Below are 61,620 nucleotides of genomic sequence, written 5' to 3' on the forward strand. Positions count from 1 at the left end.
TTAATAGAAGTCTGCCATAAAAACTTGAAATGTAATATTTTGTGTCAATGGTTAAGGGCTAACTAGCGTGTTCGTGTGCTCCAGCATTGCCACTGAAAGTCAGTGAGCGAATACCCCAGGTCCCACTCCAATGCGGCCCAGATCCCTGTATCCCTAGAAGGAAGTAATGCTTGTACTTGTACATCTTAGAAATTAAATGTTTGCCACCCAAGTCTGTGATAATTGACAATAATGGCGGAAAGTCCTCTGGTTCAAGGGGATAACTGGAGATTTGGGCCCTGAGTGGTGCACTGTATCCATCTCAAAACAAATCGATCCATCATGGACATGTCCCAAAAGCGGGCATCCTCTGTCCGTGAGAAGGCATGCCTGTCAGGGAACAGGTCGCCAATGGTATTTAGAGAGTATTTACTTAGAGTATAGTTTACAAGGGCTTCCTGCCTGATGGGTAGCCACGTATTCCCTGCTATGGGAAGAGCAGATGAATATAGTATTTGTCCCCCTGCGATATTCCAAATGGCAGTATTGTAGCCAGCGGTATGGATGTACCAGATCCGCCTTCGGCTTGGTGTATGGTATCCTAGCGACCAGGGTCAGGCAAAACTGCACTGAGCCAACAGGTAGTAGATGTAACGATTTGGAACCCCAAAGCTCCCTCGTTCTTATGGAAGGGTCAAGGTGTCCCAGCTAACTCTTGGTTGTTTCCGCTCCCATACCAGTCGTATTAAAAATTTATTGAGTGTGGCGAAAAATGCCTTAGTTAGAGGGATCGGGATATTGTGAAGTAGATACAAGAACTAGGGCAGTATTACCATTTTGATAATGGCTATGCGGCCTGCCATACTCAGCGGCAGCCTTAACCATTGCTCTATCCGGACCGATAATTTTTTCAATGCTGGTCCATAATTAAGCCGTATTATTTGATCCGAATCTTTATGAAAGTTTATTCCCAGATATTGGGCTGAATCTTCACATCGCTCAACAGTGGGAATTTAGTATCTATGCTATAGGGGGCAGGTGTTAGGGGAAATATCACTGATTTACCCCAATTTACATGTAGCTCAGACAAGGCACTGTAGCGAGTGATCTCTCTTAACACTGGTCCCAGGTTGTCGCCTCAGTGCCGTACGTATAGGATAATGTCATCAGCATAAAGAGTGATGAGAAGTTGACCTGTATTGAACTGAAGGCCCATAAAGGTGCCGTTCCTGCAAGTGGCATACCGTGGGTTCAGCGCTATCACAAACAGCAGGGGGGATAGTGGACATCCCTGCCGCGTCCCCCGAGTAATAAATATAGGTGGTGTCAGCATACTGTTTAAGCATATGCGGGCTGAGGCCTACGTATATAGTAGCTTAATGAGTGCAGTGAATCCAAGTGGGAGCCCCATTCTGCCCAGTGTTGCCTGCAGAAACGGCCATTCCAGTGAGTCTAATGCTTTTTCAGCATCCAACATCGTCGCAACAGCTGGCACAGAGGGCGATATTCTATGGAGTACAGCATAGAGCATGCAAAGATTCATGGCCGTGGATTTACGAGGGACAAATCCAGACTGGGCTGGTGATATCATTTGGTCTAACAGTAGTGAGATCCTGGTGGCTAACATTTTGGCCAGTATTTTATTGTCAACGTTTAACAACGATTGTGGGTGGTTTGAACTGTATTGCAAAGGGTCTTTACCCGGCTTGGAGAGCAGAATTATGACTGCTTTTCGGAGTGTAGTTGGCATGACCCCTTTCTCCACCACTTCCTGATAGGTCTCTAAAAGGTTATGTCCTAAAGGGGTAAATTGGAACTAGGAAATCCCTTGTGCTCATATATTGCCGTATTCGTTTTTTTAACAAACTGTTATAATCAGTTGAAGTGCTCAAGGGGAGGTGAATCCCCGTAACCCTCGAAACTTTGACCCTAAGGTCATTACTTAAATCCGACAACCTGAGAAGCTATCCAGACCGGGCGCTTTGGATCCGTCCATGACATCTATGGATTGGACGATCTCTTCCTCTGTAAAGGGTTCACCCAGGAATTGTTGGTATACCGAGTCAAGCCACACCAATGCCACCTTATCTACGTAACTGTTACTGGGCGACACATCTGTGGTTACCCACGTCGAGTACAGATCCATGTAGAAAGTTAGCATTTCATTTTGAATACCTATGGTGCCAGTAATGTAGGTACTGTCTGGTTCATTAAGGGCGGCAATGTAAGGCTGACTCCCAGGGGACTGCAATAATCTTGCGAGTGTGCGGCCAGGTCTCTCTCCTTCCCCGTATCTATAGGCCACTGCTTATTTTCCCAGGTAATGCGCTTCATGTTCTGCTACCTCATGAAACTCTGCCAGTAATGTGGCGCGGTGTTTTAGCCGGGTTGATAGGTTCTCAGATAGTTGGGCCGGCTCTGTCTCTGTTAGTTGATTTCCTAATTGAAATACTGTACGCCACAGGTCTTTAAGGATTCCTGCATGTTTGGATATACAGACCCCTCTTACGTATGCCTTCAAGGCCTCCCACAGTATGGCCCAAGAGGTTACAGTCCCTTTATTAATGTCCAAATAGTCCAGTATCGCCGTATATAATTTCAATCATAATACGTCGTCCCAGAGAGCTTTCTCGGGAAATCTCCAATACTGCTCCACCCCTCCCGCCCTGGGAATATGGAGCTGCAAGAGGACCGGTGAGTGGTCGGACAGATTTTGTGGCAAATGTTGTGTAGTATCAATCCATTGTGTCAGATTTGGTGCTAAGAGCCAGTAGTCCAGCCAGGTCCATGTGTCATGTTGTGCTGAGTAGTGTGTGTATACTGTTTGTGTGGTGTGCTGATAGCGGCATACGTCAGTTAACTGATATGTGTTCCTCAGTTCTGCTAATGCATGCCTAGATTTGGGCTTAGTATCAGAGGTGTTCGCTGTACTATCCTGCTGTAGATTCAGCAGCAGATTGAGATCTCCCCCAGGCATACCTGTTCTGCATCCGTGTAAAACTCTGGGCTGTCAGTGTTAGTGGCATAGACATTCACTAGAAGCACTTTGTCCTAAAAGACAGCCTTTAACAAACAGATATTGGCCATCCGTTTCTGCCAGCATTTCTGTCATGTGGAAGAGGACGCATTTATGAACCAATATGGAGACCCCCCCACGCATATGAACTGTAGCCTGCAAAGTGTCTATGAGGATCCCATGCTGCTGTGAAGATGGGCGTCGTAGTTGGGGATAGTTGTGTTTCTTGTAAATAGGCTATGTCTACTTGGTGTCTCTGTTGGCAATGCAACACTTGCTTGCCCTTACATGTGTTGTACAGCCCTTGTATGTTCCAAGTTGCTTGTGTAAGATCTGCATAGGGTTGTGTTTTGCCACCGGCCTTCAGTATTGTACTAAGTGGTTTGGGATGGATAGTGACAATAACAATTATGTGGTACCAACAACATTTTGACCAACAAGTGAGTGGAAGTCATAGTGAACCAACATGTCCATCCCATCCCCCTCCCCTCATCCATCCCAAGCCTGATACTACAGGGAAGTCCCATTCTCAACAAATTGTGCTGCATATAGACACTACGAAACCAAAAGCTAACATTTAAACTATGTGGTGTGTACACACTTGGGGGTTGGCAATGCCACGCCGATTCCTCGCTTCCCTTAAGAAAAAAACATTAGTAATGCCAAGTGTCTCTTGTCATGCAATATGTCCTTCAACTTCAGCTTGCATTTGATGTGTCCTGTCGCTATGTAATCGGGTGCGATGCCTTTCTATATTGTGGGCCCTGAGCTCGGTACCAAGGAAAGACTAAAAGATCCAAATTAGCACATGAGTTGGAGTCAGGAGGCGACTGCCCCGGCGATCCGGGCTGGCCGGTCCCTTGCGGTGTGGAAAATGTTCGACAAAACTCCTGAACTGCCATCGGTGTATCAAAATAAACGTGGCCTTCCGTTAACCTCCACTCTCAGATGTGCTGGATACAAAACATTTGCTGTTTACCAAGTATTTCAAGAAGGTGGTAAGCCACTCGCAAACGGGAAGGGGTCCCCAGGGAACCCCTACCCCTTTGTGACAGGCAGCAAAAATATTTTTTAAGAGCAGACACAGACCACTGCCTGCTCTTAGAAAACGAAACAGAAACGTTTCATTTTTAAATGCATTCTGTTTTCCTTTAAGGATAACGGGCAGCATTTAAAAAAACTACTTTATTTAAAAAGCAGTCACAGACATGGTGGTCTGCTGATCCCAGTGCTGGCCATTCTCAATGGGGCTGCAAATTGCGACATGCCTCATGATTATTAATGAGGCAGGTTGTTGCGACACAATTGGGAATCGTAAACAGTGTCTGAGACACTGTTGTATATTCCATTTTGCGAGTCGCACATTGTGGATCACAAAACAATGCAATTTGCGACTCACAAAATGGAAGGGTCACATATCTGGCCCTATATGGCTTTCGGATGGTTGGATTCTGCACTCGCAGTGATGCAATTCAATCTTGTTTTTAACCATTGCTGAGTAGTTTTGTCAAACATGAAGTAATTTTCACTCACAATAAATCTGCACCGGGAGCCCCTGCTTCTGATTGTGACTGTTGCTTCAAGGGCTCTCTTAAGCCTGAAGGCAGAAGAAGGGAATCTTTGGATTATTGTTAATTAAAAAGTTTTACAGACAAGTTAGTAGCTAATGTGTAGCCAAATACAACCCCCTAATAGTGTGAAATTTCACAACAGTTTAATTATTAATTTTTATTAACTACACATTTAAAGTCCGATTATGATGCAGCCGTAATATGGCTGCATCGTAAGGGGGCGGTCAGTTTACTTTACGGCCGCCTCATTACGATGGAGGCTGTCGTAAGGTAAACCTGCCGGTCATTCTGGCTAGCTTCTGGTGGGCTCAGAGACCCCTTCAGCCAGTCAGAATCCGGCCTGTGATCTCAAAGGCGGTCCTTTCCACCCTTGAGATTACAATGTCGGGTTTCGGCAGCCTTTCCGGGCTGGCCTTTCCGTCACAAAAAGTCTGTCGGAACTCAACTTTGGGGGCCCCAGCAGGGCCCCCTTGGGTGCAAAGCCTCCATTTAGAGGCCGAGGGGGCACCTATGGTACCCGCTTGTTTATACCTGCACCCGGTGATGCCTGCCACCGGGTGCAGGGATGAAGTGCACCTCCCATTTTACTGTGGGAGCATGCGTTCCTGCCGGTTTACAGCCAGAATGCATTCTCCCATAGTAAAATGTAAGAATGCAACCGAGCAGTGTTTGGTCGCATCCTAATGGGGCAGTCGGGACCACCAACCGGGTGTGGGTCGGTCCCAAGACCAATGCGGTGTCAGGCTGAAGTGATTCCGCCCGACATCGTAATGACCCCCTAAGTATCTGAATATTTCAGTGGTTATCCCTGTCACTTTCTGTTCGGGTAGGATTGGGTAAGCTTCAATTAAATTATGTGTTATGCTAATACAAGCATGTAATGGTATATAATTAGTATGTACAGTGTGTGTAAATGGTAACTATTTGATAAAACGTAATATATATTTTTTGCATCTTATTGACAGGCCTGTGTTTGACAATGCTTTACTTTCCGAGGATGCAGCTAGGCCAGGGTTAACCAACTGCTCACAGTTTATTGAGATGGCTTAATTAACTATCAAAACTGATTTATTCATTGAATAGGTAGGATTGAAGTCTGTCGGATGTTAAGGTATGTTAAGGAATGCAGTCAGTGTATGTGTGGGACTGATCTGTCAGATGTTACTGTATGTGTGGGACTGAAATCTGTCAGATTTTAATGTATGTGTTGGAATGTTAAAATGGATGTTAGACTGAAGTCTGTCAGATGTTAAGGTATGTGTGAGACTGAAGTCTGTCAGATGTTAATGTTTGTGTTGGAATGTTAAAATGGATGTTAGACTGAAGCCTGTCAGATGTTAAGGTATGTGTGAGACTGAAGTCTGTCAGATGTTAATGTATGTGTGGGACTGAAGTCTGTTAGATGTTAATGTATGTGTGGGACTGAAGTCTGTTAGATGTTAATGTATGTGTGGGACTGAAGTCTGTCAGATGTTAATGTATGTGGGACTTAAGTTTGTTAGATGTTAATGTATGTGTGGGACTGTAGTCTGTCAGATGTTAATGTATGTGGGACTTAAGTCTGTCAGATGTTAATGTATGTGTGGGACTGAAGTCTGTTAGATGTTACTGTATGTGTGGAACTGAAGTCTGTCAGATTTTAATGTATGTGTTGGAATGTTAAAATGGATGTCAGACTGAAGTCTATCAGATGTTAAGGTATGTGTGGAACTGAAGTCTGTCATATTTTAATGTTTGTGTTGGAATGTTAAAATGGATGTTAGACTGAAGTCTGTCAGATGTTAAGGTATGTGTGAGACTGAAGTCTGTCAGATGTTAATGTATGTGTGGGACTGAAGTCTGTTAGATGTTAATGTATGTGTGGGACTGAAGTCTGTTAGATGTTAATGTATGTGTGGGACTGAAGTCTGTCAGATGTTAATGTATGTGGGACTTAAGTTTGTTAGATGTTAATGTATGTGTGGGACTGTAGTCTGTCAGATGTTAATGTATGTGGGACTTAAGTCTGTCAGATGTTAATGTATGTGTGGGACTGAAGTCTGTTAGATGTTAATGTATGTGTGGGACTGTAGTCTGTCAGATGTTAATGTATGTTAATGTATATGTGGGACTCTAGTCTGTCAGATGTTAATGTATGTGTGGGACTGAAGTCTGTTAGATGTTAATGTATGTGTGGGACTGTAGTCTGTCAGATGTTAATGTATGTTAATGTATATGTGGGACTCTAGTCTGTCAGATGTTAATGTATGTTAATGTATATTAATGTATGTGTTGGACTGAAGTCTGTCAGAAGTTAATGTATGTGTTGGACTAAAGTCTGTCAGATGTTAATGTATGTGTGGGACTAAAGTCTGTCAAATGTTAATGTATGTTAATGTATGTGTGGGACTGTAGTCTGTCAGATGTTAATTTATGTATGGGACTGAAGTCTGTAGGATGCTAAACTTCCAGTGGGACTGAAGTCTGCAAGATGCTGAAGTCTTCTGTGGGATTGACGCCTCCGAGGTGATAACGTTTGTAAAAAAGTTTGCATGAGCGAATATAGAAGTGCCAGTTACTTAGTTAAAACTGTAATACAATTCTGAAACAATATTGTGATAAAAGATGTGTCAATGGAAACTATTGCCCAGGTGAGTCTGTCTTGCTTTGTTTCTGAGAAATTCTATTTCATTTAGTGTTTTGTTGATGAGAGCCATCAGCCAAAAAGCAGTAGATGTGCTTGCCGGTCTATTTATTGCAAATATCTACTTATTTACACGTATATGGCCTCAATGTAGCAGAGGGGATATCCACCACTTTTTGGTGGAAGTCCCAAATCTGTCAAACTTTAAATCAGGCCCTAAGTCCCAAGATAAACCAGCTAAATCTCCTTAACAGTGTTTAGCTACAGTGCCCCGAGGCTAACCTTTTTCCAAAGCGCTTCACCAAGAAGAAACCAACTTGACAAGCTGATCAAGGGACTCTGTGTGAAATTGACGGTCTTGTTACATCCCATGCCAAAGTTACATTTAAAGGCAAACCAGAGTCCCTATGTGGGCTGGTGACGAAGATGCATTGACCGTATTGACAAGAGACTTGTCTTGAATATGCTTTGTTCAGAGTGTGGTTGAGCGCCCGTGGAGCCAGAACTATCCTGGCATTTCTATGCTTGCAGCCACCTAGAAGGGGGTCATTGTTCAGTGTATCCTGGAAGCAAGCTCATGGAATGCTCTGCTCAAAGAGAGGTGTCACACATTGGATTCTTCCTCACTTCCCAAAAAAGTACAATGATTTCCAAGCCTTATGAAGAGCCCATTTCGAGATGATAGTCATAACATGGGGCGTGGTCTTGGAATCATAACCCCAGAAAATTGAAGCATAAGCATTTTCCCATGATGTCAGTTCCTGTTAAAGGATGTGTTGCAGTGCATTGGTTCCTATTTTTGCCACGTTCTTCATCCCTTGATTTTATTTTTAACCTCCTGCACTCTTTTCTACAACATAGAGAGCAGAGAGTCAAACTCGGCGAATTTCTATCCCCTGTCAAATCCTTGCAATGTGGGGTGCCCCAAGGGTCGGCCTTGAGTCCGACCCTATTTAACATTTATGTTGCACCCCTTGCGAGGTTAGTAAAATCTCAGGGGATGGAAGTGGTGTCATACGCCGATGACACTCAAATTATGGTGTCATTAGCCCACTCAGTATCTACATCTGCCGCCAACTTCAGAACCTGTATGCAGACGGTGTCTGACTGGATGCTTCAGAATTTTCTGAAGTTGAACGGCGATAAAACAGAGATCCTGGTCTTTGGCAAGGACCAGGATATTTGGTCTACTGAGTGGTGGCCGTCTATGCTGGGAACTTGTCCATCTCCTTCCCAGTCAGCCAGGAATCTCGGCGTTATCTTCGACACCTCGCTGTCTATGACCCTACAGGTTAATCGCACGGTTGCTACCTGCTGGGGAGTTATAAAAATACTCAGGAGAATTCTTCATTATCTCTCTCTCCCAGCACGGAAGCAGATAGTAGTAGCACTGGTGGGCTCGAGGTTGGATTACTGCAATGTATTATATGCAGATGCCAACAAAGGGCTCACCCAGCGACTACAAATTGTCCAAAATGCTGCGGCCCGTTTTGTCCTAGCACTCCCAAAGACTTCATCTGCCACTATGGCCAGAAGGACCCTTCACTGGCTCCCTATTCAATTGAGGATTTCCTTTAAAATTCTCTGTTTAGCCTATAGAGCTCTATCAGAAAGATCTACGCATCCGTTAAGCGCCTTGCTTACTCCCTACCAGCCGGGGAGAGCGCTTAGATCTGCTGAGCTAAATCTGCTGGTTGTCCCTAGAGCCAAAAGAGCACGATGGGGAGATAGGGCATTTTCAATTGTTGCACCTAAGCTGTGGAATTCTCTCCCCCAAGATATCAAGACACAGTCCTCTCTCTCCTCTTTTAAAAAGGCCCTTAAAACCTGGTATTTCGTCAAGGCTTACCCGCAATAGCTGTACAATAGCTGTATAACTGCAATAGTTGTATAACTATAATAGTTGTACAGCTGCATAGTGGTATTTTTAACAGCTGTTACTGTTTGGTTATGCGCCTTGACGCCCATTGGGCTTAGTTGCGCCATACAAATTGCCTTTAATAATAATAATAATAATAATAATAATTTTTGGCTCGGATTTTTGCTTCTTGTATTTACAACCTGTGATGGCCTCTGGACCATGGATTGGCTCTTCTCGCCTTCATGTTTCTTCAGAAGGAGTTTGGTGCTTGCCATTCTCATTATTAATCTGCATCTTCAGTTAAAACTCTTAAAATTGCCAGGAAGTTTTTTTTTCCCGTGTGGGCTCTTGTATCATTTTGGCCTTCTTCAGGAAGGCTATTCTTTGACCTATCTAGACTGAGACTCGGCACACTGTTCAAGCTTCCATTTCTTGATTCTGCTAGGGTGATCCTGGACAACAGTTTGTGTCCTCGAAATAGTTAAGGCTCACCACTTAGGATCTCATTAAAAAAAAAGTATTTTATTAAGTTTTCAGACCTGATACCACATTAGCGTCAAGGATGTATTCGGGCATAGTGATACATTGCAAGATGACATATACTAGGTGTAATTGTTTGTATGTATGTATGTATGGGATTTATAATGCGCTGGAATCACCCCCATAGGGGTATCTCCGCACTGCCAGAGCAGGGCTCGAAAAATTCACTCGACCGCTCGCATTTGCGAGTCAGATTAATTCGGGGCGAGCTATTTTTAGGTCCTACACGCCCTTTCTGGCGAGTAGGAAGACAAACTGACTCTTGACCTCTGCCTCTGAGTGCAGAGGAAATGTGACAGGATGGCCGGATTTAGAGGCATCTTTATTGCTCACAAAGTAAATGAGCAATAAAGATGCTTTTTGGTCTTGTTAACTTGTCGCTCGGCTTTCCGAGTCAGAGGTCAAGTGCATTTCAGTTAGGTCGAGGAGATTTTGTATGTTACTAGCTACAATCGTCTCTACCAGATACATCGTTACCGAAGGTAAGTAACTTGTACGTATTTGCCTATATCTCCTCTGTCTATTTTCCTGTATTTGTTGTAAAGCGCTCTGATACCCGCAAGGGTCTGGTCCGCGCTATATAAAACCTTCAAAATAAAAATAATAAATAAATAAAAAATATCAGCGTGGCTTGACACTGCAGCCATTGTGACTCTTCTGGTTGTGAAATATCATGAACAAACACAAACATTTATTTATAACAATAGAAACCTTCGAGTCTGCCTAGGGTAGGTGAAAGTCTTGTTGTGCATTGTGGGGTGGACAGGGGAAAGCAATCTTCAGTGCAGCGCAGCCAGCGGAGGTGGCAAACCAATAGAAGGATTAACCACTTAGTTCTTCATTACAATGATTTACATTAATTCGTATCTCTACGAAAACATGTATTCGCAGTCAACATGTGCGGAAACACCACACTGCTTAGATGTTTTTCCAGTGCACATTTTGCCAGGATGTTGACGAGATTGACGTTAAAATATGCAGTAATTGGTGCACACACACTCAGATTACAGTGGTTATTCAATCAATCAATCAAATAAATCTTTATTCGGATAAAAATATCAATTAAAAAATCGCACAGATAAAATTTACAAAAGATCCTAATATAAATTCTATGTAAAATGCATACAAATGATCTCATAACGTGGACAGTTAGATATACAGAAGCAGGACATCAGGTACCAAGCTAGGTGTCAACTCAATGGTCATCAAGTTAAAAGGTACTATCAAAAGCATCAGTTGAGGAATAATTAATGAACTATTCAATTTCATATCTTAAAATGTCCAGGTATAGCAGCTATTTCATTCTTTGGATGGCATAAGAAGCATAGAGTAACAGTGGTTATTCCCCATTTATTAGGGGCAACCTCAGAATAGTGGGTTAACACTGCATCACAGAATGTCTGTACCCCTGGGCTTTAGTCATGCAGGTGTATTATTACCACAGTGGTATTTCTGCTATACTTGTAATGAGCCCCTCAACTTATTTTCAGTATTTTCTTGTAATATTGCTTTGGTTTATAATACAAGGAAGCCACAATGTTCTTTTTGCAGTTGGGTTTGAACCCACTACACACATTTCAGAAGAAAATAACACAGTAACTCTACTGTTATAAATGAATCCAGTTGAGTTGTGAGTGCCAAGGTCATTGAAAAGAATAGCAACTGTTTTTTTATACATAGGATTAACTAACTTTTCCATGCTGTCTTTTCAATATTAATTTTCCTGAACCTTCACAGTTATTAGGTGAACAGGAGACATTAAAGGTCGTCTCTTCATTCAGTGTCCTGTTAGAGTCCTTTATAGGGATATAGGAATTTGTCTGACTCTTACCAAATAATAAATTTGTGTTACGTGGGAGTACGGAAACGTAATTTTATTATCACACTGGCCTTTCTAACTAGCAGAGAATAATATTTTTGCTAAATATACAATGTTTCACTCAGCAGGAAACCAAGTCCAGTGGTGGCTCCTTCGCTAAGGTGGAGGAGCGTCGCCCCACTGCTTTTCAGCAGTGTAAAAAAGGAAAAATAAAATGATAATAACTCGTTGTAATTATCATTTTATTTTTTCCTGCTGCTGCAGCTTTGCAGGGCGGGCTAGACTACTCTGCTCTCAGAGAAGGGGGAAGAGTGGTGGGCACAATATAAGTGCGCATGACTGTTTGGCCGGCCGTCTCGAGCCAGCCAAACCGTTACTAATTGCGAATTGCTGATTATTCTTTTAACATGGAGATTGGTGTTAACTTTTCTTTCTCTGACTGCAAAGTGAGAGGATTTGGTAAAGTGAACTATGTGAACTATTTGACAAACTTGCTGGGATATAGGGAGGGTGAAGGGAAAGGCTGGAGGGTGTCTGTTTTTTCTAACACTCAACAAAATTTAAATACCCGCAAATGAACAGTACACATATTTTAATATATATCACAAATTAGCTAAGCACAAATGAAGCACATTTTTGTAATTCCGCAGGGTGATAGAAACATCGATTTTAGTACAATAAATACACTTTACTTATTCATTTGTAAATGATAAATATTACCTTCCTGCTGAATTTTGAGTCGTCCGCCAGCCCAGCAGACATCTCTTGCATTGTCAGGAACTGCCGTCATAGCAATTCCTGTCAATGCATTGAAAGTTTGAGGGATAGCTCCTTCAACACGACGGAGCCATATGGCAAACCTTGAATATATTTTATTTTCAAAAACAAAATCTCAAAACTGAATTTACATTTTGGTGAGTCCAAACATGTGGTCAGCCTGATGGCACGGGTAGTCGGGCAGAAGGCTGTTCCTCACCTGTGCTTTAATTTACACATTTTTAATTTTATTTACAGAGTTTTATATAGCGCAAACTTGACCCGAATCGGGTATCAGAGCGTTGTACATAGCACCAGTTGCATTACATGAGGACACATTCATTTTTGTTAGGCATGGGGAGATTAAGTGATTTGCCCAGAATCACAGGATGTTCAGCGTCATTGCCGAAACTTGAACCCAGGTCCCCAAATTTGAGGTCGACCGGCCTAGCCGTTAGGCCAAATCCTCTCCCCTCAATTTCTCTTGCCTACTCATTCTTGTTTCTTGTGCATTGTGTGGGGAGTGGGGGGGAAGTGTGGTGGGCCTACTCAGGTGAGAGCCAGGCCTGCAGCCTCCTGGTAGAGTGGCGAGCGCTTCACTAGCAGGATAAGTGGCTAGAACAGCCCTTGCACAGGGAGCGAGGCAGCGGTGACGGTGTATGATGCAGCTTACAGTGCACCAGTTGCTTAATGGTGACTCCTTCGCTTTGGCTCTAATTATATTTCAGCATACCTTATACAGCAAGTTTGTGATTGTTAAGTCTAAGTTCAAAGGACTACTTCAAGTCAACAAACAAGTCAATCGGCAGATTCTGTTGCTACCCATAAGTGCGAGCTTAAGCAGTAATATCTCAGTTTGCAGAGGAATTTAGCTGCCATTTTCTTTTCTCATCCCAGTTCCCTGGATTGTCAAAATCTTTAATTTACTCACTGTGTCCATCAAACATTAAGGAGCAGGCACATTCATATAGATCTCCGCGAGCCACACTTAACTACAAAAGTATTGCTCAAGTGCGGCGAAGAGCCGTTCATATTGTTGCTCTATCCAACGTGCCACAGATTCCAACTTTCTTTACTAAGAAAACACCTTATACTTCTCCTTCACCTCTTATCTCACCAGCATTATCTGACTTCTTGAAGGGGCTAAAGCCTGCCTATGCCAATTTTTCCTTGAGTCGCTCGTTTCTACAGGACCAGGGCAGGTGGAGGATCCTTCTCCTACCTCACATCCAGGACCTGGAACGAACTCCCCCTTCCCCTCCGACGAAGCCCAACACTGCACCAGTTCAGAAATGACCTCAAGACCTGGCTCATCGGATGACCCCAATGGAGCTGGTCACCCCATCCCACCCTCCAGCGCCTTGAGACCCTCACAGGTGGGTAGCGTGCTTCACAAAACTCTGAACGAATGATTGATTGCATTTACTTCGATAGACGTACCACAACTCCAAGAAGGCCCCAAAAGCAACACTCAAAAGAATACCCATAAGGGAGACCTCGTCTCGCGGTTCCCAGAACAGGTGATTGGCTATACCCTCTCAGAAGTGGATATCGATTCCATAAAGTCCCTATCCAATGTTCGAATCAGCACATAGACAATCAGTAGTATCGACAACACTCATCCCCGTAGAGATCCACTGACTCTTTTCGAAAGCAGTCCGCTTCCATTGGAAAACCTCTCAAACATCTCAGAGCTCCCAATGATCGCTAGCGTTGAACAGCCTGAGGACTATGTCGTTATCTTCGAAGCCCTCCTTGGTCTCCAGGGAATATTGGACTCAATATTGAAACTCCTGGAGTAAACCGCCTCAAATTCTGATCATATCCTGGATTTTTTATCGGCCACTCTTTTAACACTTGCAAAGAATGAGGATGGGATGGGCTTCTTAAAATCTGCTCATCAAGACTCTCCTTTTCTTGCAATGTCCACAACTCACCTTATAACTGAAATCTGCAAACTAGAACAGATGTGGCTTCTCAAACGGGGTTCCTAACATTTAAAAAGGTGAAAATTCAATGGGATGAGGTTTATCCTCTTCGAAACTTGTCTAAATCAAATTAAATAGAACAACCGCAAGGGCCTGAAGGGGAGCAAGCCTTTGTCGCTATTCTTCAAGGCGGTGGTGCCCAGGGCAGTATTCCCCATGTTTGAGAAAAAAAGAGCTGTTCCTGCACCTGTGGAAAATCAGAGTGACTGGAAAAATGCAGAGGATGAGGCGTGTGCCTCCCTAACTAAGGAAAGAGCAAAAAATAAGGGAAGAAATCAAAAGCAAGTAAAAAAACAGGAAGTTCTAAAAAAAAAAAAAAGGCAGGTGGAAAATAAGGTTTAATGAACAACTCCACAGTCCAATCTTGCGTAGGGGCAAAGTATCTCCTCTTGGCACGGAGGTTCAAATAGACCCAGCTGTTTTCACCACCAAAATGCAAGGGGTACCTCGTGCAGCAGAAGAAGCTTAAGTAGAAGAGGCCCCTGTCCAGAGCCCCCCGTATGAACTTAAAAGACTCCATTGTTAGAACAAGCAGTTAAATGGAGGTGGAGGTTGGAGGTTGGAAACTGCAATCTTAGCAATTCTTGATGGCGTAAACAATTCCACACCTCTTTGCAAGAGTCACAGAGGTGAAACTTAAATCCAGAGAAGTCAAGTCTGTTGGGAGCCTCGCTCTTAATCTACTGGCTCCAAACTTACAGCTGTTGGATCGTTCACAACTATATTTTCGCCAAAATAGTGAACTGAGAAATTCCAGGCTACTGGGAATCCCAGTGACAGAAGAGATCATATCTTCAAACCCTCAGACAACCTTCATCACAATAGGTTCTGACTCATTAATTGTGGGCGAAGAGGCGCCTTTGAATAGAGAAAAGATTGTAATCCTTTCACATCTGCTTCCTCCATTGAAACATATCTCTTCAGCGGAAATAAAAAGGTATTATTCCCGGATAAAAATAGACTGACTTTAGCAAGAACTGAGGGGCATATTACCAAGCTTAAGCGAAAAATATCGCTAAGCTTGGTTAGCGGCTACATTTATATTGCCGTGCTGCGCCTATTTTTATCGCTTAGGAGCCTTGCTATTATCAAGGTTTATCTCCTAAGCGATAAAAATCGGCCGAAATACATGAATATCGCTGAAAAGTCAGCGATATTCATGCATTACCGAGCAAATGCTCTTAGCCATGTTATCCACCTACCATTGGATAACATGGCTAAGAACTGCTCTGGGCAGGCGTTAGCTTTTGGAGATATTCGCGCTTAGCGCGATTATTTCCAAAAGTTGGTAATAGGAGTTAGCGATATATATCGCTGACATGCAAAGTGGGCCCCCAGAAGCTCGCTATCTCCTACTAGCTGTCGCTAACTGGTGTTAGCGACAGCTAGGTAATAGGGCGATTAAATTATCGCCGCTTTAGCGAGAAAAATTCCCGCTAAAGCGGCGATAAGGCCCTTGGTAATATGCCCCTGAGTTCTTGGCTCCTGATATCATTCACAAGAATGTCGACTTTTTCTTTAGGAAAAATGGATATGATAGATATCGTTGTAATACTTTATTCTAAAAAAAATGTCATAAAAGTACAGACATTCAAACATACACAAATACATAAACAGTATTACAAGTATTACAAATCCCATCGCATTGGGATAACATTTACCTAAAACAGATAATAAATGAAATGGAACATATATAAAAGGAATTTTCCTTAATAAAACTAATCAAGCATTCCCTAACTCCTAGCTCTCTACAAACCGGCTTCAGCCATTTTACTCTAGCCTGCTTGTAAGCAATACATGCAAACAAAAAATGGCCAAGGGATTCTTTGGGACATGAACAACCTGGGCATTTTAGATCAGATTCCCTCCTGTCCTTCCACCCTCCCAGGAACGTATTAAGAGGAAGGGTGCCATATCTTAATTTCAGGAACAAAGTTCTGTCACGGGGAGTCTGAATAAAGTCCAAAAATGACTCCAACTTCCTGGAGGGCTTGTGTTCAAGGAAGTTATTCGTTAGTGTACCCCAGTTTGAGTTAGTTAGTTCCTTTGCCTCAACCCAATCCCAATATAGTTTTTTAACAACTTGTTTCGGGGAGGGGGTTTGAGAGCTCCAAGAGTCGCCCAGGCCTATAGATACCACCAGGGTCTTTAATCTGTTCAGCCATTGTATTTTATTGGCTATATTCAATCTAATTAGCTCATCCAGCACTAGAGCATCATTAACTAATTCGGGGATCCTTCTGAGGTGCACCCAAAATAACAAGGGGCGAATTTGGACTAAATCAGGCATCGATCTTTGGCCCATGTCAAAGAATAATGGTTTCAAAGGGGTCGATTGGGGCAGCGAGACTATGTCTCTCATAAACTTGTTCTCAGCCACAGCCAGTGCTTTGGTATTCTCCAAACCCCAAAGTTCAGAACCGTAGACTGCCGATGCTCGAGCTTTCCCCTCATAGACTGCCAAAGCCGGGGCTATAGGTCTACTAATAGAGAGGCGCTGATTCTTTAATATCGCCCCAGAAGCCCTTTTAAGATTTAAAACCATTTTAGATATATGAGAATTTCCTCTCATTTTATTACAAAGCCTCACTCCGAGGTAATCGAATTCATCCACTACCTCGAGAGGGGTGCCACTCAGGGAGAGATTAGCCTTCCTAAGCTTTTTATTAGCGGATAATACCATCAGCTTGGTTTTTAAGGTGTTAATTGTTAACCCTCGATCTTTACAGAAATTACTGAAACGATCGAGTAATTTCTGCAAGCCCATAGGGGTTTTGGACATCAAGAGGGTATCGTCAGCAAAGAGGAGTGTCGGTGTTTTCTCCCTGGGAAGGACGGGGGCATCCGTAGGGTCCTCCCTCAGATGATCCACCACCCCGTTTATAAAGAAGGAGAACAGAGTCGGAGCCATCACACATCCCTGCCTCACTCCTCTGTTGACCGGTACCCTCCCTGTCAGTTGGCCCTGGCTTCCCCAGCGAATCCTTGCATAGTTTCCTTCGTGGAGTTTAATAATAAACTGCAGCAGATAGCCAGGGAAACCCATATCAGATAGGCCTGTCCAGAGATTAGTACCTGGTATAACATCGAATGCTGTTTTCAAGTCTATGAAAGCCAGGTATAAGCTACCCTTGGCAATTGTTACTGACTTCCAATAGACTGCACAGAATCGAAAAACCTGGTCCATTGCACCGATGTTGCACCTAAACCCTGACTGGAAATGGGACAGAATGTCCTTATCCGAGAGCCAGGCTTCAGTTCGATTTATGATGACCCTGCCAACTACCTTTTGGATGGTATCTATTAGACTTATTGGTCTGTAGTTGGCAGGGTCCTCTCTATCGCCTTTTTTATATATGGTAATGACCTTTGCGCCCTTCCAGGATTCTGGGACCGGGTGACCAAACTGTATTAAATTCATTAGACATGCTATGAAATCTGCCCATAATTTAGGATCATGCAGTAACAAATCACCCGGTAGGCCATCTGGGCCAGCCGCCTTCCCAGGTAATATTTTTGAGATGGCGTCCTGTACCTCACGCTGAGGAAATGAATGGTCCTTGGGGTCTGACTTCATACAGGTCTTACTTTGAAATTCAACGAATGGAGATATTGTTGGTCCTTTAAGGCTATCCTCACAATATAAGTTTAAAAAGTGGGAATACCATTGCTGTTCAGTTATGTGATTTAAAATTGTCTCTACCCCCCTTCTATCGATAGCATTGATTAATTTCCCAAAAATAATGGAATTTTTCCCACGGGCTGCAGTCTTAAGCTGCTGCCAGTGCTCCTCCTCCCAATCTTTTTTGGCTAATATTATACTGCTGCGGTACTCCCTTCTAGCCATACGGACTGCTACAGGGTCTTTACTTTTAATCGCTAGAGTAATAGCTTTTCTTTTTTTCCTGCAGTTTGCCGAATACCAGGGGTTGCTCTTTAAAGATTCATGAGTAAACCTTGGATTCTCCTGAGGCCTTTTGCAGAAAAAAACTCCTAGTTTAGTTATTAAATTCTTGTAGGAGACTAGCAGATTGGGCCCATCAGTGTTAGGTATTGCTAGAGCCATAGCTATGAGGCTACAGGTTTCTACTGAAACTAACTCTTTGATGTTTTTAAGTTTCTCCTCTTCACACTTGACCACATTCCATTTTAATTTCCGATTATTATTAGTGGGAAAAACCTCCTTAGTAATCATCACTGGTTTTTCGAATTTATCAATCCCATTTTCCCATTGAATTTTCATACATAATGGATTATGGTCACTATCTGAAGATTGCCTTACCTCCATGTCTACTAGGGCAGACCAAGACTGTATATCTAGAAGAATATAGTCAATTCGAGATGGGCAACCTAGCCTGTTATAGGTCATTGCACCATCGCGATCCGACAAGGTCCGTCCATTAAGAGCCCGTAAATTATGTTCTAATACCAGAGCATTCAGCTGGATTGCTCTGGGTGTCCATTTCTTAATGGGTGCGAGAGCTAGAGCCACTTTGCATGTCATTAGCGATATATATCGCTGACATGCAAAGTGGGACCCCAGAAGCTCGCTATTCCCTACTAGCTGTCGCTAACTGGTGTTAGCGACAGCTAGGTAATAGGGCGATTAAATTATCGCCGCTTTAGCGAGAAAAATTCCCGGTAAAGCGGCGATAAGGCCCTTGGTAATATGCCCCTAAGTTCTTGGCTTCTGATATAATTCACAAGAATGTTGACTTTTTCTTTAGGAAAAATGGATATGATAGATATCCTGTTTATAGCCAACTGAGGGCTGTCGATAAAGAGCGTGACAGTGTGATCTACAAAACTCAAAAAAACTCTCCAGGGTAGATTTACAAGCCCCTTGTGACACTTTTGTGCGGCTGTTGCGTCAGTTTTTGTGAAGCAGCGGCGGCGTAAACAATGCGCCACATTGCGGCCCATTTGCAAAGTGGCGCATCTAGGTCAATGCACTACATTGTAAACCCCTATGCCACATTATACCTGCGTTAGGTATAATGTATGCAGGGTGGGCATTACCACGCAAAAAGCTATGTAGAACTGACGTAGTGAAATTTACAACATTTCAATGCGTCACTTTACGCCTTCACTGGGCTTTTTTAATGGGACTCACCTCTCTGTTGTTGAGCAGTGCTGGAATTGAGTCACTTTCAGGAGCAACTCCAGCAATGCATCACTTTTGTGTCAACAGATGCATCAGATTCTCTGGCGCATCTGTTAATCCTTGCGCCATGGACCACTGTATTGTTAATACAGCGCAGCCATGGTGGCGCAAGGACATTTGGCACTGGTGAAAGGAAACTGACGCATCTATGCAGATGCATCAGTTCCTTTTAAATGAGGCCCTCTCTATTTAAGTCCTCATCTTTTCAACCAACCAAGTGCCTTTCACAGTCTTGCGCGATCAGTCAAAGTCAAAGGCAAAAATACTGGAAGAATTGTAAAAACACATGAATTACAGCAATCTAGCTAGCATACTAAGAATGGGGATATATCCGGAGAGCTTTGGGGATACCTTATTATAATTTACAGGCTCCAATTTGGGACTCCCCTGGCACTCCGGACTGTCTCTTAGATCAATTGTCACAGCCACTTAAAGTAGCTAGTTTTAAAACGTGGGGTGAATGTGTTAATTCTAGGCTTATGGACTGGGAGAACAAAGCGATACAAAAGGGGATGATGGACGGAGCGTTTGAGCAAATCAAACACTCACCCCCAGTCAACTGATCTGGGTTTAATCCATCACCATTCTTTAGCCCCCTCAGCTACCCCATTTCAGACATGGCCATATGCAAATCAGTCTGACCCTGTGCCTCATGGGAACAGTCCAGCCCGAACTGCCAAGCCATGTCTTCCATGGACCGGAAACAAGCATCCTGGGACCGGTTTCGGATTCATAATCCTCATCAGCCAGGCTATCTTGAATCCAGTGGCCAAGTGAGCAAGGGACTCACGTCTGAGCATACCCTGCCACACTTAGGGCGAACAAAGCGATACAAAAGGGGATGATGGACGGAGCGTTTGAGCAAATCAAACACTCACCCCCAGTCAACTGATCTGGGTTTAATCCATCACCATTCTTTAGCCCACTCAGCCACCCCATTTCAGACATGGCCATATGCAAATAAGTCTGACCCTGTGCCTCATGGGAACAGTCCAGCCCGAACTGCCAAGCCATGTCTTCCATGGACCGGAAACAAGCATCCTGGGACCGGTTTCGGATTCATAATCCTCATCAGCCAGGCTATCTTGAATCCAGTGGCCAAGTGAGCAAGGGACTCACGTCTGAGCATACCCTGCCACACTTAGGGCGAACAAAGCGATACAAAAGGGGATGATGGACGGAGCGTTTGAGCAAATCAAACACTCACCCCCAGTCAACTGATCTGGGTTTAATCCATCACCATTCTTTAGCCCACTCAGCCACCCCATTTCAGACATGGCCATATGCAAATCAGTCTGACCCTGTGCCTCATGGGAACAGTCCAGCCCGAACTGCCAAGCCATGTCTTCCATGGACCGGAAACAAGCATCCTGGGACCGGTTTCGGATTCATAATCCTCATCAGCCAGGCTATCTTGAATCCAGTGGCCAAGTGAGCAAGGGACTCACGTCTGAGCATACCCTGCCACACTTAGGGCGAACAAAGCGATACAAAAGGGGATGATGGACGGAGCGTTTGAGCAAATCAAACACTCACCCCCAGTCAACTGATCTGGGTTTAATCCATCACCATTCTTTAGCCCACTCAGCCACCCCATTTCAGACATGGCCATATGCAAATCAGTCTGACCCTGTGCCTCATGGGAACAGTCCAGCCCGAACTGCCAAGCCATGTCTTCCATGGACCGGAAACAAGCATCCTGGGACCGGTTTCGGATTCATAATCCTCATCAGCCAGGCTATCTTGAATCCAGTGGCCAAGTGAGCAAGGGACTCACGTCTGAGCATACCCTGCCACACTTAGACTGATTTGCATATAGCCATGTCTGAACTGGGGTGGCAGAGTGGGCTAAAGAACGGTGATGTATTAAACCCAGATCTTTTGACTGGGAGTGAGTGTTTGATTGATTCAGATGCTCCGTCCATCACCACCCCCTTTTGTACCGCTTTTGGCCGCCATAAGTGTGGCAGGGTATGCTCAGACGTGAGTCCCTTGCTCACTTTGCCACTGGATTCAAGCAAGCCGGGCTGAAGGCGGCTGTAATGCCAGAAACCGGTCCTCGGAAGCTTGTTTCCGGTCCAGGGAAGGCATGGCTTGGCAGTTCGGGCTGGACTGTTCCCATGAGGCACAGGGTCAGAACTGGGGTGACAGAGTGGGCTAAAGAACGGTGATGGATTAAACCCAGATCTTTTGACTGGGGGTGAGTGTTTGATTGATTCAGATGCTCCGTCCATCACCACCCCCTTTTGTACCGCTATGGACCCTTGCGAATCTAACTAACAGGTCACTCACCGGATTTAAGTTTTACCGGCTGTCTGCTTGGTGGGCAAGACAAGCATGGGGGACCGGAAAAGATACCTTGATTCTAGATTCCATCTGCAGGGGGGAGTCTGGAAACGGGAGCTCTCCTTCTGGTACAAGACACTCGTTGGAGTAAAAGACAGTCTGGACTCTGAACTGGCGAATCTTTGGGGCAATGTTTTAACCGGGAGTGCTGAGGAAGTACGGAGAATTTGGACTGATGCATTCTCTATGTCTCAGAGAATAATCAAACCAGCAAATCTTAGAAGAAATCACCTGTTTACAGCCTACAGGGTATATTGGATACCGGGTATATTGTCTAGGGTAACAGCGGATAACTATTACTGTTCCAGATGTAAACACCTGGCAGCGGACGATCAGCATATGTTTATAGACTGCCCAGAAATCGCCAGATATTGGGCGGCGGTATGTAGTTTTTTAGAGGAGGTCTTACTAACGCCGATCATATGTTGTCCTAGATTGGTCTTCTTTGGCTTGCCACTGGGGTACTTGATGAACGATGTGGCTTCACAATTCCTGTTCTATGTGATAGTCATCGCCAGGAGAGAAATATGTAGAGAATGGAATTCGTAGGCTCCACCCAGATTCACTGATTGTTTAAAAAATATCATGATGATCAGTCAATCAGACATGGCTTGTGACGAAGCGAGTGCCAATAAAATCTGGTCCGCACTAGTGGCCTGGTCGAGGGAATAACACTGGTCCAATGATTATGCCAGAGGTTTGTGGTCCGGTCTTCCCTGGTACTTATGATGGTCCATCGAGGTAACGGGAGTTGGACAAGGAGACAGCCTACCTCTGGGTGAACCCTGTACGCCGCACACAGATACCGGGAGTGGAAATCAAGTTTATTTGTGTGAAAGGCACAGAGAGATCCCATCTAGAGCTTACATCTTCTGGTGGCATGTATGAGGAAAAAAAAAAAAGCATCCTAAGAATGAAACGTTATGGACATGGCAACCAGGAACAGTGAGCAACAATACCACTGGTGCATTGATTTCACAGGTTGTTTAGCAGGGATATTCTTATTCTCTCTTAGAATGTGGCTGGGATTGAAGAAAGTAAAATAAGTTTTCTCAAATCCTATAGCCCGGCCTTAATTTGTCCCAAAGATACCTGGAAAACAGAAGCCCTAATTGTTGATTCTTATGATGCGTGTAAGTGTCCTCCAGTTCCAACAAATAGTGGTCATGCCAAAGGGGGTCTGGCAATAATACTCTCCACGGAGTTCAACTGTAAGACTCAAAACATTTGCTTAATACCAACTGCCTTCAATGTCTAAAGATCTCTCTCCCAAACTTGCCACAGTCTTGTGGTGACTCTCTTTTACTCTGAAATGCGAGCGCCTCTGAGTACCCAGTAACATATCATGTGTATGTAAAGCGCACGTTCACCCCTAACGGGGTATCTTGGCGCTGAATAACAGATGTTTGTTGTTACCCATCTCAATGGTACTCATTTTATCAACCTCAGATGGATGAAAGGCTGAGTGGACCCACCAGGATTTGAACCTGTGACCATGAGGTCGAACACAAGTCCCTGAAATGGATGCATTAGTCCACTGAGCCACCAGACCCAGCTCAGCCCCCACTCTAACAGTACTCTTAAAGAAAAAGTCTCTACTATGAGTAAAATAAGGGATAAAGAAAAAATCCCCTGTTTTTTAAACACAGGATACTTTAATGTAAAACCTCTAACACTTGAGATTGTTATTGGTATTCTGAGCTAAAAGAGAGCTCGAACATTCCGGAGTCCATTTTCCCCAAAAATATCAGGAGTGACAGGCGTGGCACCCTTGTTTTGGAAGAACCTAAGTTGCTAGGAATGATCCCTTGAAATAGATTAAAAGATCCTGGCATCCATGCAAAAGTAACCAGACGTGTTTCCTCTAGTTCTTTTATTATTGATAAAATGATTACCTCCTATAATGCAATCTTTCATCTGATATCGTACTTTGATGTAAGAGATACTCCTCACAGCACCCATTCTCTTCTCCTCGCCTTGCTCAAATTGGTTCCCAAAAGTGTAAGTTATTGATAATTGAAGAATAATGCTGGGACCGCGGAGATTCATTCTAATACTGAGAATTAGCTTGGAATCCCCGAAATGTGGCTAAGTTAAATTAAATGGGCGCTGCCTTTACAATCTCTCAGTACTAGGCGTTGATGGGCGATCTGATTTTCTTCTAAGAATCTTTAATGGCTGAAGTGGTTAAGCATCTAAAAGATCAAGACAAAAGGAGGCGTTGTCAAGGAGCTAAATTAAAGGATGAAATTGAAAGCCAGCTATTAATAGAAATAAACAAATGTTTCCCCAATTTGCAAATAGATATTAAAAAGCTTGAAGAAGAAAATGAAAAACTATCCAAGGCTCTTAAAGCATAGGAAGGAGGACTTGATTTGGCAGTCTCTCCAGCAAGCAGCATCAGAGAAAAACTCTAAGGCTTTTTGGGGAATCATTGCCTTTACCTCCAGAGGTGGTTCCTCCATAGGAGCAGAGCAGTGCCCCCCCCACCACCACCACCCCCCACCACCACCACGCCCACTGCTGCGCAGAAAGCTGGGAAAATAAAATAGTAATAAAAGGAATTTATTACTATTTTATTTTTCCAGCTTTCTGTCGAGCGGGCAGGGCGAGGCCAGTGTGTCACTGCTCCTGACTGGCAGCAATGACGAGTGGCCCCTTCAGTATGAATTGTGCATGTTGGTTTGGCTAACTTGCTATGGCCACACTGACATGCGCAATTCAACCTCTCCAACCGAGCTGTCTTAGACAGCTGGAATGGAGAGCAGGCACCAGTTCCAGTGCCTTTCAGAACGCTGAGGCAGCCTGCTCCAGCCAATCCAGATGCTTCACTCATGCTGCTTAATAGCATGAGGGTAGCATCTGGATTGGATAAGAACCTGTGGGACCTTGCGCTCGGAGGAGCCTGGAGCCGGGGACTGGACATGCTGAACACTAAGGTAAGTTTATTTTCTTTTTTAATTTTTAAAAATGTGTTTATTTGTATTTTTATTGTGTTCTATTTATGTCGTTGCACCATTTTTGCCGCTCATCAGCCGCCACTGTTTTACTCTGGCTGGAAAAAGGACTTGTCAGCAAGTGAGATAACAATGGAAACTTGGTCTGATTAAATCAAGGAGTTGTACAACCCAAGTAGGTCACCAACTCTCTGAAAGTGTTGCCTCTAACACCTGAACTTGTCCGGTCCCCATCTTGCGACTAGATATCCGAACCTATTTGAAGGGCTAAATGTTCTGCGGCAACAAGACCGGACGAAGTTCCAATCATGGTGCTAGAACACAACCCCAAACTTTGGGCTAATTTGCCGAATTCTGTTTTCCCTCTGGTGCTCTGCCAAAACCTTGGAGAGGGAGTATCATTGCCCCACTGCATAAGAAAGGAAGGAGACTTGCCCATGGAAATTACTGACAAATCGCACTTCTTGACGCGGTGGGTAAAATCTTTGCCATGAGCCTATTAGATCATCTGGAGATGTGGCCACTGGAAGCAAACATTAATCCCCTTGAACAATCTGGCTTCCAAGTAAATCGGTCAGTCACAGACAATATAGCAATTCTGCAGTTTTTATTGGGCAAATACGCTATAAGGAAACTGTCATTTTTATATGCAGCTTTTATTGAGTTTTCTACTGCATTAGAACATTGGAATGTTGACCGCTCCATTGAAGACAATGGAGTGGTCCAGGCTTCTAATGGCAGGTAGAAGCCCGGAGCATCAACATTCCAATGTTTGTTCCCATCTGTTGCTGTGAACAAAGACCTCACGGAGGCCGAGGGGATTTCAACTCCCTCAGGCTCCTTGAGGCCTTTGTCTTACAAATTAGAATATTCTGCCCTCTAGAGGCGGATGTTCTAATAGCCTTAGAGCCCTTCGTAGTGAGGTCTACCAGCCACTAAAAGACTGCTCCCTTCAGCTCGGGCCTTTAACACTGGAGCTGGCCTGTAAGGCCGGTAGAGGCCGCTAGGTCGGCCTCTTAAACTATATTAGATTCCATGGAGAGTGGTTTACTATTTCTGTTAGTGCCCCTTCATTCTTCTACATAGTGCAAAATATTGTTGGGGTTACCAATGGCCTTTCTTTCCCTATTCCTAATATAAACCGGCTAAAACAGGGCTGTGTGTTTGCACCTTTATCATTTTGAATTTACCGTTCAGATTTTCCTTGCCGTCTCCAGAAAGAGATTGAATTATCTGCCAAGAGATGGTTACAAACAGTTGTGCACCCTTTTATATGCAGATTATGTCATTCTATTTGACCAGACTACTAAAGGTCTGAGGGTGTTACACAGTCAAGTAAACAAAAATAGATTCCTTTCTGTGTTGTTCAATTGAATAGAAATGAATCCCTACAAACTATGTTAATGACCACCAACGGTGAACAACCTTTACAACGAAACTATTACAACGCACTACCATTCCAACGCGGTCATTACAACGCAAACCATTACAACGCATTGCGCTGGGGGGCGCTCTAGGATAGGGAATACGTTTAATTTTCTATCCAACACCTTCCCTAGTGTCCACGGGGACTGGAGTTGGAATAGAAAATTATACTTACCACTATCCAGCACCTCTAAGCGCTATGCGTTGTAAAGGTTTGCGATGTAAAAACCGCGTTGTAAAGGCAGGCGTTGTAATAGCCTGCGTTGTAACGTCATACATCCTTCACCAACAATCTAAGTGACCTAATCACATACTATTTTGACACACGTAGGTTCATATTTCACTGTTTATTTTTTTTATTTTTATATATATCAAGCTCTTGAGAATATTCTATACATTCAATAACATTAAAATCACCTCAATTTACAGTATTTCTTACAGTCTAGAAAATTATGGCAACAAGCATTTCATTCGAATACAGTACGGTAGATACCTTCTTTCATATGTGACAATAAACAGTACTAATATACTAAGGAAATACAATAAAAATTACAATGAAAAATGTATAAAATTAAAATTAAAATTAAAAAATTAAGTCCTTATGTTGACATGATATTCTCAAGAGCTTGATATATATAAAAAAAGTTTTAAAAAAAATAAACAGTGAAATATGAACCTACGTGTGTCAAAATAGTATGTGATTAGGTTACTTAGATTGTTGATGGTCATTAACATAGTTTGTGGGGATTCATCTCTATTCAATTGAACAACACAGAAAGGAATCTATTTTAGTTTACTTGTATTACCCAGTCCTTTCTGGTTTACTTGGGGAACTCTCTTCTTTGGAGGTATTACACAGTCATGCACAGAAGTTTTTTTTCAGATTAATTCAACAAAGACAAAAATCTTCATTTTTCGGTTGAAGAAAAGAGCTCCGCCATATTCTTGGTACCTGGGTAAAGACAGGCTGAATATAGTAAATAAGTACTCCTATCTAGGTAGAACCTTTACTAGCATTTTAAAAGACTAATGCACTTTGAAAAAATAAGCAGTAACGCTCTTTTTCAAGCTAGTTTCCTGCAGTGATTTGGTCATTCCAAAGTGAGAAGGCACTTTGACTATTTAATCCAAATTTATAAAATCAAAATTCCCCCTACATTGATCTATGCTACGGAACATACTCCAATAGAATCTCTGTCATTTTTATTAGATATTTGCAAAGGCAAGATTTTAAGAAAATGTTGTACAATAAAATCATCGTTCCCAGTACAACTACTTCGACTAGAACTTGGTACAGTCAGGGGTTTTGTCCAGGTTCTATGCCAATATAATTTGCTGGGGATACAAACTGCTTCATGCTCCTCATTGCTCTGTGAGGTCTCATTTTAAGGATGAAGTTATGCAAGACTCCATTGTTTAGTTTTGCGGAAAAATTTCAACAGGGCAGGAAGTATTTTGAATGTAGCATGGGATTGCTTAGTGGATGGTCGCCAGGTCACATTCGACTTTTTCTTAGATCTCAGTCCCTGAGACAAAGTCATTCGCCAAACATTGGTCACTGTGGGGCAGATTTACAAGCCCCTTGCGACATCTTTACGACACTGTTGCGTCACTTCTGTGACACAGCGGCGTTATAAACAATGCGCCACTATGCGACATATTTACAACGTGACGCATCTAGGGAGATGCGTCATGTTATAAAGCCCTGCGCTATATTATACCTGCATCAGGTATAATGTATGCAGGGTGGGCGTTCCATCGCAAGGAAGCCTCGGAAAAGTGACGCAGTGAAATCTACAAGATTTTATCTAGTCACTTTTACGACCCCGCTGCGTCAAAACTTTACGCCTGCTTGTAGCAGGCGTAAGGAGTGACGCAGCACAGCAAGTATAGGCTGCCCCTGTGCAGTACTGGAGTTGCGTCACACTTGCGACACAAATCCAGCACTGCGTCAACTTTACACTGACAGATGTGTCACGCATCTGTCTATCCTTGCGCCACGGTGCGCCGCATTGTAAATGTGGCGCATCCATGGTGGCGCAAGGGTTTTTTTATGTCACGCATAATAACTGGTTTGTCCCTGCTAATATGCACGAATGCACCAGTTATTGTAAATCTACCCCGGTATTTCTTTGAAATCCTACAGTTCAATATGTACCAATATTTCCTGCAGTTTATTAGAGCTGTATCATTCTTTTTAAAGTTTTGCATAGGGTCAGGTGGTTTAGTGGGTCCCTTTGTTCAGGGAATCTTCCGTTAAGGCGAGATGAAGTTATAATCCCTAAAAATCTTCTCTCTCCAACCTTTGCCAGAAAAGTACTCAAAATATGTTCCACCTGCTGCACTGAACGAGGCTAGACCTAAGGGGCTTATTTACAAGCCCCTTGCGCCGCTGGTGCGTCACTTTTAATATGGAGAAGTGTGGCTCAATGGTTAGAGCGGCAGACCCTGATGCAGAGGTCTGGTCCGGGACCAGGGTTCAATTCCCTGCCTCGGTGGGTCTTGGGCTCAAAATTCCACGGACCTGATAATTCTCGCCTCGGTGCCTATTCCAATCATGGAGTCCCACGCTGCAACTCTGGGCAATAGCTTGCTTAATCTCCACAACGGCCCCCACAACGCTAAGGATGCCTGGCCTCCACCTTGGGGGTGCCCAGGAGTGGACACCTCACAGGGAAAGCCAGGATGGGTTCCACAGCGGTATTCGTACAAGCGCCTTGAGACCCTTGCGGGTGAGTAGTGCGCTATACAAGTATCAATTTACATTTACACACTGTCAGCGCAAGGAGCTTGTAAATAAGCCCTTAAATTTCTATCCCCCGCCCATTATAGGCAGATATCACGCAGATACACCGCAAGCCTGGATGCTCTGTCTAGAAATCTACCGTAAAAACAAGTGTTTCAGACTGTATACGATTTTTTAAAATGTTTTTTAACCATATTTTAAGGAAAGGACACTGTGTGCAAAATTGTTTTATTTTCACAATGCACTATTCCTTTTTCTTTCCTCCGTATGAGTGGGGATGGTATGAGGGGTATGTTGTTGTTGTGATGAAGATTGTAGACCTCAAGTAAGGTCAAAAAGCTATTATTTGAATTTTTTAAAAAAGAAATTAAATGAAAAACGCTGCGTCAAGAAGAGCTTGCGCCTTGAAGTGCAGCGGCCAGGGGAGGATGCTGTGACGCGCGAAGGATGAACTCTGCGGGGCTTATTTACAAGGACCTTGCGCCACTTTTGCGTCATTTTTAACATGGGAAAAGTGACGCAAAAATGGCGCTGGAGACTTGTAAATCTGACGCAGCTCCTCCTGCTCCCGCACCGCTGTCCTGCTCCGCTCCCTCCTCTCACTCCAGCCTCCTCCTGCTCTGGAAACAGCAGTTGCACAACACGTGTCATTTTAATGACGAGAATTTGGAAACTCTCGGAGCGTCTCCCTTGAACCGATCACGGGACGGGGAAGAGAGCGGGCGGGGCTCTGATTGGTGGAGTCCTCCCGACAGGTGCTCCGCCTGCTCATACATAACCCCGGTGCCTGGGAGGAGGGCGCCTTGTGTACTCCCTGTGCGCACTGTGATCCTGGGCAACCCCCGTGGACGCTTCCTTGTACTCCCAAGGTGCACTGCAAACCTGGAGAGACGAAGCCCAAGGGCACTTCGGATACATCCTACGTGCACCACAACTCCCAGAGGACGCTTCAAGGAGCCGGAACTTACAGACGTGGGGACGCCACAACCTCAGGGGCGATTCTGCGACTATATACTCTGCCAGAACGCTTCAAGGCGCATCATCAGACAGATTCTGTAAGGACACCTCAAAGCGCAGCACCTGTCAGACTCTGTGGGACGCGTCAAGGCGCTACCTCTCGATAGACTCTGTGAGGCCTATCTCAGAGAGGATAGCTCCTTGAAGACGTTAAGGCGCTGTGAGGACTGTCTCAGTGAGGATAGCTCCTTGAAGACGCTTAAGGCACTGTGAGGACTGTCTCAGAGAGGACCGACTCTGAGGAAACAGGAACCAAAGCACCTAGAAGTCTCCGCGAAGACACCTCAACCCGCTGGACCACGCAAACCCCGAGGACAAACTCTGCGGGGACGCCTCAAGGCGCCGGGACGGTCAGACTTTGAACACATAGTCTGCGCGGACGTCGGGAGGTCCAACTTCCGGGTTATCCCCATGGGCCGGAATGGCGCACCCCCGGAGGCCACGAACCCCAGCAGTGGGCGCAGCCGGTACCCGGTGGATGCCAAGGGCATCGGGCTGATACAGCACGGCAGACTGAAGGTACAGTACTACACACAACAGGTGCGAAGCCCCGTCTGGAGCATCCGCACAGCAACTGGGGCACAGGGGGGTTGGAACTGTGCGTAATGGGACACGGAATAGCGCCTGGAACTAGAGGACCCAGAGGAAAGCGCTATATATGGGCCAGTCATTGAAACTAGAAAAAAGAGCACAGGAACTAATTGTAAAGAGGTGCTGAAAACAAGACTCGGGACTAGGAGCCTTGGGGTCAGAGAACAGGATTGGGGCAAAACATGGGATAGAGGAAATGGAAAAATTTAAGTGCAGGTACAAGTACCTGCTTGTTTCTGGGAAGTTCTTCTTCGCTCTTGAGAATAAAACAAAAGAAGAAAAAATGCCTGTACACGTACCGGGCAGTACCGGCAGATTTAAAGCACTGCTGGAGTGTGACAGATGGGGCATTGACAATGGGGTTGGGACTGGATTTGAGATTACGAAGCCTGAGCATGGGACAAAGGCTTGCTGAGTTTGGGGCAACGAATCGAAGCATTGAATTTTTTTTGATTATTGAACTGTTCTGTGTTCAGCCATAAACTTCTGTGTTGTGTAGTTTTCTGGGTCCGTCGTGTACTGGGGCTTTCACCACCGTTCTAGTGCCACTGTAAAAACCGTGTCAGTGGCCCTATAATGTTATTTTTGAAAGAGTTCTAAACTCTTGGATTGAACTGAGACACATATTTGAAGATTTGAACATATGTGCCTCAAATTCGAGTTATTTTGTATTTGCTGCTATTCTGTCAATATGGGACTTGACAAGGACACTGTCATGTATTGATTTGTGTAAGGCTCTTAATGTAAATGCCTCGTTGTTCCGCCCTTCGATTGGCCTAGTAAGTGAAACAGTAGTTTGCCACAGCTCCCAGTTCAGAAGTTTATGCTTCGAGACACTAACTACTGTATTAAATGGTAGGGAAATCGCCACAGAATTGACTTTTCGGGTACAATTTGACAAGCGGTGTCACTCTCCTTCCATCCCATGTGCATGTCACAAAGTTTCCAAATTTTCTCGACAAAAAAATCTTTCTCGCTCTTCAACAGAAGTCATTCATTCTATGACTGAGCGACTTCGCTCCCTCCCTCTTCCTGCATTGTCCCTCCTGGGATTTTTCAGAAGCTGCCAGGTGTGAGTGAGACCAGAGACTGCAGGACTGGTCTTGGCTTACTAGGTTCAAGGATAGCTGATCTTTCTTCTGTTCTAGTTGGACAGGTTTTTTTTCTGGGTGCGGCCGCTGCATCATGTATCATGTATCATGTATCACGTAATACTAAGTATTGAATCAATAGTACACTGGCGCTGCTGTTATTAAAGCTGGGGTTTCCCAGGCTAAGTAACGCATCGAAAAGAAACTTTCCTGAAATGTTAAGTTGTAAACTTTTGGGGCCTTTTTAGAGATATTTGAGAAATAATATATTTGTGTCCTCAAAGTATGCACACTTGTTTCTTCTGCCTTTGTGTATTCAGACGGAAGTGCTTGTAAATAAGAACGAAAAGAATTGTGGGACGCGGGGGAGAAGATGTGCTCCAGTGGAGATGTGTTCTAATGCAGGAGATCTGCTCGAGTGGAGGAGTTAAGATTTAGTGCAGTAGATGTACTCTCTGAGGGAGATGTGGTCTAGTGGTGTGGATGTGCTCTTTAGAGAAAGAGATGCTCCTCAGTGGGGAGATGTGGTCTAGTAACCTCGTAGAGTGATGTGCCCAAGCAGAGGAATGGTTCTCCACTAGAAGAGACGCGTTCTGATGGAGGTGATTTGCTCTAATGCAGAAGAAGTGGAATGTAGGAGATGTGGTCTGCAGGAGGAGATGTGGTCCAGTGGTGTGTATGTGATCAAGTGAGTGGTGTTTATGATCTCTACTGAGTGGTGTGTATGTGGTCTCGTGAGTGGTGCAGATGTGGTCCAGTGAGTGGTGCGGATGTGGTCCAGTGAGTGGTGCGGATGTGGTCCAGTGAGTGGTGCAGATGTGGTCCAGTGAGTGGTCCATTGAGTGGCGCGGATGTGGTCCGGTGAGTGGTCCCGTGAGTGGTGCAGATGTGGGCCGGTGAGTGGTCCAGTGAGTGGTCCAGTGAGTGGTGCGGATGTGGTCCAGTGAGTGGTGCGGATGGGGTCCAGTGAGTGGTCCAGTGAGTGGTACGGATGTCATCCAGTGAGTGGTGCGGATGTGGTCCAGTGAGTGGTCCCGTGAGTGGTGTAGATATGGGCCGGTGAGTGGTTCAGTGAGTGGTGTGGATGTGGTCCAGTGAGTGGTGCGGAAGGGCTCCAGTGAGTGGTCCAGTGAGTGGTGCGGATGTGGTCCAGTGAGTGGTCCAGTGAGTGGTATGGATGTCGTCCAGTGAGTGGTGCGGATGTGGTCCAGTGAGTGGTGCGGATGTGGTCTATTGGAGGAGATGTGGGTCCGACCAGCAGACCTTCTCTCCTGGAGGACATGTGCTCCAGTGGGTAAGATGTCAGTTGTGAACAAACTGCTCTAATCAGCCAATCTAATCACAGCATCTAAAACTGTCCATGCACTGGGTCTTCCCCCCCTCAGCTTCTTTGTCTTGTTTCTTAACTGAAGACGCTTGGAGGCAGACATACCAAAGTAACAAGCACTATATAAAAATAGGAACCTTTTAATGTACTACATACTTCACTGCTGTGCACACCCACTGTGTTTAGAAATTAGGCCTGGGCGTAGTTTGCGTAGTTTTCCTACGCGGAACTCCGTGAAGTTACAAAAAACTCTGCGAAGTTTCGCTAGTGGCGGAGTACAGTGCGTACTGCAGTTTGTGTTGTTATTCCTGCCACTCGTGTAGAAATTCTACCCGAGCGGCAGGTCGCTCTCGTGAACGTACTGTTTGCGATCGCAAACTTAGCGTTCACGATCGCGAGCGGTTTAAAAACTCCGCTGCACATCGCGAAGCGGAGCGAAGTTCACCACCCAGGCCTAGTTTAGATAAATCAATGACTGCCTCATTTGGCTTTTTCCTGTGAAGAGAAAGTCCAGTTATTTTTGGTGAAGGTAGGGTACTACCATGGGTTTACAATTGGGCCGAACCTTACTTTGTGGTACCTAACACCTACATCACAGGACACTCTTTAATGAGGGTAAACGAATAAAAAAAATGATTGGCAAATAATGAAACATTGTCCAAGTTTAAATGTCATTTGGAGGGCAATTCTTACCTAAAACATGTAATTTATACAAAACAGACTTTCTGTATTAGTATATGATATTGCATTATAGCCTTCAGCCGAGGGCTATACTGTTAAAGGCCCTGTACCCGAGTTATATAAGGATGGAGTGGGTCGCCGTGCTATCATGGGCTGCCTGTTTAGTTGTACAGGGACTTGCACCCATGGGGACCTGAACCACTGCTTCCGCTCAGCACTGGCCCTGAGAACAAGCATTGGCACGCGGGACCTTGTAGAGTACGTGGAAAAAGTCAGGATGCAAAGGATATTGTACACACAGGATAAAAGGAGGTACATCATATCTGATGTGTACAGAGAAAGAAAAGAGACAAGGATGACGTAAGATGCAATAAGCATATAAGGGCATAAGGTATATTATGGGATGCAAGAAAATATTACTGACGCAAAGAATGACGTAGGATACTGTGAAAGAACAGGGGCACAAGGGTAATCAAAGACACTGCATAAGGCAAGGAGTCATCACAAATTCTGAGCAGGGACCTATGGGATGATTTAGAGAACTGAGAGCCAATAAGAACAGAAAAGATGATGTAGGGTGCTGGAGAAGTACACGGAATGATATACGATGCTAGAAAAGAATAGGGGCACACGGGGTAATGTGGGTACAGAGATGTGGCAAGGGGTGATCAAGAATTCTGAGTGGAGTAGATACATATGGGATGATATACAGAACTGGTATCCATTAAGAACAGAAAAGATGATGTAGGATGCTGGAGAAGTACACAGAATGATATAGGATACTTGGAAAGGATAGGGGCACACAGGGTAATGTGGGTACTGAGACAAGGGAAGGGGTGATCAAGAATTCAGAATCGATTAGATACGTATGGGGTGATGTGGAGAACTGATGACCGATAAGAACAGAAATGTTGATATGGAATACAGGAAAAGAGTAGGGGCACAAAGAATGATGCAGGGTTCTGGAGATAAGAAGAAATACAAGGGATGATGTAGGATAGTTGGAAAGAAATATTCTACAAAGAATGATGCAGGGCAGTTGGAAAGAGATGGGGCACTAAAGATGATGTAGTGTGTGTGGCAAAAGTAGGGCTGCTATGGATGATGTACACAGTGACAGAGTAGGAGCTTGTATTTTGAACTAGAGAACATGTGATGGAGTCATTCATGCTAAGAGACATGTAGCATTAAACAGAAGAGGGAAAGAGCAGCTCCCTTCATATGTAAATACATGTAACAGATCCTGAATCAACACTGTCACTTAACCCCTTTGCCGCGGCTGCGATTTCGCGGCAGTGCGGCACTTCCGCAAAATGGGCGGGCCGCGTTGGCCGTTGGCCGACGGCAGCACGCAAGGGGTTAAAAACACCAGGGCAGTCAGTCTACTTGCACGTGCAGCACAGAGCTTGAAGAATCCAAGCTTGCTTTGGACGGTCTGTAGAAGATATAAAGTGTGTTAGCTCAAACTGGGTCATGAAGCCTGTTAATCAGTAGAGGGGGAATAAGATAAGAATAAAGGATTCCTTTTCAGTCTTGGAATAGTTAGGTGGATAGAAATCCTGAGCTTACTGCTTATGAAGAAAACATACACATACCGTATAGATAAATTTCTGCATGTGAAAGCATTATATTGATTTAACATTTATAGTACAGGTCTGAACTTTTAAATATGGGTAAATGGCCAGCCGTTATCACGACATTGTGTGGAAGTTGGCTTTAGAATATAGGCATATATATTCAGTAAAGTTCCTATTTATTTATATTTCTAGTTACTTTCTGGATATCCCTACCAGGGGAGTCACTTCTTGTAAAGCTGTGTCATTTATATTAAGAGGATAAAAGGTTTATTGATGTCACTTCCTCTGTTGTTGTGTCATACGCTGAGTAGAGGAGCCTGATCTTTCCACTTTCTGCCCAAAGCCTCTAAAACCAAGGCCTGCAGGACTGGCCGTAGTAGGCACCGGGCATTTCCCCAGTGGGCCGGAGGGATGGGGTCTGGTTTTGTCACTGGGGGCCGGTTTTTCAGTAGTAGTGCTGCAATTTCGGCCCCCTGTAACAAAAGGGGGAGGATGGTTCTTGCCAAGACCCCCCCCCCCCCAAACCCCACCCCCATCCCCCTGAGGTCGGTCGAGCAGCAATCTGCCAGGGCTTGTTGCTGTTCCCAGCCCAGCCCAGCTGGTTATACCTTTAACAAGCACAGGAGCTAAAGGCAGAAGAGTTATAAAGCTATTGGAACGTCCCCCCTGGGGAGTCTGGACTGTTTAATTTAAACAGGGAGAAGTAGAAACACTATCATTGAAGCAGAAAGTCTGTTCCTGCCATTCTTGGCCTTCTGCTGCTCTGTTGTCTCCAATGGAGCTCCAAACATTGCACAGAACTGATACTGATTAAGACCAATCTCTCTTTTAAAAATTCTATCGGCTGTCACCATGGCAACTTTTTTTCAATATGTCGTACCAAGGATACTCATAAATGATTCAACAGTAAAAAAGGAGGAAGGTACCCCTATATTATATACAGGGAGGGGGTATACAAGCAAAGAAAGGAACTGACCCTGTTTGTAGAGAACGTTTTTCCACTAAAGGGTCTGTATGCCACAAAATCAAATCTAACTACTTCCGACAGGCTCTATGGCATAACACCAGCAATTGTAAGTCACAATGTTGAGGGTAACACAATATATTACAAAGTACATATAAGAAAAATCGTTTACTTGAAAAAAAAATATTATTCACATAAAATCATATAAGTACCTCCCTAGGGGTTACAAACTAAAAAATATTATACTCATGTCCCTAATTAGAGACAGTCATTAAAAAGAGTCGACGCAGCGTTTCGGTGTACTGTAGAACATTTCCACCTTCATCAGGACCAACGTATTTCTTTATTATAAATCTGTAGATTTATAATATATTGTGTTACCCTCAACATTGGGACTTACAATTGCTGGTGTTATGCCATAGAGCCTGTCGGAAGTAGTTAGATTTGATTTTGTGGCATACAGGCCCTTTAGTGGAAAAACGTACTCTACAAACAGGGTCAGTTCCTTTCTTTGTATAAATGATTCAAGCCATTTTCAGGAACAAGACCACAAAATGCTTTTGGACTAGGAAGGAATTCAATATAACCATACACCATTGACCCGATTCACAAAGATACCTATGTGTAGTAATGTTACGCGGTGGAGTCTCTGCACTTGTGTCAGAGTATCCGTACAGCGCACTGCAGAGAGTGCGTGTTGCGGAGATTCCGCCATGAGTGCGGAAACTCCACGCTCTGAACTTTAGTAAGTGTAAGTATATTCGTGAATCAGGTCCCATGTGTATTATAGCCTCCTCTAGCACCAACGTAGTTGGAGAAGTTATGAAGTTAGGAATTCTATAATAGTACACAATAACCCCAAAGATATTTACTGTATTGTTAATCGTGGGTAGCTGATATGGTGATTCCTCAATATAAAATGATCAGACATTTCAGTCCATGGTCATACATTGTTAGTTCTGTTTGAAAATGTAATCCAAATCGCTAACTACAATAGCTCAAAGGTGCTCGTTCCCAGGAAAAATGATGAGTAACGTAGGAGGTGTTACGTGCAACCGGTTGACGCAACCTGTCTCTTATTTGCTCCGCAGACATACATGATGTCAGTGCTCTGGTCCGACAGCAACAACATCCTCATATACAGGACATTCGAAGACTTCAAGAAATTGAATGTGAGTATCCACAATGGACAAAAAATAAAAAGTAGGCGCGTAGAACCATGTGGGTGAGCGCACCATGGGGCAATCCATAGAACGCAATCCATAGAACGCAAGGCTGTCATTAGAAGAATCTCATGAAGGGGCAAGCAACGCCAAGCCTCCTTAGCTTTGCTGATGTTTTAAGGTGTTTGTGTTCCAGAGACAAAGTAGGTAGGCAAGTGGTCGAAGTGAGCAGAGACTAACAATCTCGAAATAAATATTTTCTTTATTTTATTTCTTTTTGTAGTTATAGAACACCAGTTATAGTTTTTCTGGTTGCCTTGATCAACGGACACTAGGGAAATGCCTCTCTCACTCTGTGATACATTCACTATGTTTGAAGTTATGTTAGACACATGTCTTTTGGGGAGGGCCCCAAATGCTCAATCTGGAAAATGTTTGGTGGAGGCACTTGGTTGCCAAGGTTGCCCAAATCCTGTCTAGTGGAAAAAAGGATGGGAAAGCCCAGAATTTTGATGTGACGTAAAGGACACTGCTATGAGACAGACCTGCAATAGCTAATATTATGACGTGAAAATGACACGTGGTTTTGACATATGTGGTAGCTGCGTCACTCAGTCGCCATTTTTTTCTTTCTTAGAAAGATCTAAAGAAGCGATTTCCAATCGAAGCCGGTTTCCTAAAGAAGGCTGAACGAGTCCTTCCCAAGTTCAAAGGTAAGGATTCGGAAATTTGAAGCCTCGGTACCGAGGTTGCTCTTTTTAAGTCTGTATAGGAATGTTACACGCAAAGCACTACTGCATGTTACCATATAGTGACATCACTTTTCAACGAGCAGCTTGCAGGATTTATGAGCGTCAAAAGGGGATGCTGGAATCCACTGACATTTTTTATAATGTAAACACAGTGGGGCTTATTTACAAGAAACTGACACATCTGTATAGATGCGTCAGTTTCTCTGCGCCTGTGTGCAGAACCCTTGCGCCTTCATGGATGTGCCGTATTTACAATACAGTGCACCATGGCGCAAGGATTGACAGATGCATCAGAAATGTTGCCGGATCTGTCGGCACAAAAGTCACTCATTGCTGGAGTCGTGTCGCAAGCACGACGCAACTCCAGCAATGCATGGGGAGGCCTATTCCTAATACACAGAGTCACTCCTTATGCCTACTCCAAGTAGGGTTTTGATGTAGTCACATTCTAGAAGTGGTGCAGTGAAATCTTGTAGATTTCACTGCGTCACTTCCACGAGGCTTTCCCGCGTGGTACGCCCACCCTGCATACATTATACCTGACGCAGGTATAATGTGGCGCAGGGCTTTACAAGGTGATGCATCTCCCTAGATGCGTCACATCGTAAATGGGCCACAACATGGCGCAATGTTTACTCTGCCGCTATGTCACAGAAAGTGACGCAACGGCGGCCCAAAAGTGTAGCAAGGAGTTGTAAATTTGCCCCAGCATGATCAAAGGGCCTCCGTTCGGAGTTTTAAAAGCAACTTTGGAAAGGCCCCTCAATTTTCACCTTCCTTAAGCCACAATTTCAAAAAGGCAGATTTTCTCCAGTGACATCACTGTGATTCACAAAGTCAAGACTGCATGCCTTGCTATCACATACATATTAATGTGAGAGGTCAGACTCCTGTTGATATCTCTTCTCAGCAAAAAAGCGCCTTAAGGGACTTATATTTAAAAACCATCTAAACTTTAAAAACCATCTAAACTTAAAAAAATTCTGTCTATTTTAATTATAGAAAAGTGGGCCTGAAAATATGAGTGTCAGACATTTGGCAATGTGCCAAGACATGTTGTCAAGCTATTAACATTGCACATTCTTATCACAAAACTTTCCACTGATGCAAAAAAAATGCAATGTACATCCATGTGCGTAATTTTTCTGTTTGTGTACATTGAAATGAAGCTGATGGGAACTGCCTAGGGTAAAAAATGGTGAAACGTATTCAATTTATTTTGTTTACTATTTACACACGAAGAAATTAAGGAATGATAAAAATACATATTCTCTACCATCAAAATGAAAATGATGGGTCTGCATTGAGTCAAAATCAGATATTTATTTTATTACATTAACTGCAAAAATAGTCCCAAAGTCAATTTGCTTTTTAAAGGTGCCCAAGGATTATGATTTTTCTACTGAAATCTTTAAGACTCAAAAAGATGTATAGGCAGCATATGTATTCTATACAGTTTTGTTATTAATATTTATCCATGTTGGCCTTGTTGAAAAATATTTCTGATATGAATTGGAGTGAAATCTGTACGCACTTTATAGAATTACACAAGAATACAAAATAATGCTATTGTATTAGCCCAGGTTTTTGCACCAGTCAAAAATATCTGCAGTATAGCTTCCTGACGCCCTCTTCATGTGGGTAAAACCACAACAAAGAGTTAGTAGTTGCCACAGTGGTTAATTTGTAAAAAAAAAAAGAAAAGAAAAGTGCTGGGGCGCTCGTCAGGAGACAGCTTGCACCAGCCCATTGCACCTGTTAGCACCTCCTGAAACATAACCAACTACAAACCATGAAAGTGGGGATATTATGTGGCATAACAACCAGAGCTGCCGGCTTTGGAGCTGGGGAAACAGGTTTGAGTTTCGGCATCGGCTCAACATCCTGTGATTCTGGGAAATTCATTTAATCTCCATGTAAATGAATGTGTCCTTAACTGGTACTCATGAAAAGTGCCGCTGTTGATGATTAAGTGCCAGAAACTACCAGCACAAATTAAGCAATGAGTTGCAATGAACAGTTTTTATAGTTAAGGCTTCCAGTTTTCCATTTTTACTGATTTCTGCACTAAATTAAAGACAGAAGGCAACATTTTCCTGTCCATATATTTTTTAATTAAAAAAATAGACAAAAGAGGTCTTCTTGTGAGGGACTTCCCATGCTATTAATCAGGACTGCGGGGTCAATGTATGTGTAGAGTGACACCAAAAGACGTTTTAAAAAAAGGAAGAGATTTGCTAAAATAGCTGTAAATGTGCAAGTATTTGTATTGCAGTGCTGATGCTTTGAGATGCTTATATTGTTTTATACATGGTTGTGAGCAGAGCTAAAACATGACAGGCATCAAGGTGGGAGTGAACGTCTATGGGTGCTAAAACGTGGCAGTGTGGCATATAAGCCAACGACACCATCATATGTTAATGGATTTGAGTCCTCGTATAGTATTGATTAGAGTTGTAAAAGAGCCGACACACATTGTCTTTCGTTTGGAACAAATACCTTTTACTGACTGTTGGCATTTTGATAGAAACTCATGGTAGCATTTTGCATTCTTATTGAAAAATAATTCAGCCAATAAATGTTTTACCCTTGGTAAGATGTGTCCTTGTTTTTCAAGGGTCTACATTGATTATTTATGGAAGAAAAATTAAGATAAGAGTAGCTGCTATAACTTACTCCATTTTTACTGGTCATTAAATGTGACCATAATATTTAATTATAGCCTGTGGAGTTCTCACCGCCCTGGAGTTAAGCAACAGACGTGGTCACATGGTGACCTCTTTTACACATTGGCAAAGGGACAAAACCCACACTGCAAATTTTGGTTTTGGGCGGCTGCTTCATACAGCCTGTTCCACAACCACTGTTTTCTTAGAAGGTAAATATTTTGACAAAGCGGAAAGTGACCACTTCCTGTGTGATGTCACTTCCCCCATAACGTCCCTTTCTTTCCCCAACATTGGTCAAAAAGTAACCTGTGTGGAAGTTAAGATTCGACCATATCGTGTTGTCATTACCATCCATCAATAAAGTAGATATTGTGTTTCCGTGGCGTACGTGTGGTTTCTCCACATTTTCATGGCTTCCTCTAGTATTTACAGACTAAAGATACATTTTGGGTGTTGGCATGTTAGCGTTTCATTGTGATTGCTTATCAAAAGCTGGTTGCGGTTGATAAACCTTTCGGGCCTGATTTAGAATATGGTTGGGCAGGTACTCTGTCACAAACTTGGCCGGGCCTGCCTTATTACAAGTGCATTAGGCCCAGAGGTCGAAGTGGGCGGAATCGAAGGCACACGATGTGCCAATACTTTTTTGATTTTTATGAAAGACCATTTCCCTACTTTTTGTAAAAAGACAACCGTCCCATGAAGGTTAATTCTGATAGTTTCAACAATTCAGCTGAAGTGTGATTTAGTGAGTCTCCTGTGCTGTGAAACCGAAGCAGGGCAGACAATTAAACAAGTGGCGCTTTCCTGTCAGGGTGCTAAGGGTAATATTCAAATGTAAAGGATGCTTGGGAGCCAGAACTGGCTTTAATTGATCGAATTACTTGAAGCTTTGCGATGACATGGATTTAATTTTTTTGAGCAGTAGTGCAAAAGTTAATAACTGAGCTGGTGAAGTCCGTGTTTTTAATTAGAATTGTATTTATATAGTGCGTACTACCCCTGATGAAGTATTGAAGGGACAGTTATGTAAATAAATTGCATTACATACTGGTCTGGGTATTATTAAAATCTATATTTTGGAAGCACTATTTTATCTTAATCCTGTTTGCGCAGTTTGTAGCAATCTATCTTATACTGTGTATAATGCAAGTTTAAAATAATGACTTACATATTCACAGTCCTTTCTGTCACAGGCTGTGACCTCATAGCACTAAAAATACACATGTCACTATTACCCACTGCACCAACCAAGATTGAATTCTGTGCCTTTCTGGTTACACACAGACCTCTGAAGTGCATTAACTAATAAAGGTTTCATAATGTATGATAGTGCATTTCCGGCCCAGTAACATCTTTTTTAAATTTATTTTTCATTTAATCTGCATGTTATTTTATATGTTTCTATCTGATGGTGAAAGACCAAAAACTGAATATTTAGGATTTTTTGCCACACCTATGACACCGCCACAACGCTCACTGGCCCTCCTCCATTTCATGCAGCATCACAATTCCATGCTTTTCTTTAATGCACTACGACCGCTGATGAGGGCATATTGTACTTGCAATGAGGCAGACAGGACACCTGTCAAGTTTAGAATGAGGTACCCATCCGCCACACTCTAATCAGGCCCGAAGTCCTCTGCCAGCAATTTCTTCATTGCCAGGATTTGCCCAGCTCTCTTCTTTCTGCATTGAGTTGGTTGATCAACAGTCATTACCAACAGTCTGTGGGGCCTCATTTATGAGGCTGTGCGTCACTTTTACGCCGCCGGTGCATCACTTTTTGTGACGCACAAGTGGTGTAAAAAATGCGCCTTGTTGCGCCATATTTACAAAGTGACGCATCTAGGTAGATGCGTGAGTCACTTTGTAAACCCCTGCGCCAGGTATAATGTATGCAAGGTGGTCGTTTTGACGCAAGAAAGGATCATGGAAGTGACGCAGTGAAATCTATAAGATTTCACTGCGCCATTTCTTGGCCGCTAATGCGTCAAAATCGTACGCCTGCTTCATGGCAGGCGTAAGACTGACGCAGGCACTAACAACATGGGACTTGTCCATGTGAAAGTACACATTGCTGGAGTTGCGTCACTTTTGTGACACACTCCAGCAATGCGTCACTTTCGCGCCTACAGATACGTCAGAAATACTGACGTATCTGTAACTCCTTGCGACATGATGCGTCATATTATAAATATGACGCATCAATCATGACGCAAGGAGTGCCTACTGAGAAGTGACGCATCGCTGCGTGATGCGTCATTTCTCATAAATGAGGCCCTGTATGTTCATCACATGCGCTCCCAACTACTCTGATTGGTCTATTGCCAGTTTTAAGCAGTGCAAAACCCTAAATAAGATTTTAGAGACCTCGAGGGGCATTCACAAATGATCTCGCACATCTAAGTTGAACGTAGATGTGATAGTGCCTTTGCTAATCTAGGACCCAGACTTTGGAACTCCCTCCCTCTGGCTATTCGTATGGAGGACAGCCATGCTTGCTTTCGAAGAGCAGTGAAGACTGGCTCTTTAATCAGTAGGTTTTTTTTCCTTGTTTGGTGTTAGGTTGCTTCGGTCAATTAGCGCCGGGAAACCCTCACGGGTAGCTGTCCCGCTCTATAAACTTAATAAATAAATAAATACATAAATCATTTATTATATTATAAAATGTCATGCACAATTAAAATGCTCAGTTATCATCCAATAAGCCAAAGGTTATTCCATTTTGCTTAGGATCCACCCACCGCCTACGCCTTTCATTTGTTCCCTTGCCTAACAAGATGTCAGGATTGTAGGCATAACTTGATTAATCAACAAAAACTCAAAGTAGGACTTGGATAAACCCTTATACTGCAGAACATCGCATATGTGAAAATGATCATGTATATGTAGATCATTGAATACGTTGACTGAATAACTTTTGACTAATTTCATGTAACAACGCCCTCTTTTTGCTCTGCACAGTATGTTTATATTTCAATTTACACACAGTAAATTGTCCAGAAATCAAATGAAACAGGATTTTTTTGGAACTGCTCATTCATCATTTATAAAACAGCATCAATGCTCTATGTAAAGTGTGTTTTATTGTTTCTGGTCCTCATACTTTCTATACAAGGTGTTGTACTATTCATTTGCTAGTGTGTTTAGGAAATTTACTTAATTCAAGCATACATTGCAACTGATGGGTAAATGTTGGGTCAATTCTTTTCAGAAGTGCCCTTTGTGTTCTGGAGGTCTCACGATTCCAACAGAGACATGGAGCAGCTGAAGCTGCTGGCGGAGTACTCCAGAGACCTCCTCCAGACCGACGCCAAAGTCTCACAGTGTGAGGACGTGACCCAGTTCTACACGCCCCAGCTGAGCGACCTGGAGCCATCATTCCACGAGAACAGGTTTGGCCGCTTGGCACCTAAGCATCTCTTTCTGAGCATGAAGATATGGCCGTGTCATAAGAGGGCGTGGGCGAGATTATTCTAATCTAAGATTCATGGCAGAAATACTTGAATGAAATGTGGGTAGGAAGCTTTTGGATCAGGCGGTACAACAAATTTATCTTTTGCAAAACCCCATATATACTGACCAGAAGAAAGAGGCATCTTTTTGCACCAGTATAATTTTGTATATATATATATATATATATATATATGTTGAATAGTCTTTAAAGATACTCCTTTAGAGAGTAATACAGAGCACCACTGTACGTATGTGACGTTTCATAGGCGTAGTGCCTTGGACCTAAGGACCCCTGCCTACACGTCATTCTCGTTTAACACTCCGTACACATTTACGGGTTTTGTTTAGAACCTGAACTTTACTTCATGTTGAAAGTAGAACCCCACTTCCTCTTAAAAACTGGGCTCAATGTCTTTCCCTACCACACCTAACTTCTGACCACTTTACTGATGTCATCAAATATACCTGCAACGTTTGAGCCTTTTACGTCCATGTGAATGTAGCAGACTGTGTCATGGGCTGGCCCTCCCTGAATGACATGAGTAATCTGACTGTGTGGCCACTGCGAGCCTTCCGTGTCACCACTTCATGGTATTCCACTGACAGCATAGTCACTGGCCACGGACACAAAGAATTGCATAGCATTTTCTACTCAACCTCACCACTTCTCCCTGATTCACAAACTGTTTCTAGATCAGGAACTGTCTAAAACATCCATAGGCAATGTCTTCTGTACAGTATTCTCTCTGCATAACAGGCATGTGATCTGCTATTAGTTGATTACTATATCCCAGGAGCCTCTTTCCTGCTGCAATAGTATGTAAACATCCACCCTAGTCATTGGACAGAGATAGGCAGACGAGCAACAGCAGACCTGACTGCATTCATGCTGGTCTATGAAGTCAACCTCTGCAGCCCTTTCTCCCAACTAGGATCTGGGGCCAGCTTCCCTTGCTGGCTCTGTGTTGTCCTCAAGCACTCTGGCTCAGCCAGGTCTTGGGAATTGTGGGTTCACAGGACCTTCTGTACCACCTATTTGGGGTATCTCATCCCCTTTTATCTCCCACTTACCGTCTCCGGTAAGCTCATAGGCTTGATGAAAAACCACAGCACATAACATATGCGGTGATAAGATTAGATTCCAAAGTCCTATGTCCAGAGGAGAAAGGACCAGGCCCACCACTCCTCTCAACGTAATAATGTCGAACTAGAGAAAAACGATCAAATTCATTTACTATATATTACTTTTTCGGTCACAGCTCGTTGATGTTTACCAGTATTCTCAGGCACACCACCTCAACATGTGTATTCATTTCTTCATGCAAACAAGCTAATCTGTCTTTATTAATTTGACTTCTGTTTGCTAGGGTACCATACAACACCAAGACCTTGACACACATGTATTTGAACTCTCTTATGGTGGTATACGTAGTAGTATAGCTTTCGGTCCCTGAGCGACCAGTGGACCGACATCCAACTTCCCATCCATGTAAAAGATATCGGAGAGGTTTGTGACCGTTTGCTCCAAACAAAAAATCCCTCCTTAGCCCCAAACACCCTTTTACCCTGAGGATTGTAAGGTGATATAAGGACATCCTTCATTGACAAGCCACCGCCGCCGATCTCACAGTCAGATGCAATGCCAGCATGTGCCCTCTTAAAGCACCAAGATCCTTTTGATGCAGCTAACTAAAGTATGTATTATGTCACAAGGACAACCCTAAATGACCACGGGTACCAGGGTCAGAGTTAGCTATATATACAGAGCCAACTGTGGGTCTCTTTCCATAAAGAAGGTATCCCTCTTATGCTAGTCTTGGGAGACCAACAATCAATGTATTATTATGACAACCTACTGGTTAGTTCTCACTTGGGTTGCATATAAAAAAAACAACAATCAGACTGAGAAGGTTTCTGTTCTGTCGCTGTTATATATTCTCCTCCAATATATATACAATTGACAGTACAACTAATATAAAAAAGTGCAGACGACACAGTGCTTAAGTGTGTGAAGAAATACATAAAATCCATAGAAAAGACACCATATATTCTCCATGGTTCATAACCAAGATGTATTAACAAAATTGTCTGTACAAAATAGCACAATGTGGATTACAAATAATCAGGTAACCAAGAGAGATATATGTTAAGGTTTTGACCCCTTATGAGTGGAAGGGTCTCCTCAAGACCAAGTTGTCCGGCTCAGTATCTCTGTTGGTAATTAAATCCTCTCCTTCAAAAGCACTTTTCTCTTGTGCCATCCAAGTTACACCACTCGAATAAATCAATGGTTTTTGACAATTCTTGTGACTTCCTATGGGCTTTAACAGATTCACCACTCTCTAAGTAGAGCAAGCAGGGCTGGTCTCGCTCCGAGTTATTACTAATCCGTAGGATGTTCTACATCCATCTACGGTGCCTGCAAACAATGCCTTGTGCAGCCAAACGACAGTATGCCCCTGGACTTGAGGATGCCATTGTGGGCATCATTTGTACTTCCGTGATCTGGTGTTATTGCTGTCATTTGTGGTGTTAACCAGCATCATGTGTAGGCAAGAACAACCTGGAACTAGAGCATTAGGGTGGCAACCAAAGTTGCTGTGCTGCGTTGCGTGAGAGGAAGAGAGCAGGACAGCTGTCCTCCTCTCTTCCTAGCACTTATGCACAATCAGGCTACCTTGCTCTATGCACACATCTTTGGACCAAAGTGCAAATGTGTCTACGTCATGTCTAGTATAAGTTTTTACTAGTAGGGTACCCTTCCAGTACAAAAAACTATGCCTAGACAAACTTTAAAACTTTTCCAACTTTAGATGTGTGCTGTACTGTGCGGGAGACATGCACATTTGGAAATATTTGGAGAAATAAAATGTTTCTTTCTTAACGCCTGCCTCACGGAGGCATTATTTTTTGGTGCATAACTCTGTCTACTATTGTTAGTAGATAGGGCTTGCCTGAAAATCCTTGGGAGGGTGCATGTAAAAGCCCCCTAGATGTTCATGTACCACCCATGGAATGGCCCCCTTGGTGCAAAGTAATGCAAATCAATGAAAGCCCTGCGTTGTGTTACTTTCAGGCACGTTTATAGCTTAAAACAAGTTTTGTACTGGAAAGTAAATTCCAAATACACTTTTTGTGCCAGCTTGCATCACTTTTATGACACAACCTGAGTACAAAATGTTAGTAAATCTGCCCAACATGTGCGCACCAAATGGAATTAAAGCCTGAAAGGTGCCATTCAGTGAATGATGTCACAATAGATCTCAAAATCTCAGCTGACGTCATCAAACAAAGCATTGTTCTAGAATGACTACTGTTGGTGATGATTAGAGATGTAGACTCAGTGAAAAAAGAGCTGTTTGTTGTTTCTACACTCAGTGGCCCCTTTAGTATGTTTGGTCCACAGGTAACAGCCCTGAACATGTGCGGTCCCCCAGTGTTCATGCATCCCTGGTCATATTTTGTGGTCCAGGCGTTTCAGAATGAGACGTTGATCTGTCTTCGAAAACTTTCTGTCATACCAACCCAGATTAATTCATTTAAATATTTAAAGTACTGCTAACTTAGCTTTAAGGATCAGCTTTATAGCAGACATTATTGTAGCAGGGGTATCTCGAGCCCAAGGTGATGTACACAGAACAGGGTGTGGGGAGGGCGGTTGGAGGGAGGGGCTCCAGATAAACACAGGTGACAAAAAGAAGCCAGGAAGTGATGGGAAGGAAGGAAGGAGCATTAAAGGTTTTCAGCCTTACACATATTTACATATTGAAGCACATGGTGGTGGAATAATTTATCCAGAATCACACAATCTTTGAGCAATAGCAGAAACTAGTCCCAGTCCAGTCGGTTTCAAGATTGCAATTAAGGCCCTGGTGATATGGCCCTGGCCCATAACATTCGGAACCTTGTAAAAACCCCTGTGTTCAGCGACACGTTTTTCTCTCTGGCTTGATCTGAATTGTTAGATGAACAGACTTTATTGCTTGATGAAATCCAACCTCTGCAGTTAAGATTCCAGTAGGCCTAACCTAGCATACATTAAAATTGGAAAAAACACCTGGTAATTACACAAGATGTGAATTTTGGTGCGGCAAGCACCAAAATCCACGTTATTCCCCAAGAACTCGGAGTAGGTGTTATTTATCGCTCCTGATAAATTCCGACTCCCGCTAAGTTTGATTTTGGCGGATGCGATAAATATCGCTTCATCCCCCAGCCCACTCTTAATGTGAAGCTGAGGGGCATATTAGCAAGGACCTCGTTCAAATGATCACCGATTTATCAGCAGGAAACTGCCGCTATAACGGCGATAATGGGCTTGCTAATATGCGTTATAGAATTCCAATAGAAGCCCAGGTTATAAGTCCTGCACATCTAACCTAGGCTTCTATTGGAATTCTAGAACGCATATTAGCAAGCCCATTATCACCGTTTTAGCGGCAGTTTCCTGCCGCTAAAACGTCGATAATTTTAACGAGGTTCTTGCTAACATGCCCCATAGTTCCTAGAGCACAGCTCATGCCTGATGAAAAAAGATGCAGAATTGTGCAAAACAAGGAAGTGACGTGAGTCACTCAGGTGGAATGGGCCCTGGCAGCCTCTCTATTGGTGGAGCAGGACATGACCCCAGGAGTTCAGGCATCTCATCACTAGTGCCAGCCCAGTGGCACGTCACAGCCCCAGCGTCCCTTTCAGTGTGCATTCTTTTGGAATTTCGTATTAAACTGTTCCACTTCCTGCTTCAGTTGCCTACAGGGCAGTGTCAAATATTTCAGTGAAACACTAAGCACGGTGATAAGGCCACTAATCCAGAGAGGCTGTAATTACTGCTGCCCGAGCTCTGGCATTACCATCCCTTAATTACTACAATTAACTCCTTAGTGTGCTGTTCCTCAAAGGTTTGTAAGACATCCTTGTATTACTAGGTTTTTAGCTATAATTTTGGCATCACAGCAGACCCTTTTCTAAAGATCAGCCCCGCCTCCTGTGGTTTGTAGCATGTTATTGAAAGGCTATCCATAACTGGGAAAGGCATTCACCATTGTGTGCAGGAGCATTCATCTGACAGTGACATGCTCCCCCCCCCCCCTGAGCTTCACATGCAGCCCCCAATTGAGCGGCTGAGAGCAATAGCAATTCATAAAGCTGCCAATTAAACCTGCAAGCGTTTATTTACACTAACCGAAATAAAAGAAAAGAAGCAAATAAGGTGTCCTGCACCATTTAACTTTAGGACCATATTTTTGAGACATCTTTCATCCAATGCATACAAATTAAATTTCTTCAAAATAAGAAAGTGTATTTCATTAATGTGTTTCACCTTCGTACATCAGATTATATCAGTGCTTTGAGATGTTTTTAATGTGGCAGTTTTCAAAATGAACATAGATGCAGTCATGCCGCTTACCAACCTGGCAACTATGCCAATAGTGAACTAAGAGGCAACTCAGTTATCACGAGGAACCCTCTGGGTGGTCTGGGCTGTTATAGATTATAGTTGAATAAATCAAGCACAGGAGATATTCTATACTGCGTATATCGTGACCACATGTATTTCAAGGTGCTCTTATATGTCAAAATGAAGATTGACACAAAGTGAAATTATTCAAACGGTGTTGGATCTAGCCCTGATCTCTTGACTGGGTGAGAGTATTCTGCTTAATTCAGAAACTCTGTCCATCACCACCCCTTGTTGTTAAATATTTTGTCCACCCTAAGCGTGGAAGGGTATACTCAGATGTGAGTCCCTTGCTCATTGCACCATCAGGATTCAAGCAAGCCGGGCCGAAGACGCCTGAAATGGCAGAAACCGGTCCCCGGAAGCTTGTTTCCTTCCCAGTGTAAGAATTGGCTTGGTAGTTTGGTTTGCCCTGTTCCCATCATGCACTGGGACAGGAACAGACTAATTTGCATATAGCCAGGTTCTGAACTGGGATGGTGCAGTGAGCTAAAAAACGGTGTTGGATCTAGCCCTGATCTCTTGACTGGGTGAGAGTATTCTGCTTAATTCAGAAACTCTGTCCATCACCACCCCTTGTTGTTAAATACAAAGTGAAATTAGACAATTGCCTAGCATCACAAAATTTGGTCAAGCCCTGATTAATCCCAGATTTTATGGTTTCACACTGTGCAAATCTATTTCATTCCAGTTCAATAATGAAGTCACTTCCTTGTTACACTTGACTCTTCCAAGGTAGTGATAGCAAGTAGAGAAGGCTTACCCCCAGGTGCGGTAGAGGGATTGCAACTCAGATACAGCATAACAAAAAGCCCCCCTGCCACCCTGCTGGCATCAGTGCGGCCCTCGGGCACACCACAGGCCTTACTTTGTGGCCCTTGGGAAAATGTTTCTGAGTACCTATGATTTAGCAGATACAAACACGAAGGCCCTATACTATATAAACACAATTCCAATTACATTTACTGCCTTGCCTGTTTCGGCACACGCATGTAGTGTTTTACCTCAATCAGTATGTACATTCACTGCATTACCTGTCTCGGCACACGCATGCACTGATTTGCTTCTTTCAGTACACACATGCACTACCTTGTCTGTCTTGGCACACATGTGCACTGCTTTGCCTGTTTCAGTATGTGCATTCACTTTCACTGCATTACCTGTCTCGGCACACACATGCACTACTTTGCTTGGTTCAGTATGTACATTGACTGCATTACCGCTCTCGGCACACGCATGCACTACTTTGCCTATTTTAGTACGTATTATATTGTATTGTTATTGAATTTTTACAGCGCTTACTACACCTAACGAGGCATTGAAGGGTTTTTTGCACGCTACTCAGGAACCCATAAAGGATTAGTGGTGAATAAGTATAGTGAAATATGAAAGTAATTTGAGTGGTGGGTATGTTAGTCAGTTATTTGTATTGAGAAGGAAGAGGGAAGGGTCTCAACTAGTTTTTGGGGGGGGCGGGGGGGAGTTTATAGCCATAAGAGGGGGTTTGGGGTGTGTAAAGGGAAAGTAGAGGGGAGTTAGTATAGGGAATAATGAAATTAATTTGAGTGGTGAACATTTTATTCTGTTTTGATTGAAAAGGAATAGTGGAGGGATAGAAGAGGGAAGGAGGGATAGAGGAGGAAATGGTCTAGAATCTTTTTTTTAATTGATTTTTTTAGTTCATAGCAGTAGGGGACTGTATTAGCTGTCTCGGCAGACGCGTGCACCCCATTGCCTATTTCCCTACGTACGTTCACTGCATTACCTGTCTCAGCTCACGCATGCACTCCTTTCCCTGTCTCAGTACACGTATGTCCTGCATTGCCTGTCTCAGTACAAACATGTCCCGCCTTGCCTGTCTCAGTACGCACACGCTTGGCCGTGCCTGTTTTAGAAAAACGACTGCCCTACTTGTTATCTGTCTTTACTCTGTAACTGCCCTCCTGACTGTCCATCTTATCCAGCATCCATTCTTTGTACCTTGCAGTGTCGTGATCATGCCCTCGGACGCCAGAGACGGCCGGAAGGAGACCGGCAGACTACAGCCCAAGGCCGCCATGACAGGGCGCATCACTTCGGACCGCTACCAGTGCGTGGAGGCCTTCGAGACCAAGGACACCAAAGGCCGACCCTTCAAGGCACAGAAGGGGGACTCCCTGGAGGCGCTGCTCAAAGACACCACAGGTAGAGTACATTCGGAATGTCCAGCAAGCTCTGATAATCGCAGGCCCGCTGGCTCGGCACGGGGCCTAGGGGGTAAAACGGGACTACAAAACGCAAAAACCACAGTAGAGTAGAATTGGTGGTCGTAATGGAGGAAAAAAAGTAGGGGAACTGTGGGGGGAGAATCAGAAGGCGGGAATAGCCCGACGATTGGGTCAGTGGGCGGAGTCAGAGGTGTGGTCAGAAAGAACAAAACATCCGAATGTTTAGTATTTTTTAGGCATTTCACTGACCAGTTACATACAGCTTATTACTTTATTTAATTCAACCAATGGTTATACATGTTTATTTAAGGTTTAATATGAGTTATTGACACTAAAATACAATCAAAAAGTGGGATATGTTTCCAATCACAGAATGTTGCAAATATGTTTAAAAGTGGACTCACAAGCCATTTGTCTCAGAGCCATGCAGTTTCTGTTATCAGCACTTCTCCTCTCTTTAAAGAGCCGTTAAAACATGAATGGCTAAATAGCCTAGTTTGCAAATGTTATCCTCATAATTATGGCTCTGCCATATTTGCCACATAATGCACCACTGCTGCATAATCTGACGAATTTAACAAAATAATTGTATCTCAAACAGATCAAACATTACTTAAAAATGTGACTTGTGTTGATGCGAAGTGGAGGGCCTTTTGCAAAGGTTGACTGGTCACCTTTCTCACTGCTGCATTTGTACGTAACTCTGGTACTAAGGAAGCAAAATCTTTGCAGAGACTGTTTGTTTGTCTAAAAATGTCAAAATAATAAAGTATCAGAAAATGTACCACATTACGCTGCAGCCTTTTTTTGCTGCATAATTTAGTTAAACACTCACACATAATGTTGCCCTCCATTGTTGCATAATTCCAGTGACCACCAAAATAGGCAGCACATGTTAAAAGTGCTTGTGCATGAAGCAGAGAGACAGTGAAGTTTGTAAACTTAGTTTGTTGTGCATGCAAATCCTGCATTGACGATCCCTGGTGAGTTGCACTACTACGGCTGAAACAAGACTAACTGAGGTAACAATGGGCGAGGCAGACTGGTCTCAAGAGTCCTGTCACCTCAGTGACAGAGTCACTGTTGCTCTAGGGTGTGCTGCTTCATAGGCCTGCCCTCAAGACTGTAGGTGAACTTCAGCATGGATTGTTGTGGACAGGCCTTCAAGGTTAACTCACACTGGCCACCGCTAGGGTCTGCCTGCTGGTGCTAAGGCACTGGGACTTCTAAGGCCAATCGGGCCTTTTAAGGTCTATCATGGGAATGTGCTCCCTCAGGAGAGTGGTCTGGTCATGAAGGCTGTACCTGGTTCCCCAGTTCCAAATTTGGTGGCTCTGGCCATAGTGCCACATCCTTTCCCCCATTAAATTCCATACTGCTCCACTGAGAGAAACTTGCACTGCCTTCAGCTACAACCCAATTGTGCTTTGCTATAAACACCTGGATGTGACTCAATTCCAATTATGCACTAGACAAGAATAAAATGCTGCCTGAAAAAACAAGCCTTTGCAATCCAATAGGTCTCGCATTTGCGAATCTTAGAGCAATGGCTTTTGTAAATATAAAAGCGGGTACTGTGCTTAAACAAGAAATTATGTATTGCTCAAACAAAGCACGGCACCCGTGCATTAAAAGTATGCGCATGACAGCCCGTGAAGCGGCCGCCATGGTATTAAAAAAAAAAGTTAGGTTAATTTTTGGGCAAAAAAAGATCTCAGTAGTAAACAAGCAGTGTTGTGAGGGTGCAGTACCACAAACTGTCAATAGGAGTCCTGCAGGGCCTCTTTTGGCCACATATAGTCCTGCACCCTGCAACATGGCCAAGGAAAGGATGTGGCGCAGCGGTGAGAGCTGCCGACTGGGGAGCTGGGGATCTGTGTTCGAGTCCGATTTCAGCCTGATTGTTTAATTCACCCGAGCGCATGGATAGCTGCGCTATATAAATAAAAGCCAGAAATGTAAAATAACATAAGAATTCAGTGCTCGGGGGTGGGCAAGCAGTGTTGTGAGCAAAAGACCGGTGGCCTTGGAGGGCTGGTGGGGGCCTGGAGCAGTGTTGTGGGAGGGGTGAGGGGGAGGCACAGGGAGATCAAGGGACGAAGCAAATGTTCAAGCAAATGAAGGGATGGGGCCACACGTGCATGAAGCGACAAAGGTTTCATTGCTGAAATCAGGTCTTTTGCAAAAGTTTGGCAGTATAAATAATACTTTGCATGGCCCTACATGCACTAGTTACCATTTGTTCTTCTTTCTGCTGTTTGTAGACCCTATAAATCCTAGCATTTCTCCGACTACACTACCTGCCTTGTACCACTGTCTGAAACATTAAAGGCCATTGGATGAAGCAATCTGAAATTTCAGATTGTCTCCAGTGGCACTCCCCAGTGCACAAGTTCATCCTGGGAAGAAGGCCCATCACTGAGGATGTTTTGTTGTTGTCTTCTGCAGGCTGGTGGTTAGTGGAGAATGAAGAAAAACACCTGGCATGGTTTCCTGCTCCCTACTTGAAGAAAACGGGATCCTCCAATGGGCCGCAGCCTGGAAGAGAGTCACTCTATGGCGGTAAGTCACCCTCAGGCCATCCACCTTGACAAAACCTCTTATTACCAGGAGACACGTGTAGTTCATATTTCTTTCAATGAATGGATGATACAATACTAGGTTTAAGCTTGGGAAGCAGATGCCAACTGGTTCAGCACTGGGCAAATGCCCAGGTTCCTGGCAACCCAATCAAAGTCTAATTTCCTCCCTTTTTTATTTTTGACACAACACCTCTTACATCTACTTTTTAACTCCACATTGGTCGGATATGGATTGCCCAATAGAAAGGCCTGGAGTGCTTGACTAAAGGCAGATTAGCTCTTGACTGTGTCCAAGGCCCTCCATGTCTTTGATTGGTCCAGGCCAGTTGGGACATCTCCGGATTTTGCTTTTGGCCAATCTGCTTCTGCTCCCAGTGGTGCTCTGTTGACGTTGCCCAACCATCACATTATTCCCTCTTCTCTTCTAGGTGTGCTGTACTATGCATCGAAGGCTTACGAGGCAAAAAGTCCAGACGAGCTGACCGTGGAGGTTGGGGTGGTTGTTGAAGTTGTTGAAAAGTCTGACAACGGCTGGTGGCTGGCCTGGTGAGGGTCTTACATGTTTTTACTTCTTGAAATGAATCTTCCTTAATATGTCTCTTCTCACCTTGGACTGTGCTACATTTCCAATGGACACTTATTCTGTTTGGACTTGATTTTTCAATGAGGGATTTCTCAGATCACCTTTGTACGGAGTGGGTATTTATGGCTGAGAGGCCTCTGACGCCCACTGTCGTTTACCAAAACTTCTTCACTTTGGGAAAGTGCAGCCTTCACCCTGGGGCTGTCCCCAGGTAAAGGCATTTAGAACACTAGCAGGGAGATCTACTAACATTTTGCATTGGGTTTGCATCACAAAAGTGAATAAAACCAGCGCAAAATGTTTTTTCTAAAATGTATCTTCCAAAACAAAAAAGGCAGAGATAGTTGCCTGAAAGTAACACAAAGAAGCGCTTTGCATTAGTTTGCATAAGGAGGCGTTTATGGGTGGCCCATGGGCGTTCTCATGCAACCATCCCTGGGATTCAAAGCAAAGCCCTATCTCCTAACAATAGTAGACAGGGTTCTGCACCAAACAATTGTACCTTTTTGAGAGCAGCATTAACTCGGAGGAATCGTTTAATTTCTCCAATACCACACATCCGAAGTGGGAAAAGTTTTAAAGTTTGTCTAGACCGAGGGCCTAATTTATGGGTTTTTTGCCATAGGGCAGGGCAGAAAGGCTTGCTGCTGCACTGCTCTAAGGCAAAATAAAAGGGCAGGAATGCACAGTATCCAGTGGATACAGTGCATCCCTGTCCTTTTCCCCTGCGTCGGTGCACAATGGGCTGCAGTGCGCCAACGCAGGCACCTTTGCACCATGGTGCAAGGGTGCCTGTGTTGCGGGGATGATTATTTTTGTTCAGAAGTGAAACCTTCCAGCACAAAAACAATCACAAGACGCTTTTTCCTCTTTCTATGTGTGCTGCAGAATTTTTCAGGCTGTTAGCACATTAAGCCCAGTACAGGAATATCAGGTTTAATGTGGATCGAAGAAGCGGAATGGGAGAGGATGTGGCGTTACGGCCAGAACTGCTGACTTTGTAACTGGGGAAGCAAGTTTAAGTCTTGGTGTCGACTCAACATCCTGTGATTCTGCCCAAATAACTTGATTTCCCCTTGTCTAAAAAATGAAATAAAATATGGGTGTCCTTGTGTAACGTAACTGGTGAACAAAGCAAAGCTCTCCAATACCTTTGGGTGAAGCTATATAAAACAGCAAAAAAAGGGTGGAAAGTTAAATGGTGCTCAAAAACTCATGTACTTGTTAATAACTTTGCTACATTTTTATGGATCTCCACACATGGTAGCCACTGACTATGTTTATGGCTAAAACTCTGGGGTCTATGCCAGACAGCGTTGACTGGGACAGTGGTTCTTCAATAGGTAGGTTTCATAAACCCACTTACCCCAAAAGAAATAGAAGAAGATGTTAAACAAGATGTATTATATATCTATGAGTGCTGATTTGAAAGCCTGCCCATAATATTTCTGGGATGTTTTCTTATTTCCTCCTCTTCTGCAGTTGTAATATTTAAGGCCGCCTAAATTCCTTGCAAAATAATTCAAATTGTTTTCTTTTGTCTCTTGGCCATCTCTTTCCTTTGGAAGTTAGGAACCATTTCCATGTCTGTATGAAACTGGAGTGGGGAGGCTGAGCTTGCAGGAAAGTAGAGAAAAGTAGCTGTTGAGATATTTTTAACACATCAACACTCTTCCCTTGGGTCCACTCGTTTATTAATAGTCAAAATACAGCTTGAGTGGACTAGAGGGTTATCAGAGGCTTTAGATGGGTACATTCTGAATGATCTGGCCTGAGGGAAAAATAAAAGCTGCTGTGAATTGAATTATTCTCCAAAAATCCCCCAATAGTGACTGCTCTTTCATCTGCTTCCTCCAAAAGCACTGCAGGACAGTGCTGGGGTGGTCAGTCCAGCTATGGTTCTAACCCAATCTAATCCTAATATCAACGTATCATAGGTATGGGTATAGGATGTGTCCCTTTGCATTTACTCCCTTATCTCATTGTGGTTTTGCTCTTTCCTGCAGGTACAATGGGCGTACAGGATATATTCCTTCAATGTTTCTTCAGCCGTACACAAATCCACATCAGAAATTCCATGTTATCCTCAACAAAGGCATTCATGCCTCCACCCCAGATCTGCACCAAGCCAGCAGCACACTGAATGTTGCAGCCATGCGAAACCAACGAGCCTCGGTTGATGACCCATCGCAAGACAGTTCCGTCAATGTGCGGCTCGAAGACCGCCGGAAGGCGTTGAGCAAAAGGAAATCCAGATCCCTTAGTGGATTACCCACCACATCGGGGTCATCAGACCAATCAAGGTTCAATCTAGAATTCAGCAGGATGCAAGGCGAGGCAGTGAGCTATGACCCAGACGCTATCTCCAAGCCCATCCCTCGGCCAAGGAAAGTGCGAGTCGCAGAAATGGGAGAACGGGACTTGACAATAGTGGGCCATAGCTCACTCATAAAGCGGACACCAGCTGTAAGGAAGCCGACTCATCTGCCTAATCAGTCAAGTAAGGAATCTGTTGAAGAAACCTCTTCGATGAGTGGCTCGGATCCATCCCTCAATTCCTCAAACCAGGACTCCTTGTCGAATGCTCCAGTGATGCCACCAAGGCCCAAAGCACATGAAATCCTGCAGAAGTGCACCACGGTCACCAAGAAGGCAGTGCAAAGAACTAACAGGCCGGGACTTGCCCTATAACTCCATGGGCCTGGAACCAGCAGCAGATTACGCTATGCACTACCACAGGTGAAAGCTGGGTTCACGGATTACCCCGCTCTCTTGAAGTGAGAAAGTTAAAAAGAGAGGATGTTGCTACCAAATTCAGTGACCCTCTGAAATAATGGACTGCTTGAAAGAACCTATCTAACAAGGAGAAGGTTCTGTCGCAACCAAATGACTGCGTAGAATTTACAGCGATTTGCATGGACATTCTCTGTGATGAATACATTTCTTAGTATCTATTTCTGAATATCATGCACATCAACTTGATTGCTCATACCAAGTCACATTATCTCAGGTTCAGTTCCCCTGCCGCTTCTTTTCCTATTGATATTTCATTTTTTCATTACCTGTAAATATGTACCTGTTAATTATTCCATGACACTAACTATGATATTTGTACTGTTTTGTATTTCACATATTTATACAAGCATATATGTATATATATAAATATATATATATTATGCCAGACGCTGTAATTGTGGACATCGCGATGTTTGGCAAAAGTGCACCGGTGGCATTAAAACTCAGTTTGGCAACCCGAGCATGTGTCAGACCTGTTTTTACTGAAAGCAGGATTGGAGGAATGAATATATATATATATATATTTGCAGATGCGCAAGTGTAATATGCTATTTATTACCATTGTTGAGTGTGGGAGGAGCCATGATTCACGAGAGGTGAGGATTGTGCGGGTCATGATGCTCTTCTCCTTGTTCAACAATGTTATTAAACAGTCTAGTATACTCTGTGAATCTTTCTATTTGAGTTATGCAATGGCATTTTTTCATGTTTTTTTGTTTTAAAAAGAGATATTTAGCCAAAATCAGGATACTCGAGGTTAGATTTGGCAACACGATCAAATCATATCATATTATCATATTGTTTCGATGTGTAAAATAATTGTAGTATGCAATAGGCGAGGCAGTAAACAGTGGTTTGCTAGTACCAAATTTGCTCTACTGTGGTAAAAAAAAGTTACATTGTTAGTAATGCATGTGTGAATGTGTATTTATTAGTACAGTTGCTCTAAATAATGTACTATTGGGCCACATTCATTTTTACATCCGGCCTAGTTATGGTTAAGTCAGAGTGCCAAATGGAAAGACATTTCTGTTTTCTTAATAACTTTGGTGCCGTATGTTGAATCTAAATTAAATTTTCTAAAAATAAAAAAGTATTTAAATATTGGGTTTCTTGTGGCAATTTTTGTTTAGATACATGAAGCATGGGCCAAATAAATGGAAGGGAGTCTCATTTTACCTCATGTAGTATTCTTTCCCTCTCGATACAGAAAATAATTATACTAAACTTGGCATGTAAGTGGAGCCTTATTCAAGAAAGTGCATTTGCTCAATTTGGTGTAAATAACTGAAGTCGTTTTCGAGATATTATCATTTAAAAAGTGTTCTGGTTTGGGCATGAAGAGGTTAATTTTAGAGATACCTTGACAGTTGGAAAACTATGGGGCATATTATCAAGGACAGGCGATACATTATCGCCGCTCTTATCGGCAGGAAACAGCCGATAAAGCGGTGATAATGGCCTTGATAATATGCTCTATGAATTTCAATCGAAGCCCATGTTAGACGTGAACACATCTAACATGGGCTTCGATTGGAATTCATAGAGCATATTATTAAGTCCATTATCGCCGCTTTATCGGCAGTTTCCTGCCGATAAAAGCGGCGATAATGTATCGCCTGTCCTTGATAATATGCCCTTATATTTTTCATTTGCCTACAACTTAATCACTTCTAACAAACTTGTATAAAAATTGCAGATGATTAGCATGTTCAGCTTACTCTTGGTATTTTTTAATTTGTGCATTTTCGTCAAGGGGGGGGGGAGGGTACATTTAAAAGTGGACGCCAAAAAAGTGTTCATTTGCTAATAACTATGGCATTATTTGACTAAGCCACGTGAAATCTGGCAGACATGTATTATGTTTAGTTTTCTGTGGGTGTGGCAATTTTAATGCAGATCCATTAAGGTGGCAAATTGAAAGGGGAGCAAAAATGATTTCATGTGTGACTAACTTTGATGCTTTGCAATAAACTGCATTACATTGTTCAGGCTGTTAGCACATTAAGCCCAGTGCAGAAATTTCAGGTTTAATGTGAATCCATGTAGGGAGAAGGGAGAGATATGGCATTATGGCCAGACCTGCCGACTTTGTAACTGGGAACCAATTTCGAGCCTCTGTGTCGACTCAGCATTCTGTGATTTATTTATTTATTTATTTATTTATTTATTTATTTTTGACATTTCTAAAGCGCAACAAATACCCGTGGGCGTCTCGGCGCTAAACTGCACTTACTTTAAAGAGGAGAGCTTAAACCATTGATGAGGAGTCATTGGTCAAACAGCCAAGTTTTTAGAAGTTTACGGAAATGAAAGAGGGAAGGACTTTGCCGAATATTTTGGGAAGAGTATTCCACAGTTTCGGGGCAGCTACCAAGAAGCGGCGATCGCCCCAGGACACTGTTTTGGCGCAATGAACGATTAGCTGATTGAGGGTGGCTGATCGTAGCAGTCTACTTGGTTTGTAGCGTTGGAGTTGCTCTTTCAAGAAATGTGGACCTTGATTATTCAGTGCCTTATAAACTATACATAAGGATTTAAAATGTATTCTGTTCCGGATTGTGAGCCAATGATATTCCTTTATGATTTTTGATATGGGCTCATATTTTGTTTTTCCAGAGAGCAGGCGGGCTGCCGCATTCTGAATGGATTGTAATTTCCTTATGACTCTGGATTGTGCGTTAAGCAATAAACCGTTGCAGTAGTCCAGAGTAGACAAAACTAAGGAGCTGACCAAGGTTTTGATGGCCGTTTCCGGGAGAAAAGGGCGAATCTTCCTAATCATCTTCAGTTTGTGATGAGCTGTAGATGCTGTCTTCTTTGCATGGTCCATAAAATTTAGTCCATCGTCGAAGATGATACCCAAATTCCTGACCTTGGCTGTTGGGCTCGGGGGAGTGCCAAAAGTTTCTGGCCACCAGCATGATGGCCAGATAGGGAGAAGAGGTCCAAAAATGACCACCTCAGTTTTATCTGAGTTCAACTCAAACAGTTGGTGGCCATCCATTCTCCTATGTCTAGCAGTCCCTTATTAAATTTCTTTGCCACTTGAGCTCCATCGCCTTTAATGGCTAACATCAACTGAGTATCATCAGCATAGGAGGTTAGGCTCATCCCATGTGCTTTGATGACATTAGCAAGGTCCGACACATAGATGTTAAAAAGTGTCGGACTCAGGGCTGAGCCTTGAGGAACTCCACATGGTGATGATTGTGGCACCGATTGAAAAGGTCCTAAAGTGACCGCTTGCGTTCTATTAGCTAAGAACGAAGCAAGCAGGTCTTTGGCAGAGTGACAGATGCCGATCCTTTCGACACGGTCGACCAAGATGATATGGTCGACCGTGTCGAAGGCTGCGGACAAGTCCAGCATTACCAGGATCGCTGTCCCCCCTTGATCCCTGATTGCCCTGATATCATCGGTAGCCTTTATCAAGGCTGTTTCGGTCCGTGGTATTTCCGGAAACCGAATTGCGTGTCATCCAAGAGATGAAGTTTTTCAATGTGTTCAGATAACTGGGAATTCATGACCTTTTCAATTACTTTGGCCATGAACGGGAGACTCGCAATGGGCCTATAATTTTTCAGATCGTTTTTATCCAGGGAAGGTTTTTTTAGTAAAGGTTTTAATAAAGTATTTTTTAGCAGGTCTGGATATGTACCTGAGAGCAAAATTGAATTACAGACTTGGGTAAGTGCTGGAATAATAGACTCCATTACAGGCGGGAGAATTGAAAAAGGACAAGGGTCCAGGGCCGATCCGGTTTTTATTGTTGACACAATAGTTCTTATGTGGTCATTTGTTACTGCTTGAAAGCCAGGAAACATATTTGCTGAAAGTGGCGTGGGGGAATTACCTCTCCTTGGGGGTGATTTGCAGAGAAAGTTTGATAAATATCGTCAACCTTGGTAA

The 61,620-nt window shown here is 43.5% G+C and overlaps 1 protein-coding gene across 1 annotated transcript; it reads left to right on the forward strand.

Moving 5' to 3' along the window:
• Nucleotides 1-29,564: 29,564 nt before the first annotated feature.
• Nucleotides 29,565-58,168, forward strand: NOXO1 (NADPH oxidase organizer 1). The gene is made up of 8 exons (XM_078664864.1): nucleotides 29,565-30,327; nucleotides 37,131-37,211; nucleotides 37,840-37,915; nucleotides 43,841-44,021; nucleotides 51,528-51,724; nucleotides 54,196-54,309; nucleotides 54,758-54,875; nucleotides 56,919-58,168. Exons 1-8 carry the CDS (start codon nucleotides 30,220-30,222, stop codon nucleotides 57,601-57,603), a joined length of 1,560 nt encoding a protein of 519 aa, XP_078520990.1. The 5' UTR covers nucleotides 29,565-30,219; the 3' UTR covers nucleotides 57,604-58,168.
• Nucleotides 58,169-61,620: the final 3,452 nt, after the last annotated feature.

This window comes from Lissotriton helveticus, chromosome 10, assembly GCF_964261635.1.
Source record: "Lissotriton helveticus chromosome 10, aLisHel1.1, whole genome shotgun sequence".
NCBI classification, from domain to species: Eukaryota; Metazoa; Chordata; class Amphibia; order Caudata; family Salamandridae; genus Lissotriton; species Lissotriton helveticus.

Coding starts and splice junctions, on each gene's coding strand:
- NOXO1 (XM_078664864.1), top strand. CDS start 30,220: ATGGGCCGGAATGGCGCACCCCCGGAGGCCACGAACCCCAGCAGTGGG. Junction 44,022..51,527: donor CCATCATTCCACGAGAACAG/GTTTGGCCGCTT, acceptor TGTACCTTGCAG/TGTCGTGATCATGCCCTCGG. Junction 54,876..56,918: donor AACGGCTGGTGGCTGGCCTG/GTGAGGGTCTTA, acceptor TCTTTCCTGCAG/GTACAATGGGCGTACAGGAT.